Source organism: Erinaceus europaeus, chromosome 1 (assembly GCF_950295315.1).
Source record: "Erinaceus europaeus chromosome 1, mEriEur2.1, whole genome shotgun sequence".
In the NCBI taxonomy this organism is placed as follows: Eukaryota; Metazoa; Chordata; class Mammalia; order Eulipotyphla; family Erinaceidae; genus Erinaceus; species Erinaceus europaeus.
Window position 1 is genome coordinate 183,128,991 of NC_080162.1, and position 60,571 is coordinate 183,189,561.

Here is a 60,571-nt window from a genome sequence, read left to right on the forward strand (position 1 = left end):
TTTTCAGACTCCTCCACCCCAAAAAACTGGAATATACCTTCTTTTCAAATCCACATAACACATACTCAAGGATAGACCACATGTTAGGCCACAAAGACAGCATCAATAAATTCAAGAGCATTGAAATCATCCCAAGTATCTTCTCAGACCACAGTGGAGTAAAACTAACATTTAACAACAAACAGAAAATTATTAAAAGTCACAGAATTTGGAAACTAAACAACATACTCCTTAAGAACCACTGGGTTAGAGACTCACTCAAACAGGAAATTCAAATGTTCCTGGAAACAAATGATAATGAAGACACAACCTATCAAAATATTTGGGACACAGCTAAAGCAGTACTGAGAGGGAAACTTATAGCCATACAATCACATATTAAACACCAAGAAGAAGCTCAAATGAACGACCTTACTGCACACCTCAAGGACTTGGAGGAAGAGGAACAAAGGAACCCTAAAGCATCCAGAAGGACAAAAATCACTAAAGTTAGAGCAGAAATAAACAACATCGAAAATAAAAGAACCATATAAAAGATCAATGAAGCCAAATGTTGGTTCTTTGAAAGATTAAACAAAATTGACAAAGCCCTAGCCAGACTCACCAAACAAAAAAGAGAGAAGACTCAAATTAATAGAATTGTAAACGATGGAGGAGATATCACAACTGACACCACAGAAATCCAGAGAATCCTGCGAAACTTCTATGAAGAACTATACGCCACCAAGCTAGAGAATCTAGAAGAAATGGAACAATTCCTATAAGCATATGCCCTTCCAAAACTGAACCAAGAAGAACTACAAAATCTAAATGCACCAATCACAGACAAAGAAATTGAAACCGTTATTAAGAATCTCCCCAACAAGAAAAGTCCTGGACCAGATGGCTTCACAAACGAATTCTACAAAACTTTCAGGAAACAGTTAGTACCCATACTTCTTAAGCTTTTCCATAAGACTGAAGAAATAGGAATACTCCCTTCCACCTTCTATGAAGCCAACATCACCCTGATACCAAAAGCTGATAGGGACAGAACAAAAAAGGAAAACTACAGACCAATATCTCTGATGAACATAGATGCCAAAATATTAAACAAGATCTTGGCCAACCGGATACAGCAACATATCAAAAAGATTGTTCATCATGACCAAGTGGGATTCATCCCAGGAATGCAAGGCTGGTTCAACATCCATAAGTCAATCAATGTCATTCACCACATCAATAAAAGCAAAGCCAAAAAACACATGATTATCTCAATAGATGCAGAGAAAGCCTTTGACAAAATCCAACACCCATTCATGCTCAAAACTCTACAAAAAATGGGAATAGATGGGAAATTCCTCAAGATAGTGGTGTCCATATATAGCAAACCTACAGGCAACATCATACTCAATGGACAGAAGCTGAAAGCATTCTGCATTCTGTATCTATTGAGATAATCATGCAGTTTTTGGTTTTGCTTTTATTCATGTGGTAAGTGACACTGATTGACTTACATAGGTTGAACCAGTATTTTTAATACATAGGCTGAGTCTTTGATATGTTGACTCTCTTGCCGTGCTAGTGTGAGGATGTTTATTCCTGGGCATATGCTCTCTGGGTTGGAGAGAGTTTGACCGGAGCCAAACTGGGCTGCTGCTTACTCAGCGATGGGGGAGAGAGACCAAGAACTCGTGGTGGGGCGGGAACACAATGTGTCTTTATTGATCAGAGACAATGGTTTTCTATCAGTTTGAACCAGAAGTGGTGAGGCGGAAAAGGAAATGGCTAAAAAAGGGGGTGGAGAAAAGGAAAGAGCGGGAAGGTAGAAAGCTTCCATAGCAACTGTTATGAAGGTTTAACTGGTGAGATTAATTAATACCCTGCAGGCAGGGTGGGTCTCAGGCAAAAATATGATTATGTAAATAGACCATAGTATCAGCAATGGAGGATGGAGCAGAGCAGGGGGTGGGGGGACTGGCTTAAGGCCTGACACTCTCTCAAAAGCCTAGACCAGGGAAAACAAAAGCAACTGTTGGCACAGCTATATACAAATAATGTCAAAGGACATAAATTATGGTGATGTTGTGTATGATACAGCAAATCCTAACAAAGAGATTTTTCAAAGTTAACCCAATTGCCAAGTAATGTGATTATAACAATAACTATCTATTGTCTTCTTAACCCTAAGAAAGCAGGAACCTCCCGCTTCCTCTATAGAGCCTATATTTCCCCCAGACCTAGAACCTCTAGGGTGGGGCTCACTTTCCTGCATGTTTCTCTCAATTCATACCCAATGATATTGCATCTTCTGATTCCAACCTAGTCAACGCAACAAGTACCACCTCAGCATGCTTCACTTCAGACTGTGTCCAGAGACATCAGGCATGGAATGTCAACCCTTCACCCTCAGTACTCGGGTGAGACCTTTCCTTTCATAGGATTCTCTAATTCCATTCCAGGTGGTTCATTTCCTAACAAAGTCCCAAAACCCAGATATAGACCAGGTTCCCTGAGACAGAGTATATGTTCACAAGTACCCATAAATTAGGGCAAAATATATACCTAAAAGCAAAAGTACACAATAGTCTGCAGTGAGTCAGTATAAAGTTCCTAATGAAACAGTATCTAATTAGACTTAGATACCCTCCTCACCTACTTCCTATTACAGTTCTCTCACTCACTCCAAAGCTAACCTTATCAAAGCAAGAACTGCAAAAGCTGAATAAGGGCAAGAGACTGGCATACTTTAACGATGACTCTTTAGTCACTATCAGTCCACCCTATCATGTAGGGCCCTATTCAGGGAGTCCAGAGATTCCCAAACAGACATGATGGGCCTAGTCCTCCAATAAATCCCTCTCTCCATTGTTACCAGTCATTTCTATCAGGAACAACACAATAGACCCCTTTGTGGGCCCCCATAGGACCTTGCCGTCAACTTGGATCAACAATGGTAGAGAATGTTCCATCCTCCAGAGGGAAGATGGACAACATACTCTATGCTACACCTGTGGAAGATGGGTCCTGATATTGGGGCAGCTTGGAATGTTCCTACTGATGATCACAGAATGTGAGCTCAGATCTGCAGGGATGTAGAGATCACATAGGCTACTAAGCTAAATATGGGCCCCAGGCCAAATCAAATTGATGGGGTTACAGTCAACAATATTTATACCCCTTTCCCATATTAGGGAGATACTCTTTCCTGATCCAGCTTTCTGTTCCTTTTCCAGCCATGACATCATCTCCCCAGACAATGACTTGGATCCATCTGCATATCAGATTTCAGGCTCAGTGGAAAAAAAAAAAAACTAATATAGCCACAGGCCCTTTGGAATATAACTAAAATATGCCTACTAGCTATCTATCTACAAAATGGAGGACCCCCAACTCTTCATCTGCACTATTCCAGCCTTTAGGTTCATGATTGTTCAACAATTTGCTTGGCTTTGTATGTTAACTCTCTTTTCAGCCACCAGGCTCCAAATGCAATCATGATGCTGACCAGTCTTCCCTAGACAGACAACCCCACCAATGTGTCCTGGAGCTCTGCTGCCCCAGAGCCCCACCCTACTAGGGAAAGAGAGAGGCAGACCAGGAGTATAGATCGACCTGTCAATGCTCATGTTCAGCAGGGAAGCAATTACAGAAGCCAGACCTTCCACCTTCTGCACCCCATAATGACTCTAGGTCCATACTTCCAGAGGGATAAAGAATATGAAAGCTATCATGGGAGGGGATGGGATATGGATTTCTGGTGGTGGAATTGTGTGGAGTTGTACCTCTCTTATCCTATGGTTTTGTTAATGTCTCCTTTTTTAAATAAATTTTTAAAAAATTTTAAAAGCTTATCAGAAAAAAGAGAATAGGAAAGCTATCAGGGGAGGGGATGGGATACCTCTGTTGGTGGGAATTGTGTGGAGTTGTACCCCTCTTATCCTATGGTTTTGTCAATGTTTCCTTTTTATAAATAAATAAATAAAAACATCATGACATAGAATGTCTCTAATACTTAGAAGAAGGATTAAAACTTTTTAAAAATCTTTAAAGGGAATAGAGGAGTGCCTAAGAGAAGTTAAATGCAAAATCACCACCTAAGCTGACATATACGCCTCATGGTAGAGCTCTGGGCTTGGAACATGATGTTCTCCATACATTGCTCTGGCTTCTCCTTCTTCCTCTCATTCTCTCTCTCTCCCTCTCTTTCTCTCTATTTACCTATCTCACTCACTCTCTGTATCTCTCTCTATCTCTTTTTTTTTCAGGGTTATTACTGGGGCTCAGTGCCTGCACTACAAATCCACTTCTCCTGGAGGCTATTTTTTCCCCTTTGTTGCCCTTATCATATATTATTTATCATTGATGTTGTTATTATTGTTTTGGATAAGACAGAGAGAAACTGAGAGAAGAGGGGAAGGTAGAGGGGGGGAGATAAAGTGAAGCGACCCCGCCCTGCAGGTGGGGTGCTTGAGCTCGAACCAAGATCCTTAGGCTGGTCCTAAGCTTCACACCATGTGCACTTAACCCCCGTTTCACTACCTCCTGGCCCCCATCTCTCTCCATCTCTTATCTTTCATTCTCTCTTTTTCTCTTTCTCCCTCCTACTCCCCTCTCCCCTACCTCTCTTCTTTCTTCTCTGTGTTGTGAAATAAATAAAGTGAATCTTTAAAAAGAATCACCATATAATTACAGCAAAGAGGCCAGATGGTGGCACACCTGGTTGAGCGCGCATATTACAATGCCAAGGACCTCAGTTCAAGGCCCTAGTCCTGCCTACATGGGGAAAGCTTTTCCAGTAGTGAAGCAGTGTTTCAGGTGTCTCTCTGTCTCTTTTCCTCTTTATCTCCCCCTTCCCTCCTGATTTCTACCTCTATCCAATGAATAAAGATAATTTTTTAAATTTTTTAAATAATAAAAAATGCAGAATGTTATTTAACCATCAAAAGAAATTTTAATACAGTCACAATATGAAGTGAAAAAAATTATAAATGAAATAAATGAAAGAACAAATATTGTATGGTTCCACAGTATAAGCTTTCTAGGAGAGTCACGCTTATAAATAACTTAGAATGAAGATAACTACGTCTGGGGAGAGGAAGGAGAAGAAAATTATTATTTAATGGATACAGAGTTTCTGTTTAAGATGATGACAAAGTTATGGAAATGATTACTGGTGATGGCTGCACAGCACAGTGAATGTACTTACTGTCACTGAACTGTATACTTAAAATTGGGTAAAATAGTAAATTCTATGTTATTTAGATAGTAAGAGTTTTAAAAAGGATAACAACAATTCAAATAACGTTTCAGAAAGTTCTTGGAACTCTACAAGGTGAAGCATAAATGCTTATGAATCACTCATCTTACTTAATAAATGCTTGTGAATCACCCATATCTTACTTACTGATGTGAACCTTCAACACAAAGAAGCACTAATCTGTAAGTGAATATAAAGACAAAATAGGTGGAATATTTTAACAAAAATAAAAGACACTTTTCTTATCAGTACCCTTAACATTTTAAAAACTAGTCTGAAAAAAGTCCACATGTTGCTTCTTGCTTATACATAAACTGAGTGAGAAGGAATGAAAATATGTTGTCATAATGGAATTAAAATCCCTACAGAACGATACCTGCTAAAGGTATTAGTTCAGTAACTGAATAGATCGCTCTAGGATATTAAATCATTAGATTCATTTTGTTATAAGTACCTTAAAAAAGTGAATATTAAAATGTAAATTATTTGAAAGAAAACTGCGAGAGATGATGAAGACATGTTATAGTAAGTCCTCCGAAGAGTTAAAAAGGAAAAAAATAAAAGCTGAAGTCTGTGAGCAGTCACCCTCTAGAGCCATATGATCATAAATTTCATTCATTTATAGAGTGTTTTTGATAATAGGCAATTCTCTGTTGAAAGTTAAGTGCTCTTTTATATGAATAAATAAAGAAGGCTTTGGTTTGAACTAATACATTATTTTGACAAATGTTTATTGGAAACCCAATTATGGGTCCTAAGTCAGGGTACCCTTGTTTCCTTTTCTTTTTTTCTCTTTTGTTTTCTTTCTTATCCATCAAGTAAGCTCACCAATGCCACTAGACTTCAAGATATAATTAAAACAACTCCTTGGACTGCTGTCCCTCTCTTACACAAGGATAGTAATCAAAACATAAAAAGAAATTAGCTTATTACCTTTAGTAGTTAAATAGTAACAATATCATTTCCCTTTTGTGGCACCAGGAACTCATACATTGACAAGTCCACTGCTTTAAGGCCAAATTTTTCATTCTTTATTCCAGACAGAAATAAGAAAATATACAGGGGGGAGACAGCACTGCATTGGAGCTGTCTCTGTTACTGTGGTGCCTCCTGTGGTTCCAGGACTTGGAACTGAGACCCAACATGAGACAAAGTGGGCACACTGCTGGACAAGTTATCTCCCAGTCCCTAAGAATAGTTTTCTTAAAGAAACTTTTTAATATATATATATATATATATATATATATATATATATATATATATATATATTAGAGAGAAATTGAGAAGGGAGGGGGACATAGGGAGAGAGACAGAGAGACACCTGCAGCCCTGCTTCACCACTGGTAAAGCTTTCCCTCTGCAGGTGAGGACCAGGTGCTTGAACCTGAGTCCTTGCACACTTTCATGTGAGTGCTTAACCAGGTACATCACTGCCGCCGCCCCCCCCCCCAAATATTTTAACCAGATGCAATGACCATACCTTTACGGGGAAAAAATTGAGTTTGATTTACTGCTGTATTAAAATAAGGTCAAGACTGATGAATGATTTGTTAAGATAATTTTCCAATATTCCTAACAATGAAAGAGGGAAAAACTCATCTACATATATCTCATGACTGAATTATGTCTTTAGAAGAGTTATTCCATCTTTTCTTTTTTCCTTCCTGTCTTCCCATTCTTGCCCTTATAAAATAAAGGTTACTTCCTGAAGAAGAAAGTCCAGTGAATAATACTTAGTTTACTTGGACCAGTACACATTCAGCTGCCTGTTGCAAAGACATGAGTTGTCTGAAAAAGTCCATTAAGTAAAGCTTACATTACTTATTACCAAAAAGAAAACAGCTGGTAAGACAATTCTGGCAAAACAGTAAGTCCACTTTCAATTGAAAACTGGAAGATGTTTTACACTAAAAACTTTGGAAGTCCCTATACAACCCAATCATAAATGTACCAACCATAAAAATGAGATAAATGATATATTAATAAAAGAAAGCATCCATATACTATGGCCAAGGGTGGAAAATGTCCTTGACATTTGATTATATAAGCCAGTGAAAGAGGGGTCAGGTGGTAGCCCACCTGGTTGAGTGCACGTTGTACTGTGCAAACCCAGATTGGAGCCTCTGGCCCCTACCTGCAGGGGGGAATATTTTGTGAATGGTGAAGCAATGTTGTAGGTGTCTCTCTATCTCTCTCCTTCTCTATCACCCCTTTTCCTCTCAATTTCTGGCTGTCTCTATCCCATAAATAAGTAAAGATAATATCCCCCCATAAAAAGTTAAAGAAAAAAATTACAAAAAATAAAAATCAGAAAAAAACAAAAAATCCAAATAACTAAATAATAAATCCAGTGAAAAACCTAGAAAAATCATATCTGAATGATCAGTATGATACATAAAATAAAAACTAAGTGTACCAGGAGGTAGGGCATTGGGTAACACATAGAACTTGCAAGCTTGAAGTCCTGGGGCCACATGTGTCACAGTAATGCTCCGATATCTCTCTCTCTCTCTCTCTCTTTCTCCTCCCCCCCACTCTTTCATCTCTTTTTCTCTCATAAATAAATCTTTAAAAATAAAAACTAAGAATTCTATCACATCACTACTGTCATTATTTTAATAATTATCTTTATTTTGAATATTTCCTTGACATAGCTCCTTGACTAGAGAGGTAGGCAGACAAATATCTGCTGAGAGTGGTAGATTCATCATATAGTCATCATCCCCGAAAGCGAGATGTACTGGTCAGTAGACAGCAAACGTTACCATGTGCGACCAGGGTTCAAGCTCCAGTCCCCACCCGTAGGGGGAACCTTCACAAGTGGGGAGGCAGCGCTTCGCTTGTCTCTCTCTCTAGTTCACCCTTCCCTCAAAATTTCTCTCTGTCTTATCAAAAAGAAAAAAAGGGAGGCAGAAGGGATGGTGACTGGGAGCTGTGAATTTGCCATGCAGGCACCAGGCCTCAATGATATCACTGGTGGCAGTAAAAGAAAAGGAAAAAAAATGGAAAAAATAAATAAATGATAAATAATAATGAGATAACAGATAATTGCTTTAAGTAGGAAATCATGAATAGTTCAACGGACTCACTCCCTACAGAAACCTAGGAATTATTACAAGGCAGGTTACTACATTTTCTGGGAATAATCCTAAATGTAAACAACAAATGAAGAAACATCTATTTAAGAAAACCTAGGAAATTTGCTTATAAGAATATAAAAGTCTGAGGTATCCAAATCAACACCCCTCCTCTATTTCACACCAAGACAAGGCAGCAGATACTGTACTAGGGCTGCTGTAGTCCGGAATATAGGTCTTCCCTTTCCCTCAGACTCCCAGAGGGAGTTAGTCCTCCTGGGAGTTAGCGGAAATCTATTTCTCATCTAGCTCCCAACTACTGTTATAGGAATAAGATTCAGGTCTATACACTCAGGAAGTGGGAGCCCTTCTTCATCCAACTCCCTTTTGTGGGCTTCTTAAAATGGAGATGTCACCCAGAGAAGCTAAGAAATTTTGCCCAGTAGAGAAAAAAAAAATCCATAAAACAGTTCCTGATCTTTCCTCAAGAATCTAATTTCGCACGAAGAGCAAGAACCAGCATAAAGATTCCGGTTCAGCCCCCAGCTCCTCACCTGCAGGGGAGTCGCTTCACAGGCGGTGAAGCAGGTCTGCAGGTGTCTGTCTTTCCCTCCCCCTCTCTGTCTTGCCCTCCTCTCTCTATTCTCTCTGTCCTATCTAAAAACAAACAAACAAAAAGAAAAGAATCTAATTGCATTTGTAACAATATTCAAGGAAGCTTAACCATAGAGCACTCTCAAAAATAGTGGCGATCATCACGAAAGGAAATCGAAAGGAGATTTGTGGCTATAAGGAAGAAAAAGCCTTAACTGTAGTCTAGCTAGATTGTAGGAGACATATGGGAAATAAAATAGTAAGAGGAAACACTCCTGGGGTCAACACTAGTTTCAGAAACTATTCTGTGCAAAGAGTTAAAATGTGATTGAACTCATTAGCAGAAGAATCTATACCCCAGGCCATTTCTTAAACAATAGAGGAACCAGTCTCGATAAGCAAAGTTTTTTAATACACTTTTTTACTTCTTTTTTTAATTTATTTATAAAATAAATAATAGAAAATATCAACAAAATCATAGGATACGAGGGGTAAAATTCCACATATTTCCCACCACCAGAGTTCCATATCCCATTTCCTTCACTGGAAACTTTCCTATTCTTTATCCCTCTGGGAGCATGGACCCAGGATCATTAAGAGGTACAGAAGGTGGAAGGTCCGGCTTCTGTAATTGCTTCTCCACTGAACACGGGCATTGGCAGGTCGATCCATACTCCCAGCCAGTTTCTATCTTGCCCTAATGGGGAAGGGCACCTAAGTGTGATCAAGGAAAAAGTAGAAGAGAGCCTATCTGTTGCTGTCATCTCAAAATAAATGTGTCTATGACAGTGAACATACCTAAAATAGCTGTGCTTCCCTGAGGAGCAATAGGCTTAGTGGGAGAATGGGGGGGGGGGAGAACAGAGGACAGACTATACTAAAGGAATCCAGTGAATCACTAAATAAGCAAATAGGAAAATAAAAATAATAAGCCCCAAAATGGATGAGCCATCACCCAAAGTTGTTGCACAGTGTTATCTAAAATGTCCAATCTCCAACTAAATATTAAAATAGAGTATGCAAAAAAAAACAGGAAAGTGTAACTTTTACTTCAAAGGAAAAAAATTAGTATGGCACATCCTATAAGCGCTGCCAGATATCTGAATTAAGAGAAAAATATTTCAAAGTAGCCAGTACAAACAAGTTCACAAAACTAGAGGAAACTATGTTTAATGAAGTAAAACATATAGTAATGTGCTAAACAGTGAATATCAATACAGAGACTAACAAAGAAAGAACTAGAGGGCCAGGTGGTGCTGTACCAGGCTGAGCACACATGTTACAAATGCACAAGAACCACGGTTCAATCCCCCAGCCCCCACCGCAGAGGAAAGGCTTCACAAGTGGTAAAGCAGGTCTGCAGCTGTCTCTCTGTCTCTCTTCCACTATATTGCCTTCCCTTCCAATTTCTGGCTGTCTCTATCCAGTAAATAAACAAAAATAATAGGAAAAAAATCTTCAAAAAAGAACCAAACTAAATTCTAGAATATCTGAAAGTATAAGAAGTGTAATAAAACACAATTGTCAGAGGGGAGCAACAGTATATTTAAACTAGTAGAAGAATTGGTGAGCCTGAAAAGGATTTGATAGAAATAAACTAAAAAGATGGAAAACACAGAAACATTTATCCAAAAAGATCTCTGTGTGTCTATGTTCAAGACAGTGCTATTTGTCCTAATCTAAATTTGGAAATTTTGCAAGTGTTCAACAACAGATGAGTGGTTAAAGAAGTTGTAGTATTTATACAGAGTACCACACAGCTGCAAGTGTTCAACAACAGATGAGTGGTTAAAGAAGTTGTAGTATTTATATAGAGTACCACACAGCTGCAAGTGTTCAACAACAGATGAGTGGTTAAAGAAGTTGTAGTATTTATACAGAGTACCACACAGCTGCAAGAAACAATAGAAACTTTCTCTTTTGCTACAACACGGATGGAACCAGAGGTAATCATGTTGAGCAAAATAAACTAGAAGGAGAAAGGACAAAAAGACTGAAAATAAAATAAAGGGTTAAGAATGTGTAGAAGGGGGCCAGGTGGTAGCGCAGTGGGTTAAGCACACATGGCGCAAAGTGCAAGGACCGGCCTAAAGGTACCGGTTCGAGCCCCCGGCTCCCCACCTTGCACGGAAGTCGCTTCACAAGCGGTGAAGCAGGTCTGCAGGTGTCTGTCTTTCTCTCTCCTTCTTTGTCTTCCCCTCCTCTCTCGATTTCTCTCTGTACTGTCCAACAATGACAACAACAATAATAGTAACAACAACAGCGATAGACAACAAGGGCAACAAAAAGGGAAAAAAATGGCCTCCAGGAGCAGTGGATTCCTAGTGCAGGCACCGAGCCCAGCAATAAGCCTGGAGGCAAAAAAAAAAAATGTGTAGAGAGTCTGAGATAGTGCAGGTGGTGAGTGCAGGCTGGCCTTCACTGGGTGAGCAAGTGATGACAAGTAGAAAAGATGAAGGTCAGACTGAACTTTGACTGAGAAGGCAGCTTCTGTAACCCTGGCCAGTTTGTGTCCTGGTTACCCCCGAAAAAAAGGTTAACCCCTAAACACACACACAGTGGTGCATCATGCTGAGGCTAAACTTTCCCAGATTACAGTTATGCCGGAAAGATAACAGTAACTAAGGCAACCAAACCCTGAGCAATGGGTCCAAGTCCCATCCCTTAACCTTGCAGTCTCTGCTTCTGTAATGCTTTTTGCTCTCAAGCCTGTACCCCCTTTATAAGCTTGGACCGTCTCACCTGCTGCGATGTTAAAACAAAAAGGGGGAACTGTGGAGAGCCATGTTCCGCGCACCAAGATGGCGCCAGCCTCCTCTACCCTCCAGACCACAGGAAGAAGTAAACAACTCCATAAATGGTCTGAGACTGAGAGCGCGCTTGCTTCCGCGATCGTGTGCCTATGAGCAGCTGCCACGTGTGCCCTTGGGATTGGCTGACCCATGAGTATATAAGTTGGAAGTTAGGTTATAGTGGGGCTTTTTGTGTTCAAGGTTCCCGAATAAACTGCTTGAAGAAGAACTCGGCCTTGCGTGATCCTTGCAGGCAAGGGTGGACGCGACAAATGGGTGCAGTCCCTATTTTTGCTGGTTTATAGTGAGGGTATGGTCCTGGGAGGACTTGTGATGATGTTCCTGATGGAAATGACATCAGTGGTGTGGGACAAGGGATCTAGGCCTATCATATCTATGTAGGAATCCAAGGATTTCATGACTAGGTCCCCAGATGATGGGATAGCCTGGTATTGACCAAAAAGGCCATTATAAAATGACCCAGTCTCTTGACCTTATCCAGTGTTTGTGGCAAACGCTAGAAGAAGAATCCAGTGTTTGTAGTTTATTTATTTATTTATTTATTTACTTATTGTTGCTAGAAGGGTTATTGTTGAGGTTCAGTGCCTGCACCATGAATCCACTGCTCCCAGAGGCCAGTTTTTTCTTTTTTTTTTTTTATGTTTTATTATCTTAATGTATTTATTGGATAGAGACAGCCAGAAATTGAGAGGAGGAGGGAAGCTAGAGAGGGAGAGAAACAGAGAAACACCTGCAGACCACTCGCAAAGCTTTTCCCCTGCAGGTGGGGACTGGGGGCTCGAACCCAGGTCCTTGTGCACTATATAGCATATGTGCTCAACCAGGTGCACCACCACCCGGCCCCTAGTTTTTTCCTTTTCCTTTTTCTTTTTATTATACTTGATAAGACAGAAAGAAATTGAGAGGAGCAGGAAAATAGGGAGAGAGAAACATACACACCTGCAGACCTGTGAAGCTTCCTCCCTGCAGATAGGAAATGGAGACTGTAGCCTGGGTCCTTACTTATAATATGTGAACTTAACCAGGTGTGCTACCACCATCCCTCTTTCTAGTCCTTTCTTTACCTGACAAGTTTAGACTTTCTCCCAGTTGTTAAAGTGTTGAGTGCCATTTATTGTATGTGGATCTCTTCTGATATGTGTTTTTGTTTGCTTTGAGTAAATGCCCAGGAGAGGAATTGCTGAGTCATAGTGTAGGTCTATTTCTAGTGTTCTAAGACAACTCCAGACTTTTTCACAAGGGTTGGGGTTACTCTAAATGTGTCAGATCTCACCTGATCTTGGAAGTTATACTGACTCTGAATCCCTGGGGTAAATGTCACTTGAGTCACCTTTCTCTTCTTTTGGTACTATCTTACAGTTGTTTTGTTAAGGAACTCTATTAATAATGAAGATGACTGAAGCTGAGGTGGGTGGAGGAAGAAAGGAGCCTTTTATTTACACGTGGGCCAGGAGCTCAGATCATCCTGAGAACTCTGGCACTGAACGTATCGGCATCGGCCTTGGAAACACGGACAGGTATCCCCAGCGAGGCTCTGTCATCACCGGCATCACCACCGCAGTCATCAGGAGCATCTGGTGTATTCTTTGGTGGTGGGGCATCTTGGACCTTTCTCACCAGTCGTTCGGGTACCCACACCGGGTCCGGTTTGTCCTGTGGAAAAACACAAACAGAGCCTCGTGCCCATGTCAGCACGGGATCAGGCCCATGCCATGTGCCTGTTAATATGTCCTTCCATTTTACCATGCCTCTCTGTGGGCCATGGGGCATATGATGTCTTTCCGCCGCAGAGTGGCCATTAATATCCAAATTTAAAAAATTAAGTGTAAATAAGGCTAGGGATAGTCTTTCCTTAGGGGTGCAGCCGTGGCCTATTCCCCCTTTTTGTTTTAACAGACATTCCTTGAGGGTGCGATGAGCACATTCCACAATGCCTTGACCCTGAGGATTATAGGGCAGGCCATGGGTTAAGCGGACTCCCACTTGCTGGCAGGAGACAAAAGACCGAGCAGTGTAGGCAGGGCCATTGTCTGTTTTCAAAATTTGAGGCATACCCCATGCAGCCCATGCCTCTAGGCAATGGGTGATCACATTGCGAGCCTTTTTGCCACTCAATGGGGTGGCCATGATAACACCAGAGCAGGTGTCTACAGAGACATGTAGATACTTAAGCGTGCCAAATTCAGAAAAGTGCGTGACATCCATTTGCCATAGGACACCAGGGCGCAAGCCCCAAGGGTTAATTCCAACGCTTGGTGGATGCTGGAAAGGCACACACTGAGGGCAACCCAGAACCACCTGATGAGCATCCACACAGGGCAAATTAAATTTTTTCTGTAGGGTTTTAGCATTTACATGAAAAAGTTCATGAAAACGTCTGGCCCGTTCCATTGCTGGAGCCATCAAGAGGACATCCTGTCTTGCCAATTTATCTACAATGTTATTACCCTCGCTCAGGGGGCCAGGTAATCCAGTGTGTGCTCGAATGTGTTGAATATAAAAGCGCTGTGTGCGGTGCCAAATCAGATCTTGTAGTTCTTTTAACAGCGCACACACCGTGCTGGATCTTTTTATAGGTCCAGCGGCCTCTAGAACCTTGACTGCATTAACCACATAAGCAGAGTCAGATATCAAATTAAAGGGAAAATGGCATCTCTTAAAAACTTCAATCACAATTTGCAACTCCACTATTTGAGGAGAGCCTGGTTGGAAATGACACCTAACTGGTTCTTGGTGTTCTATCATATAAGCTCCACATCCCGTTTTAGAACCGTCTGTGAAAATGTTAGGCGCCAAGACAGAGGCCTCACTGCAGTAATCTTAGGGAAAATCATGGGGTGCTCCTTAAAGAAGCTCACGAGAGGATGTTTGGGATAGTGATTATCAATTTCTCCGGGATAGCCACATCTCAAGATGGCCCACTCATCCAAAGCTCCACACAGGGTCTGTACCTGGTAGCTAGAATAAGGGACCACTAATGTGGTTGGTAAGATGCCAAAAAACTGTATACATTGCTGAATCCCAGTCAGGGCCAGATCTGCTACTGCTGAAGGATAATATTGTATGGATTTAGCAGGAGAAATTCTTGAATGAATCCAAAGCAATGGACCCTCTTGCCACAGCAGCCCTGTGAGCTGTGACAAGGTAGCTAAAATGCATAAGGTCAGGGGCTTGTTGGCATCCCAACGTTTCAAGAAGGCTCCCTGAAGGGATCTTTCTACCTTCTTTAGGACCAGCCTAGCCTCTGGCATCAATACTCTTGGGGAGTTCAGGGCGGAATCCCCTATCAAGACATCATACAGGGGTTTCAGCTCATGATTTGGAAGCTTCAAGTAACTCCTTACCCAATTAATATTCCCTAACAATTTTTGAAAGTCATTCAGAGTACGTAAGCCATCCTTCCTCAATTCCAGCTTCTGGGGCACTACCTCCATAGGTTTAATGCATGCTCCTAAGTAGTTTACCACCTCACCTCTCTGCACCTTTTCAGGGGCAATATACAGCCCTTTTCCTCAAAATCTGAACTAATTCCTCATACGTTTGATCAAGTAAGGTTTCAGTTTTTTTCAGCAAGTAGAATATCATCCATATAATGAATACATTTTAAGGTAGGATATTTCTTCCTGAGGGGAGCAATTGTCTCACTAACAAACAACTGACACATGGTTGGACTATTCGCCATACCCTGGGGCAGCACAACCCATTCGAATCTCTGGTCGGGTTCTTCATGATTGCAGGATGGTACACAGTAAAGGCGAATCTTTCCGTGTCCCTCTCACTTAATGGGATAGAGAAAAAACAATCCTTGATATCTATGACTATTATGGGCCATCTCTCAGGCAGGGCCGTTAGCAATGGAAGCCCCCGCTGTACTGGCCCCATGATCTGCATTTGGCGGTTGATTGCCCGCAGATCATGTAACAGTCTCCATTTTCCTGACCTTTTCTTAATCACAAATATAGGAGTATTCCAGGGGGACACAGAAGGTTTGATATGTTTCAAGGCAAGTTGCTCCGCAACCAGCTCTCTGGTCGCGGCTAATTTTTCAGAGGAAAGAGGCCACTGAGGAACCCACACTGGATCCTCTGTTTTCCAAGAGATGAGAATACCTGTGTCCGCAGTGGCCCCTAGGAAAAACCCAGACCTGATCTTCCTGAGTGCGGTCGAGCCGCAACAGGGGACTTGCGTCCCTGTAGGTGCTTCCCCAGGCCAAAGCCAGGGACACAACCCATTCTTTTCATCTGAGTTTGAGCTGCCATGGAGTATTCATTACTTAATTTAAAATCCATCTCTTTAAGCAAGTCCCTCCCCCATAACGAGATGGGTAGCTCCAAAACATACGGCTGCATCAAGCCACAATGGCCTTCCTTATCTTTCCATTTTAGCTGTCTAGCACTCATGTCTGGAGTCCTTGCATAACCCAGGCCTTGCAGGGTTTGAGAGGAAGTTTGCACAGGCCATCCTGTTGGCCAGTCTTTGGTGGCCACAATACTTCTGTCAGCCCCAGTATCAAGAATCCCCTGAATGTTTTTTCCTTCAACTTCTAATACCATCAGTGGTCTTTGTTCTAAATCCAGAGATAGGAATGTCAAGTCTGTGCTGGAGGAGCCAAAACCTCAACCCCCCTGTTCAACTGTCTTAGCCGCGAAGCGATCATGTAGGCTGGGTAAGATAAGCAATTGGGCGATCTTGTCTCCCGGGGAAATGGCTACAATTCCCCGGGGGGAGGACACCATAATCTTAACAACTCCGGTGAAGTCGGAGTCTATAACCCCAGGGTGAATAAGAAGTCCTCGCAATGCTGAAGAGGATCTGCCCAAAAGTAAGCCTACTGTGTCTGGCTCGAGGGGTCCTGTAAAGTCGGTTGTTACAAGCTGGACCCCCATCTGAGGAGTTAAGACGAGTCGGGAGGTGGAACAGAGGTCCAATCCTGCTGAGCCCATAGTGGCTCTCCATGGTTCCCTGGAGGGTGAAAGCTGGGCCACCTTTCCTGACTGATCTCCCTGTCCCGACTCTCTACTGCCCCATATATTTGTGGGCCCTCGGGACGGGGGCCCCTCTGGCCGTTTTTTGGACAGGCTTCTCCATATCCCTGACTCAGGGGTTGTCCGTTAATGTCCTTAACGGAACGACATTCTTTAGCCCAATGGTTCCCCTTTTTACATCTAGAGCAGAGGCCGGGCTGTCTCATTCTAGCACTTCCTCCTGTTCTGCCTTTCTCAGGGCACTGTTTCTTAATATGTCCCATCTTGCCACATTTGAAACAAGCCCCAGTGTTACTGCTTTTCCTTCCTGCAAGTTGGACAACCGCAGCGGCAAGTCCCGCATTAGTCAAAGGGCCTCCAATCTCTCTGCAAACTTTCAACCACCACTCAATTCCTTTGCCCTTATGTGGTGTGATAGCCGCTCTGCATTCTTTGGTACATTGCTCATATACCAGCTGTTTAATAAGAGGCATAGCTGTGTCTGGGTCCCCAAAGATTCTGCCCGCTGCCTCAACTATGTGGGCCACAAAATCTGAAAAAGGCTCCATGGGTCCCTGCAGAATTTTTGTTAAGTTGCCGCTAACTTGTCCCCTATTTGGAAGGGCCTTCCATGCTCTTATGGCGCAGAGATTCACCTGCTCATATACTTGTGGAGGGTACCCAGTCTGCTGGCCTACAAACCTGCCTAGTCCTAGGAGCATGTCTCGGTCCCAGGCAGGTTGACCTGCGCGTGCATTAACCGCCGCTTGCTCGGTTGCAAAATCAATCCAGAATGCTCTCCAATCTAGATATTGTCCTGGGCTGAGACAAGCACGAACTAAGCCTTGCCAATCAGCCAGTGTCATGCAAAGCCTATTGAGAGATTCCACTTGAGCAAGAGTGAAGGATGCACTAACCCCATAAGCCTTCACAGATTCTGCCAGGGACTTAACTACTTTGAAATCCAAGGGCTCCTCATACCGGTTCCCTTGGAGATCTTGAAACACCGGATAGACAAGTTGCATCTCCGTCCTAACCCGGGCCCATAGCCCCGGGCAAAAGGAACGGCTTGGCCCTCCAGTCCCCAAGGGTTGGACGGTTGTCACGCCCTCCGGATAAGGGGGCGGAGCCGAGGGCAAGGCTGAGGCATAGCCCCCTCCCAGTTCTCCGTCCTCCAGTTTTTTTGGTGCCTTATCCCTCTCTTTCCTTTTCCTTCTTTCTCTTAAAGTAGCCTCTTCCAGTCTCTCCACTAAGGCCTGCACGTCCTCCCCCTCCTCCTCCTCTGATTCCGAGGAGGAGGGGAGTGTTTCCAGCTCCTCTAGATCAGGGTATAAAGATTTCCCTTTCTCTCCTCCTTTCTTACTTTCCGCTTTCTCAGAGCGTTCCTCCTGTAGCATTTCCAAGGCGTTCTGCCCCTTTTCAATGGCCTCGCAGCACTTCTGATCCTCAAGGCAACTGCGCACTAATTTCCATACGGGCGTTACTCCTGCTTTCAGGTCATCCTGCTCCCAAGCAAAGTCTAGGTCCTTTCCTAACTTCTCCCAGCAAGAGACAGTCAAGCTCCCTGAGGCTGCGAACCAGGGGGCGACTATGTCACACTCACTCAAGAATCTTTCAAGTGTGGACTTCTTGATTTTTAATTTCTTGGATAGAAGTAGCTCCTGCAGAGCCAAAAAAATTGGATGGGACTGGGAAGTCCCCATGATAACTTCCTCCCAAAAATTATGTGGCTGCTAGCCCACTTTGTACTCCCCGTCCGCTACCCGGGGGGACTTTTACTTTCCGTTCGCTAAACCCACGAACGTTCTCCCGCTCGTCCTTTATCTACAGAGACGAACCCTGCTAGCCGCCTCACCGCGGGCCTCATTGTCCCACTTTACCCTCGGAACTTACCAGTGCACTGCCCTGACTGCCGAAGTTCTGAACCCCGTTTCGGATGATGTCCCCGTACGGGCCACCACTTGTCGCGTCCACCCTTGCCTGCAAGGATCACGCAAAGCCGAGTTCTTCTTCAAGCAGTTTATTCGGGAACCTTGAACAGCAAAAAGCCCCGCTATAACCTAACCTCCAACTTATATACTCATGGGTCAGCCAATCCCAAGGGCACACGTGGCAGCTGCTCATAGGCACATGATTGCGGAAGCAAGCGTGCTCTCAGTCTCATACCATTTATGGAGTTGTTTACTTCTCCCTGTGGTCTGGAGGGTAGAGGAGGCTGGCGCCATCTTGGGGCGCGGCACATGGCTCTCCACACCCATTCTCTGAAGGGATGCCGGATTATCCTACCCTGCCACCTGAGGAAGACTGATCCGGAAATGAGTAGCCTAGAATCTCCAACTATGACTATGAATTGTGAGCTCAGAATGGCATGGATTCAGAGGTTACACAAGCTACAGTGCTAAATGTGAATATATACGGGCCCTGGGTGGGATCAATGGGGTAAACAGTAAATTTTACTCATAGATTTTCTTCAAGTTTGGAAACTACTCTCTGCCCTAATCCAACCATTTGTTGAAGAAAGCATCTTTACCCCACTGAATAGTTTTGTCCACCACCACCCCCCCCATCATATATTAGGTAACTGTCTATGTGTAGACTCATTGCTGGGATTTCAGTTCTGCCTCATTGATCCAAGTGTCCATTTTTACTCTAGTACCACACTGTTTTTATTACTATTGCTTTCTAGCATAAACTGAAGTTGAGTGTGATACCTTTTTTTTTTTTCTCAGAAGTGCTCTGGCAAGTCGTAACTTTTTGTGGTTTCACACAACTTTTTGGACAAGTTGCTTGAAATAGACCATTTAATAATGTTGATTCTTCAGATCAAGGAACAAAAAATGTCTGATTCTAGATATGCATTCATCTCTTCTAGGTTTCCCAGTTTATTTGCATAGAGCTTTTCATAATATTCACATATTATTCTTTGATTTTTTAAAATTTCTTTATTGGGGGATTAATGTTTTACATTCGACAGTAAATACAATAGTTTGTACATGCATAACTTTTCTCAGTTTTCCACATAAAAGTACAACCCCCCCACTAGGTCCTCTGTCATCCTTTTTGAACCTATGCTCTTGATTCTTTGATTTTTTAATTTTTTTATTTTTAATTTTTATTAATTATTGGATAGAAACAGAGAGAAATTGAGAGGGGAAGGGGAGGTAGAGAGGGAATGAGACAGAGACACCTGCAGCCCTACTTCACTTCTGAAGTTTCCCCTTGCAGGTGGAGACCAGGAGCTTGAACCTGGGTCCTTGCGCGCTGTAATCTGTGAGTTTAACCAGGTGCACCACCACCTGGCCCCCACATGTGATTCTTTGTATCTATCTTCAGCTGTAACTTGATTTCTCTCATTCCTAACTTGATCATAGTTTCCTCTCTTTTTCTTTTTGTGAGTCTAGCTAGTGGTTATTTTATTTATCCTTGTGAACAATCAGCTTTTGGCTTCATTAATCTTCTGGGTCATATTTCTGATTTCTAGTTCATTAAGTTCTGCTGATTTTGACTATTTCCTTCCTCCTGCTGATTGTTCAGTGTCTTCATTGCTCCTTTTCTAGTTGGTCAGTTGTGATGTTAGGTAGCTTACTTGAGATCTTCAGTTTGATAATAAGGGCCTTTATTACAATAAACTTCCCTACTCATAGGGCAGCTTTTGCTGCATTCCACAGGGTCTAGTAGTTGGTTTCTTCACTTTCATTGTTTTCCAAGTAATTTTTAAGTTCTCTTTTGATTTCTTCAGTGACCCAATTGTTATTCAGAAGTGTACTGTTTAGCCTCCATAGTTTGAGTGTATTTTTGTTGTTATTGTTGTTGCTGACCTGTGACCTCACCACCTCATGCTGACCATGACAGGGCCAAATGGCTTTGATCTACCTGGCCTAAGGTTGTAGGTAACTTAAGTATTATATATATTTATAGCTGCTTAAACAATTTAAGCCTAGTGTCATAATTTGATCTTCTCACAAATCCGAAACATTACTTGGCCTAAAGAAAATATGTATAAGGGCTGGGCATTTGGCAGACCAGATTAAGTGCACATAGCATGCAGCATAAGGTCCCACACAAATCCCCAGATCCCTACCTGCAGTGGAGTTGCTTCACAAGTGGTGAAGTAGATCTGCAGATGTCTATCTTTCTCTCTCTTTCTCTAACTACCCTCCCCTCTAAATTTCTCTCTGTATACTCAGAGCTATGATCTAGGCAGATAGATAACTTGAAGTATAGAAACTATTTTCCCCTTGAAATATTGAATTAATAGTGATTTATAAGGTTAGAAGTTCATAGGAGTATAATTTCACACTGTACCTCCCACCGAAGGTCTATGTCCACCCCCACAACCTCCCTAGATAACCACTGTAGTTTTCCCTCAGTCTTGGATATGGGTTTTTTAATTATTATTTCTTTATTGGGGAATTAATGGTTTACAGTCAACAGTAAAATAAAATATAATAGTTTATACATGTGTAACATTTCTCAGTTTTCCATATAACAGTTCAAACCCCACTAGGTCCTCTGTTTTCCAGGGCCTGAACCCTCCCCCACAATACCAGCGTCTCTTACTTTGGTGCGATACACCAAGGTTGACATTTTTGTTTTCATTTTCTTTTCATGTGTTCAATTCTTTATATTCCACATATGAGTGAAACCATTCTGGAGCTGTCCTTTACCTCCTTTCTTACTTCATCAAGCATAATCTTTTCCAATTCCATCTATTTTATCCCAAAGGACACAATATCATCTTTTTTATTGCCGAGTAGTACTCTATTAAGTGTATGTCCCATAACTTTTTTATTCATTCATCTGTTGAAGAGCATTTTGGTGACTTCCATATTTTGGCTACTGTGAATAATACAGCTGTGAACATGAGGATGCATGTACCCCTTTAAATTAGTGTTATTATTCATAGTGTTGGATAAATACCTAGGAGTGAAATTGCTGGATCATAAATGAATGTGTTTAGGAGTGTTCCCACCTATTTTCTGGAAGAGTTTGAGGATAATTGGCGTTATTTCTTCTTTGAGTGCTTTAGAATTCATGAATATAGCCATCTGTACCTGGGCTTTTGTTTTAGGGGATGCTTTTGATTACCATTTAAGTTTCTTGTTATCTACTTCTTGTGTCAAGGTTGGCAGCTGATATGACTAAGAATTTGTCCATCTCTTCTAAGTTGTTGAATTTATATAGTGTCAATAATAGTTTTGCATGATACTTGGTATCTCTGCCTCATCTGTTGTAATGTCTCCTAGCTTGCTTCTGAGTGATTTTACCATAGCTTTGTCTTTTTCTCTTAGTGAGTGTAGTTAGTAGTTTATCCATTTATTTATTCTTTCTAAGAACCAGCTCTTGGTTTCATTAATATTCCTGATGGCCTTTTAATTTTTTTTATCTCTGATTTTAACTATTTCCTGTCTCCTGCTGTTGGATCTCTTTGTTACTCAGATTGTTTGATAGCTTACTAGTGATTTTTCCTGTTTATGTCAACCTGTATTGCTATGAATTTTCCTCTCAGGACTGGTTTTGCTGCATTTCCATAAGGTCTAATAGCTGGTTTCTTCATTTTTATTGATATTTAGGTAATTCTTTTTTTTTTTTAAACCAAAGCACTGTTCTGCTCTGATTTATGATCATATTGGGGATTGAACCTGAAACCTCAGGTGCCTACACCTGCATGAAGGTCTTTTTGCATAACAATTATGCTATCTCCCTTAATCCTTCGAGGTAATTCTTTTTCTTTTTTTATGTTTATTTTCTCATTTTATTTTTTATTTGATGGAACAGTGATAAACTGAGAGGGAGAGATAAGATAAAGAGGGAAGACAGAGAAGCAGAGTGAGAGGGAGGAAGACAGGGAGAGAGAACTGCAGCATTGCTTCACCGCTCATGAAGCTTCCCCCTACAGGTGGGGGCTGGAGCTTGAACTCAAGTCCTTGTGTATGGTGACATGTTCACTCTATAAGATGTGCCACTGCCCAGCCCCACTTCAAAGTAATTCTTACTTTCTTTTTTGATTTCTTCAATGACCCATGTGTTATTCAGAAGCTGTTTAGTCTCCAGACTTTGATGGAGTTTCTTTTCTTTTTGTAGTTGATTTATAGCTTCATACCATCATGGTCTGAGATATGTTTTATTTTAATATTCACATATTTGTTTAGGCTGTCTTTCTGACCCATCATATGGTCAATCCTTGTGAATGTTCAATGTATACTTGTGAAGAATGTGTGTTCATTTCTCTTGGGATGGAAAATTAGTTGGTTCCCCTCTCACAGCCAGTATTGCACAGAGGAAAAATGGCACAACCTATGCTGCAGCTCTTGTGTGTGTTGGGTTTCAGTCCTAGAGCCCTTCTCTCCCCAACCTCAAGCATGAGCACTGACCTGAGACTGCAATGTTTCTGCATATGTCTCAGCTGTATTTGGTGAGGTTATTGTTCTTTAGCCCAGTCTCCCCCTGGAATAATGTGCTGAAGCTGCTCCCTTGCCATGCCCTTGGGAGTTGGTTGCGATTTATTTTCCTTGCTGACCAAAGGGTTTAATTTAAGCCCAAAGTTTTTGCTTAAACACAGTGAGTCCTTGTGCACAGTTCAATATTCTGTTGCCTCTGAGTTCACATGTTAAGTACCCAGACCCACTTTCCTGCCACTGACAGAGTGTTCTACAGAGGAACTCCCAATCTGGTACCAGCTTTCACTAAGTACAGTTTCTTGAGTCCTAAGAATCTTTCCGTCACCCCTTTTCTGTCTACTGAACACACATTTCTACACTCATCTGTGGCTTCATGAGTGTCTGAAGAGATTTTGGTTGCAATTTGTTTCCAGTTGATTTTTTGTTGCTTTTTCTAGTTTATCGGAGTGATATGAAGCAGCTCTTAATCCATAGCCACTACTCCAGAAGTCCTCTTCTTGAATTATGTCCTTTCTGTTGGCAAGTGCAGGAAGTTTTCTGCTATTATCTAATGCTTCCTTCCCTCCCACTCTTTGCCTGGCACACCAATAATGCACACATTACCTTTTTTGAGATCATCCAACATGTCTCAGTAACTGTTTTCTGTGTCTCCATCTGGTGTTTAGTTCTTTTACTTCTTAGTTTTCTCTAATTCATCCTTGACCTTGCTATTTTCTGTCTTGGTAGTTCTGCTCTCACTTCACTCCATTTCTTAGTTCACCTATTACCATGTTCAGTTATATTTTTAGACTGTTGAGCTATTTTGGGTCTTAACTAAGCTATTTCATCTTTTAGCTCTCTAATTACTTGAAATAGTTCCTGTTTTCTTTCACAGTATCAACTGATACACTCACCAAAGAGATCTGTGTATAGCTATGCTCACAGCAGGACAATTTGTCATAACCAAAACTTGAAAGTAACCTCAATATCCAACAATAGATAAGTGGCTAAGTTGAAAGTGTGAGATATAGATATATATCGACTATGAAGAATGATTAATTCATCTTATTCACCTTAACTTGGATGAACTTGAAAGAATTATGTTAAATTAGATATGCCAGAGGGCAAACGCTAGAAGAAGAAGAAGATATGCCAGAAAGAAAAGGATGAATATGGGATGAGCTCACTCCTAAACAGAAGTTGAGAAATAATAACAGAAAGTGGAAACAAAATAGTATAACTTTGGCTGGGTTTGGTGTATTGCACCAAAGTCAAAGAATTCTGGGGAAGAAGGGGGAACACAGGGTTTTCAGGTTCTACTGCATGATGGTGGAGGAGGACCTAGGCTGCGGGTGAGAGTGTTTTGCAGAAAATTTAAAAATTTTACACATGTATCAACAACTGTATTTACTGTATATCATAAATCTATTCACCAAAAAATATTTTAACAATAAAATTTTTAAAGTATTTGACTTAAATGGCATACAACTTAAGGAAATACAACACAGATGTGAAATTACCTCTTTAACAAAGTAAACATATTACCAAAATTAAGTATCCTTGGAAAGCTACAAGTGACTCATATCAACCTCAAAGACTACCAGGTATAACACAAATGCCCACCTGAAAAGTCCACCTTTTAATTTATTTTGATCACAAAATAGCTATTGGCCAAAGCTAGTGTAGTATTAGCATCTCTAACAAGCTTTATTCAGAGTACAATTGGGAATGAGCCCCATGTTACTGTGCAGGAAGTTAATATTTAGCTCTGATATTCTCCTGGCCTGTAACAATACTGAGTTACTAGCATAAAGTGAGCACAGAACACCCAATTTGTCTGTGATTCCACTGCCCTCTAGTGGATATTTTGAAACTATACGCTAATAGTACTAGCCTTTAGGTATCAGCCTAGTTTTCAAAACAGGTAAATAAGATCAGCTACATCTAGAACTTCCTAGATATATTAATCTCAACTCCCAGAAATATTTGCTTAAAATGAACCACAAATGGTACCAAGAACTCTATTCCAATGTACCCTTTAGGTGATTCTGAAGTACACTAACACTTGAGAACTACTAGTTTGAGAAGCATTCTAATTGTATTTGAAAAAAATGTGAAAGTGTATAGATGCATATGATGGTTGGTTAACTGATATCCCAACCTAAATGTATAACTATATAGATGATTAAAAAAATCACTCTTAGTGTGTCTGTGAAACTTTGGGGGGGCAGCATTTGACTCCTCACCTACGTCCTATTATACTTCCCTCACTCACTCCAAAGCTAATCTTATAAAACTAAGTACTACAAAGAAAAAGTACACAATAGTCTGCAGTAAGTCAGTATAAATTTCATTATGAAATAGTGTCTACTTAGACTTAAATACCCTCCTCACCTACTTCCTATTACACTTCCCTCACTCACTTATCAAAGGAAGGAGTGAAAAAGCTGAATAAGGGCAAGAGACTGGCATACTTTAACGACTCTTTATTCACTGTCAGGCCACCCCATTAGCTAGGGCCCTGTTCGAGGAGTCCTGAGATTCCCAAACAGAAATGATGGGCCTAGACCTCCAATAAATCCCTCTTTCCATTGTTACTGGTCATCTCTATCAGGAACAACACAATAGGACATAAGTCATCTCTATCAGGAACAACACATAGGACCTTTCCCTCAATGTGGATCAACAATGGTAGAGAATATTCCACCCTCTGAAGGAAGGGTGGACAACATACTCTATGCTACACCTGAGGAAGATAGGTCCTGATATTGGGGAAGCTTGGAATGTTCCTACTTATGACCACAGATCTACAGGGATTCAGATCTACAGGGATTCAGAGGTCACAAAGGCTGCTAAGCTGAATATGGGCCCCAGATCACATCAAATCAATGGGGTTTACAGTCAACAATATTTATACACCTTTCCTATATTTGGGAACTACTCTCTTCCCTGATCCAGCTTTCTGTTCCTTTTCCAGCCATGACATCATCTCCCCAGATAATAACTCGGATCCACCTGCATATCAGATTTAAGGCTCAGGGGAAAGAAAAAAAAACTAGTATAGTCACAGGCCCTTTGGAATATAACTAAAATAGGCTTACTAGCTATCTACAAAACGGAGACTCCCCCAACTCTTCATCTGCACTATTCGAGCCTTTAAGTTCACAATTAGGTTCAACAACTTGTTTGGCTTTATATGTTAACTCTCTTTTCAGCCACCAAGATGCCAACCAGACTTCCCTGGACAGACAACCCCACCAATGTGTCCTGGAGCTCCACTTCCCCAGAGCCCCACCCTACTAGGGAAAGAGAGAGACAGGCTGGGAATATGGATCCACCTTCAATGCCCATGTTCAGTGAGAAAGCAATTACAGAAGCCAGACCTTCTACCTTCTGTACCCCACAATGACCTTGGGTCCATACTCCCAGAGGGTTAAAGAATAGGAAAGCTATCAAGGGAGGGGATGAGATACTGAATTCTGGTGGTGGGAATTGTGTGGAGTTGTACCCCTCTTTATCCTATGGTTTTGTCAGTGTTTCCTTTTTATAAATAAAAAACAAATTAATTAAAAAGTTCTAGGGAGGTACAAGGTGAAAAGTTATTATTACTGAACTATAAGCTTAAAATAGTTAAAATGCCAAATTTTAGACTTTGTCTTCTTCTTTACCACCTTTCCCATTTCCTTTACTTAGTCTGTTCCCATCTCAAAATATATGTACTGAATCAAGAAAATAGAGGGAAGAAAAACAACTTCTTTTTCTCTTCTCTTTTTATTTTGTTCACAACAGGGACATCAGTTTTAGTTTATGAACAATAAAGATAAAGTGGGGCCACAAGGTGATGCGCATACATTATAGTGTGCAAGGGCCCAAGTTCGAGCCCCCAGTCCCCACCTGCAGGGGGAAAGCTCTGCTAGTGGTGAAGCAGGACTGCAGGTGTCTGTCTTTCTCTCTATATATATAGCCCCCTTCCCTCTTGGTTTCTACTTTTCTCTATCCAACAAATAAAGATAATAAAAATTTTAAAAAATAAAAAAAAATTTAAAAGATAAAGTTGAAGGAAGCTCAAGTCCAGCTTTCTAATTATGGAAACCAGACCAATTATGCTTGTACTGGTATAAGATGGCAAGTCTACAAGACAACTGATAAATACACCTGAGTGCTCAATATGAAATTAACTTAAATAATAAAAATATTGCCAGGTGATGCCAAATTCACAATTAATGTGCTCAAACGGATCTCAAATTAAAGAAAGCAAAGTAAGAAACAACACACATGCATATACACAGTGCCTTTACTAACCAATGAAACAATAAAATAATAAATGAATAACTTATTCCATTAGGAAAAACTTCACTCTACAGTCTCTTTGAACTGGTTTTCCATCAAGTTCATCAGATCTTGCTTCTTCTCTTTTATTTGGGTGCAAAGCCCCATAGTAAACAATAAGAAAAATAATTCCTAGGAAAAAAGTAAGAACTATAATAATAGTGATAAGTATAAAATAGTCTGAATTAAAAATAGAGAGTGGGTAAAACCAGAATACAGTCAATATCCCCAATATGATCAGTGCCCTTACAGCATAATAACAAGACATTGGATATTTGGTATTCTCGCCCTTAATATTAAAAAATGTAAAGATGAGAATAAATCCGACAACAATCCGGTATAGATATTCCATGCTTATGGAAGTACAAAACTGAGTTTGCATTACAAATGCCCACACAATACCTGAAAACCATATTAATGACAATAGCATTAAAGCAATATTAACATTTAAGAAAAAAAGAAGTACAATACTCAGCATCCAAGATGATAATGTAAACCACTTGTAAGAGAGATATATGGATCTGGGACACCATCCCTTAAGAAGGTTTTTATCTGGCAAAGATTTTCTTAAAGCTATTTGATAATCGACAGTTGACAAAGAAATAGCACTGCAAGAGACTGCGATGGCTACACCTACAAGACAAAAAAAAAAAAAAAAATGTCATAATAATGATATTGTATGCTATACAAGCTTAATTGTATACATACACAAAGTCACACATCAGGAACCTTATATACACCATGAATCCTTTGAAATAGATATGAATATCCCCCTATTGAGGAAACTGATGATTCCCCTTCCTTCCTTCAAGTCCTTTGTTTTGATCCAATACACCATGCTCAGTCCATGTTTCATTTTGCGTCCTCACTGAGTGCTGCTTATAAGTGAGATAATTCGGTATTTGTCCTTCTCTTTCTGGCTTATCTCACTTAACATGATGTCTTCTAGTTCCATCTAAGATTACAAAATCATCATCAATCATATATATCCAATAAATCATGAATTTTAGTCACTCATTTATCATTGGACATTTGTTTTGCTTGCTTCCAGGTTTTGACTTATTACAAGTTGTGCCTCTATGAACATAGGCATACATAGATCTCTTCTGACAGATGCTTTTGTTTCCTTTGGGTAAATCCCCAAGACAGAAATTGCTGAGTCATAGGGTAGGTCTATTTCTAATCTTCTGAGAAATCGCCAGATTATTTTCTACAAGGGTTGTACACTCCCACCACCAGTGCAGAAGAGTCCCTTTTTCCCACATCTTCTTCAACATTTGTTGTTGTCCTTTCTAATAAATGACATTGTTCTAATGAATAATAATGACATTGTTAAATGTAAAATGGTAACTCTCTCTTGTCTTTATTTGCATTTCTCTGATTATCAATGACTTTTTCATGTGTTTGTTGGTCCTCACCATCTCTTCTTAGGTGAAGTTTATGTTCATATCCTCACCTCATTTTCTTTATTTTATTTTATTTATTTATTCCCTTTTTGTTGCCCTTTTTTATTGTTGTAGTTATTATTGTTGTTATTGATAAACATCAGTAACAATGTGTGTTGTATAAAGACCCTGTACAGTGTCTTTCTGTTAGGGTACTGGTATCCTTTGCTTTAGCTTGATGCAGTTCCATTGATTTTAGTTTTTGTTTCCTTTGCTGTTGGGTTTGAGCTTTTTATATTTTTTTATTTCTTTATTTTTTTTGCCTCCAGGGTTATTGCTGAGGCTTGGTGTCTGCACTACAAGTCTACTGCTCCTGGAGGCCACTTTTCCCATTTTTTGTTGCCCTTGTTGTTGTTGTTGTTACTGTTGCCACTGATGTTGTTGTTGGATAGAACAGAGAGAAATTGAGGGAAGAGGGAAGACAGAGAAGGGGGAGAGATAGACACCTGCAGACCTGCTACAACATTTGTGAAGTGATGCCCCTGCAGGTGGGGAGCCGGGGGCTCAAACCGGGATCCTAAGCCAGTCCTTGTGCTTCGCCTGATGTGCACTTAACCCACTGGGCTATCGCTCGACCACTAGGTTTGAGCTTTTGAAGATGTGTTTAAAGTACAGATAGTGAAGTGATCTGCCAATGTTTTCTTCTATGTACTTGATAGTTTCTGATCTAATGTCCATGTCCTTGATCCATTTGAAATGGATTTTTGTACACGGCAATATGTGGTGGTCTAATTTCATTTGTTTGCAAGTTTCAATCCAATTTTCCAAACATCACTTGAAGAGACTCTCCTCCCTCTATTTAATGGCTTGACAAAAATTAGTTGTCCAATGATGTGGGAGCTTATTTCTGGGATTTCAGTTCTATTCCACAATTTCTATTCTATTTGTCTATTTTGGTTCCAGTACCAGGCAGTTTTGATTTTAGTGGCCTGGTAATATAGTTTGAGGTCAGGAAGTGTAATGACTCCAGTCTTGTTCTTTTTTCTGAAGACTACTTTAGTAATCCTAGGGACTTTTTGCTCTATATAAGTTTTCTAACTTTTGTTCTATTCCTTTTTTTAATTTATTTTTTATTTAAGAAAGGATAAATTAACAAAACCATAGGGTAGAAGGCATACAACTCCACACAATTCCCACCACCCAATCTCCATATCCCACCCCCTCCCTTGATAGCTTTCCCATTCTCTATCCCTCTGGGAGCATGGACCCAGAGTCGTGGGTTGCAGAAGGTGGAAGGTCTGGCACATTAACTATCCATTGTCTTTTTGAACCCTAAGACAGCAGGAACCTCACATCTCCACTATAAAGCCTATATTTCTCCCAGTTCTGGAACCTTAGGATAGGACCCACTTTCCTGCATGCCTCTCCCAATCAATATCAAATAATATTGCATCAGCCGATCGCAACCTAATCAACGCAACGATTGCCACCTCAACATGCCTCAGCTCAGACTGTGTCCAGAGACTTCACGTGTGGAATGACAACCCTTCAGCTTCATTACTCGGGTGAGACCTTTCCTTTCATAGCATTCTCTAATTCCATCCCAGGTGGTTCACTTTCTAACAAAGTCCCAAAACCTAGATATACACCAGTTTCTGTGAGAGAGAGCATTTGTTCTATTCCTTTAAAGAAAATTGGTGGTACCTTGATGGAAATGCCATTAATACAGTATATGACTCTAGGTGTGACAGGGTGTGGTCCTAAAAAGAAGTTTCCTGGGAGCTGGGCGGTAGCACAGTGGGTTAAGCACACATGGTGCGAAGCACAAGGACCAGCATAAGGATCCCAGTTCGAGCCCCTGGCTCCTCACCTGTCACCTGCGGAGTGGGGGGGAGGTGTCACTTCACAAGTGGTGAAGTAAATATGCAGGTGTCTGTCTTTCTCTCCCCCATCTTCCCTTCCTTTCTTGATATTTCTCTGTCCTATGCAATAACAATAATGGCAACAAAAGGGGGGAAATGGCCTCCAGGAGCAGTGGATTCAAAGTGCAGGCACTGAGATAACCCTGGAGGCAAAAAAGCAACAACAACTTCCTGATGTCTCAAAAAAACCCACCCAAGTACAGAATCACCCTATCCCAGAAACAGAGTCACAAAAGTTCCTATCACTCCACCCAACTAATCAGTCTGCCTGCTCAACTGCTGACAAAGTGCCTGGTGGTTCCCCAAAGAGGGCTCCAATAATAACTGCCTATATTAGCTCCTGTAATCAGCTGGCTTGCTGCAGTTGCAGTTTTTGCCTTTAAAAACTGGCTGTGTGAGACTAGCCTACACTGCTCTCTGAACAGCACCTGAAAGACTAATTTTGGACCTTGGTCTCGAGTGATCTTCCCTGCCTTTACCCCAAAACATAGGCAGACTAGTCATTTTGACAATGTGAATTCTCCCTATCCAAGTGCGTGGGATATCCTCCCATCTCTTGGTGTCTTTTTCTATTTCATTGAAGAGTGAGTGACACATAGTTTTCAGCGTACAAGTCTTTCACTTCCTTTGTGAGCTTTAGTTCTAGCTTGTTGTTTTTTTTTTTTCTGCTATAGTAAAAGGATTGATTTCTGGATGTCTTATTCTTCTAGTTTGGTGTTTGCATAACTGAGTGCTACTAATTTTTGTATGTTGATTTTGTAGCCTGTCTTTTTTACAATATTGATCAATACTCTCAATGCTTTCCAGAAGTTTTCTACTGGATTCTTTGATATTTTATATATATATATATATATATATATATATATATATATATAATCATATCATCTGTAAATAGTGACAGTTTAACTTCTTCCTTTCCTATTTGAATCCCTTTAATTGTTTTCTCTTGCCTAATGACTATGGCTAAGACTTCCAGTACTATGTTGAAGAGTAATGGAGATAGTGGGCAGGCTGCCTAATATCTACCTGACTAGAGAAGGAAAGCTTTTAGATTCTCACAATTGTTGGCTATAGATCTCCTGTTTGTAGAATCTACTAATTTGAGGAATTTCCCATCTATCCCCATTCTTTTTTAGTGTCTTGATCATGAAAGGGTGCTTTCTCTGTGTCTATTGAGATAATCATGTGGTTTTTGGTTTGCCATTTGTTGATGTGATGAATAAAATTTACTGATTTATGTATACTGAGTCAGCCTTGCATCCCTGGGACAAAGCCTACTTGGTCATGAACAATCTTCTTTTTTATTAGTAATTTAATATTGATTTACAAAATTACAAGATAAGAGGTACAGCTCCATACCATTCCCACCACCAGAGTTCTGAATCCCCAATGCCTCCATTGTAAGCTACTGAAGTTCTCCTAAGATTGCAGATATGGATTAACTATTATTTCTACAATTATCTGTCTATATTTTTATTTTCCCATTTTTAAGGTCCCATCTTCTCTTCTAAGTCACACATACACCTATTACTACATCCAAATGTCCCTCCCTTTTTCCTCTTCTCTCTCCAGGTACTGATGAAGTTGGGGTTCATAGCCCTCTGGTCAACTTCCCCCTATCTTTTATCCCCCACTAAGAGTATAGATCAAAATTATTTTGGGGGTACAGAAGGTAGGGATTCTAGCTTCTGTAATTGCTTCTCCACTGGACGTGGGCATTGGCAGGTCAATCCATACCTCCAGCCTATTTCTATCTTTCCCTAGTAAGGTAGAGCTCTGAGGAGGTGAAGTTCCAAGACACACTGGTGAGGTCAGTGGGCAATCTTCTTAATGTACTGTTGTATCCAGTTGGCTAGGACTTTGTTGAATATCTCGGCATCTATGTTAATCAGAGAGATTGATCTGTAGGTTTCTTTTTTAGTTGCATCTCAGTCTGCTTTTAGTTACCAGGATGATATCAACTTCATAGAAGCTAGGGAGTATTCCCAAATCTTCAATATTCTGGCAGAATTTGAGGAGTTGGACAATAGTTCCTCTTTCAATGTTTTGTAAAATTCAATTGTGAAATTGTCTAGGCCTGGGATTTTGTTGCTAGGGAGGTTTTTTTTTTTATATAACTGCTTCAATATCTTTAGCTGTAATTGGTCTATTTGTATGTTACAGATCCTCCTGATTCAGGCTGGGAAGCATGTGCTTCTAAGAATGTGTCCATTTCCTCTAGGTTCTCCAGTTTGGTGACATGTAGTTGTATTACATGCCACCAAACTGGTATTACCAAACTGGTACAGAAGCTTCAAGTAATACTTTAGATTTCTGTAGTGTCTGCTGTGATCTCTCTCCTTTCATTTACAATACGGTTTAATTGGGTCCTCTCCCTTTTCTTTTAATGAGTCTAGCCAAGGGCCTGTGGATTTTGTTTACTCTTTCAAAGAACCAGCTCCTAGCTTCATTGACCTTTTCTATGGTTTTCTAGTTTTCAATGTTTATTTTCCTCTGATTTTTATTATTTTGTTCCTTCTGTTTACTTTAGGTTTTCTTTGTTCTTGTTTTTCTAGATCCTTTAGTTAAGAAGTCAGGCTATTCATTTGACCTTTTGCTTATTTCATAATGTGTGCCTGTATGGCCATAAATTTTCCTCTTAGTACTTACTGCTTTACCTGTATCCCAAATATCCTGGTAGTTTATGTCTTCATTTTCACTGTTTCCAGGAAGTTTTTAATTTCCTATTTTACCCAATGGTAGTGCACCGTTGAGTTTCCATATGTTGGTGTTTTCTCTAATGTCCTGTTTTCTGCAGAGTATTAATTTAATTCCACTGTGGTATGAGAACATATCTGGGATGATTTTAATTTTCTTGAATTTATTGATGCTGTTTTTGTGACCTAACATATAATCTATCCATGGGATGTCCCATGCAGATTTAGAAGAATGTATATTCCAATATTTTCAGCTGAAGAGCTCTGGAGATATCTAGTAAGTCTAACCTCTCCAATGCTTCATTTAATCATTTCCTTATTTATTTAATGCCTGGTAGATCTACTTGAAAGAGTGGGAAGTGAAAGTCTCCTACTATTAATGTGTAGCTATTGATGTACTTTCTCAGGTTTCTTAGTATCTGCTTTACATATTTTGCTGCCCTCTCATTGGAGGCATAAATTTTGGTTATTGTAACTTCTCCTTGGCTGGCTGATTACCTGAGCATTATTTAGTGACAATTTTTGTCTTTTACTACATTAATTATTTTGAAGTCCAATCTTATGAATATGACTGCTCCTGGGTTTTTGTTTTTGTTTTTGTCTATTGGCTTGTATGATGGATTTCCATCCTTTCTTTCTGAGCCTGTTCTTGTCCTATTAATATGTCCCCTGTAGACAGCATATGGATGGGTCATATTTCTTTATCCACATTCCTAGTCTGTGCCTTCTGATAGGTGAGTTCAGACCATTAACATTTAATGAGCCTACAAAATTGAGATGTTTCAGTGCCATTACTTTATATACTTTTTATTGTTCTTTGTGTGTGTGTGTGTGTGTGTGTGTGCGCGCGCGCGCGCGCACTTGCTTTTCTATGAGTCCCTTTAGAACTTCCTGTAGTGCTGGTCTGGCTGTAATTGAATGTTTCAGCTATTTCTTTTCGGAGAATGTCCTTATTTCTCCTTCCAATTTGAATGAAAGTCTACCAGGGTAGAGAACTCTTGTTTTAAAGAAAGCCTTTCTCATTTAGCACTCTGTAGATGTTTTGCCATTCCCTTCATGCTTTCAGGGTTTCTGTTGAGAAATCTGCTGATAGCTTTATGGTTTTCCCTCTGTATGTTACTCTGTTTTTCCCTTACTGCCTTCTGTTGTGATGCAGTATACCCGCTAACCACAGGAAGTTGGACATAGCCCATGGTTGACATCAGCCTGGCGACAATGATAAAGGACCCTCCATGAGGCAGAATGTGGGCTGGATGGGGCCCAGTACGGTCTTCCAGGACTAGCAGAGCTGGGGGGGGGGGGAGAGGATACAATATGAGGTCCTAAGCAGAAGTCACAGCACTGGCTGGCTCAAAAGTTTAGCTGATATAGCTTTTCAGGGTTCTGTCCTATAACCTTGCTGCAAGGGCACTGCGCCCAGTGAGGGAAAGGTCATACTTTCAGATTTACTTCTTCACTCCTGTGTTCTATGAATTTCTTTTCTTCTGCTTTTGAGTGTTCTGTGTTTTGAGGAATTCTTTCAATAATTGTGGGTTCATGTAGGTCCTGAAATTTCTGTTATCATTGTCTCTGTTTCCCAGAGGCTTATCCCTAAGCTATTAGATGGACACAATCTTGAATCCCTCTTTGACTTCATCATTCTTGACAGCTGTACAGTATTTCATAGTGTATATGTATCACAATTTCCTTAGCCATTCATTTGTCATTGGGCAAGTGGGTTGCTTCCAAGTTTGGGCTGTTACAAACTGTGCTACTACGAACACTCGTATGCACAGGTCTTTTGGATAGGTGTTTTGTTTTTCCTTGGTAAATCCCTAGGAGAGGAATTGCTAGGCCATATGGTAGGACCACTTCTAGAGTCATGGTGAATCTCCAAACCGTTTTCTTTCTTCCTTTCTTTTTTTCTTTCTTTCTTCCTTTCTTACTTTATTTTATTTATTTATTTATTGCTTCCAGGGTTATCACTGGGGCTCAGTGCAGCATTATAAATCCACTGCTCCTGGCATTGCACTTTTATTGGATAGGACAGAGGGAAATTGAGAGGCAGGGGAAGCTAGAAAGCAGAGAAAGATAAATACCTGCAGACGTGCTTCATCGCTTGTGAAGCAACCCTTTGGCAGGTGAGGAACCCAGGGCTCAAACCAGGATCCTTGCCTGGGTCCCTGCACTTGGTATTTTGTGTGCTTAACCCAGTGCACCACCACCCAGAACCCCTCAAACTGTTTTCCACAGGGGTTCAGAGTGGGAGAAAATCTTTATGTGTAATATATCAGTCAGAGGACTGACAACAAAATTTATAATGAATTTACTAAACTCAACAATAGAAAAAACAAAACACTGAAAAACGGGGGTAAGATATGGGTAGAATCTTGTTCAAAAAAGAGATCCAAAGGGGCAATAGACATATGAGAAAATGCTCAAGGTCACTGATAATCAGGAAAATGCAAATAAAAACAATGATATTCCACTTTATATTCTCACATTTATATAAAAGTGAGAATGTCACACATTAGAAAAGACAAAAACAACAACTGTTGAAGAAGCTCTGTGTGGAAAGGATTCCTCCTGCTTGAGGGTGGGAATGCAGTGGGTTAAGTACAAAGTGCAAAGACCGGCATAAGGATTTCTCCTATTTTGCTGGTGGGAATGTAAGTCTTATTTTGTCTTTATTTTGTTGGTTTTGGCTTTGTTTGTTGTTGTTTTTTTAACACAGGAACCTCCTGAACTAAGGTGGCTATTCTCAAGGATTATTTCTTATCTTCCTAGTAGCCCTCTTCACCTGATTTCCTGCTTGCTAGTCTCTTTTTTTTTCCTTGCCTCAATCTCTTTCTTTGATCAAATATTCTCCAGATATTGCTGAGAAAAGTTACACCTAAATTAAATATACTGTCTTGAAATGTCTTAATTCTGCTCTCCACTTGTAAGGGGGCTTCATAAGCACTGAAGGAGATCTGCAGATCTCTCTCTCACAATTTCTCTTGTCTTATCCAATAAAATAGAGAAGACACATTTAAAAAAAAGGAACAAATGGCCACCAAGACTTGCAGATTCATGGTGCAGGAACCAAGCCCCAGCAATAACCCTAGTGGCAATAAAATAATAATAATAAGTAAAGTAAATAAATACAACTTAGTTCTATCTTCCTATTCAATATGAAAGTCTGCTTAGACTACAATTCAAATTTTAAAATTGTCTTCCCAGAGCATCAAGAGCTGGTTCTGGGCTAGAGTGCACGCCTTACCATGCAAAAGGCTTGATTCCCCACACCGTGTTAGATCACCAAGGTCAGCTCCCAGGCAACTCCATGAAAAAAGGTGGATCAGTATTCACTCTCTTTCTTTCTCCCCAAAAATAAAGAACAAAAATTAAGCCAGAGAAACATCTTAGTAGATGGCCTAGGCTCATTCACAATTACTGTATGAAAAAATGTTTACTCCACACTTTCAGTGGTGAATATAATGTTCTATTTAGAGTTGACAGGTGAAATCTTTAACAAATCAGTATCAGTTTAATAAAAAAATATTTTTATTGTTCTCTAGAGATACTTTTAAGCTACTGACCCACTGTGTTCTAATTTCAAATGTTATAGTTAAGAATTTCAATCCCATTATTCTGCTGGTAAGCGATCTTACTTCTTTCAAGTCTTTGGACCCTTATTTTTGTTTTTCTGAAATATTATAGTGATGGACTTAATATGGGTCATTTCTATTCACCCCTTCAATAAACCAACACAAGCCCTTCAGCAGTATGCTATTTCTATACTTTGATATTAAAAATATACCTATCAAGCACCTCAAAATTTAAAGTAAATCAAAATTATCTCAGAGAAGGAGGTAATGCAGTGGATAAAGCATTGGACTCTCAAGCATGAGGTTTTGAGTTCAATCCCTGGCAGCACATATAACAGAGTGATGACTGGTTCTTTCTCTCTCTTATCTTTCTCACTAAGAACTAATTTTTTAAAAATAAATTTTAAAAGGAGGGAGAATAATTTATGATAAAGGTAGTGAAGTTTAAATTTTAGGACTGACACTTGCCCAGGTTCCAAGTCTGGTAGAATCCTAAAAGTTATATAGCCTTGTTATATAGCCTTGTTATATATTTCTGTATATTTTAGTAAAATAAGGCTTGCACAATTTCACCACACCAGGCTGACTTTTTCAGACAGAGACCGACAGAGGAAGAGACACCACAGTATCAAAGCTTCCCTCCTGACCCCCGTTGTATCATAATATTCTCATGTAGTGTTCCAGTGTTTCAAGTCTGGGTCAGGCACATGGCAAGGCAGATGTCCTAAGAGGTAAGTTTACTCTCAAACTTTTTAAAATAAGACATTTTAATTGCAGTTGATAGAATTCCTATCTCCTCCTAGCTACCCTCTCTACATTTTCCCTTGATTTATTAAAGCAACTATGATCTTTGGCAATCTGACTACATGGGAATTGACTTCAGAACATACTAAGTTTGTATTGAAGGATATATTTACAAGACTTGCTTAATTAAAATTAGTCAGTGGCAAAGTTAAGATTCTCAAGCAGTTTGCTGATCTTGATACTTCACTGTATTGCCATCAACCAGACAGCTAGCTCCCTTTACCTAACATTAAGTCCGATGGTCTATCACCATTTACTATTAGTTCTATACTATTTCCCACTTCTCACTTATCTATCTGCATATTTTTTCAGATCATTTTTCTAAGCTGTACTGTACATTATACTCTTTCCAAACTGAATTGCTTGTCTTTTGCAGTGAACCACATCTTGATGGACACATTTCTTTTAGTCTGAAATGACCCTGCCCTATCAGATCTACACAGATACTTAACCTATTTCTTTCTGATTAGATATCACTGACACCAACAAAAAAGAACATAAGACCCCCAATATCCACTAGATGAGACAGTGACTATAAACCATGTTTAAAATCAATTATATATATAAGAAAAGTGTTTGAACATTCTCATCTTTCAGGATAAAATTCAAGCTGGTAATATTTATCCCCAATCCAAAAAGACATGTTATTAACAATAATTTGTAAAGTTGAAAGAAACTTCTTTGAACTAACATTTTTTCAGCAATAAGTTGAAAGGAATATTTCTGAACTAGAAATAATAAAAATAATAAACAAATTTCAATGAACTATGGTAGAAAAAAAGATTCTAAAAAAAGCTCAGTTTTTAAAATCACTATTAAATCAAAAGCTAGTCACAGAGCATGCAATTTTAAAAACATTGGAATAGTTTCAAAATAATAAAAGTAAATTACTTTTCTTCTCTTTGTGAAATTTGTGGTGTTTATCACTCCTTTTTTATTTTTAAGACATTTTATTTTATGATAGAGATAGAAAAATCTAGAGGGAAGGGGGAGATAAGAGAGGGAAAGAGAAAGAAAAACAACCTCAGCATTATTTCATCACCTGTGAATATTTCCCCCTTGCAGGTACACACACAGACAGGAGGCTTGAACTAAGTTCTGTGCACATTGTAACACGTACACTCAGCCAGGTGTACTACTGCCCAGTCACTTGCCAGTTTTCTTATACCTGTAAACTTTTTTTTTCCTCTTGTGATGTTTCTGGTATTTGTTATTCTTCTTATGTTTTTATTCTAAATAATGTTTGATTTTTGCATTTGTTAAGATAGAAACAGGAAGAAAGTGTGAAAGAAAACGTAACACCAAAGCCTCTTTTAACGCTGTGGGGACTGGGCTCAAATCTGGGTCAAATCTATAGGAAAGCAGCACACTTAGTATCCACGTACGCTATTTCGCTGCATCACTTCCACACTTTTTATAGGCAGAATTGCGTGCCTCCAAAATTCATATGTTATATATTCAGTGTGAATATATTTGGAGCTAGGGTCTTCAAGGAGGTTAATTAAAATTTAAATGAGGTCATAAGTGTGAGGCACAAATTGGACTGGACTGGTGTTCTTCCTTATAAGGAAAAAAAGAAAATTTCTCCCACAAACAGAAAAGATCATGTGAGGACACAGCAAGAAGATGACTGCCTTCAGCTCAGGGAAAGATCTCACCAGAAACCAACACTACTGGTACCTTGACCTTATACTTGCAGTCTTCAAAACTATATGATAATTTCTGTTGGTCAAGCTGCCTGGTCTATGGGATTCTGTTATGACAACCGAAGCAGACTACATCTATCAGGAGTTTCGTTTTAATAAAGTCATATTCTTTTGTCCTAAGTGGTGTCTCTCAGGCCAGGTGTTGGTGCATCTGCTTGAGCACGCATCTGACTAAGCACAAGATCGCAGGTTCAAGCCCTCGTCCCTCACAAGCAGTGTGGCAGCGTTGCAGGTGCTTCTTTCTCTCCCCCCTTTCCTCTCAATTTCTGTTCTATTAAATCAAATAAATCTTTTTTTAAAAGTAGTTTCTCGCTGTTTTAATTTTATACCTAAAAAAAAACCCTAAATTCACCTGTTATATTCTTCTCCTCGACTCTACAAGAATTCAAAACATTTTAACTCCCATTTATTCTCCACCTGACTTACATGTCTTTCCTGTTGCCCTGCACTTTATCTTTTTCTTAGCCTAAAGATTTATTTCTAATGTATACAATATATTTTCACTTAGATTTGCTCACTATAGTTCATGTTCTTGACTCTCTGCATCACAGGACACTTCTGAAGCGCATTCTTTAGCATGCCCTCTAGTAGTGGCATGCTGTGGTGCGAATTTCTTTCTACTTCTTAGCTTGTGAAATGGACTTCCCTGGGTGGGTAACAACCATCACCTGGTTCTAATATTTTTTCTTCAGCAACTAATTATTCATATAATTCCTCCACTCCATTCTTTCTCTCCTTTGCTTTGTGTACTCTGATCATTCCATCTCCTCTTTCATCTTCCACCCTTTTGTTTTCTCTGATATTTCCATCTCTGTCTCAATAAAGTATATGAATAATTTCTGATCTAACATGAACTATATAGTTGCATATATACATATATATAATATGCTCAGATTATTTCAATCAAATTTTTCATTCTTCTAATTCAATTTTTTAATATACAGCTCATTTTTTAGTTTCCTCTGCCATATTTTCTTTTTTTTCTCCCAAATCATTTTACTGGGGGAAATGAGTTGCAAGACAGTTACTGATTCATAGGTATAATTTCTCATAACCCCACTCCTGCCACCAACTTAAGTCCTTCTTCACCATGATGCACTGGATCCTCAATGTTGTCTCTGCTCAATCTCACCACCCTGCCCTACAGTCTTGTGCTTTGCTGCGATATACCACACCTGATTCAAGTCTCACCCTGTTTTCCATTTCTCTCCTTTTTAAGTTCTGCCCATAAGCAAAGTCATCCAGTATTCCCTCTTCTCCTTCTGTATTTCCTCTCTTAACATGATTCCTTCAAGTTCCATCCAAAATGAGACAAAGGAGAGAGTCTCATCAATTTTTATGTCTGAGTAGTAATCTAGTGTGTGTGTGTGTCTGTATCACAACGTGTGTGTGTGTGTGTGTGTGTGTGTGTGTGTGTGTGTGTGTGTGTGTATGACAACTTCCATGGCTACTGATGTATTATGAAGCATCTACTTGCATTGCTTCCAATTTGGTGGCATTACACATTGTGCTATGAACATATGTGTACACAGATCTCTCTAGATAAATATTTGTGTTCTTTGGGATAGGTCTATAGCAGAGAAAGTGCTGGATCATACGGTAGGTCCATTTCTAGTGTTCTGAGAAATCCCCAGACCGTTTTTCACAGGATGGGGCCAATTTACATTCCCACCAGCAGTGCACAAGGGTTCCTTTGCTTCTGCATGCTGCCCTCGGCTTCTTTTTCAAGCTCTTCACTTACTTCCTTTAGCATAACGGAATGTTTTTCTCTATTTCATTTTTTTAAAGATTTATGTAATTTATGGACCAGACCTGCTTAGTTTTGGTATATTCAGTATCAGGAAAAGCCCAGAGCTTCAGTCATACAAATCTAAAGTTTTCCCACTGAGCTATCTCTTGGCTGAGAATTCAAAGTTTTATACCTTTGCATCTGGTAGTTTCCAATCTCTAAGAATCTTGTATAAACTTATTAAAGTATTTCTCCAAGAGTTTTAGGTATTTTTTAGAGAAAGTGTTGACTCAAATCATTTAGCTTTTTGGTGGTAGAGTTGATTTGAATAACCTGTCCCGCGCTGTTTTCTCTCTTCTTTATGTATGTATTGATATTTCTAATCTGCTATTAGATCTTGTATTTGTCCTTTTGATTTATTGTTTTTACTCCCTTACTGTAGTAATTAAAATTACATCTCAAAACTTTACTCTCTTTTTTTTAGTGTGGTTTCAGGATGGGACAAAGCATTACATTCAGTCTTCTGGAGTAATTCTAACATATAAAATATTTTTTTAACTTTTTGAGTTATTCTTGATTGCTAAAACTGTAAAGTTACCACAGAAAATTTGGAAATTTAGAAAAGTATAAAGAAAATAATATATAAAAACAAGACCTGCTGGAGGCACTCAGTATTCCTAAAAGGAGCCTGACCCCATATTGGATCAAGCTGGAGGGAAACAACATAGGCAGGGGCCGGGTAGTGGTGTACCTGGCTGAGAGTACATGTTACAGTGTGCAAGGACCCAGGTTCAAGCCCCCACCTGCAAGAGGAAAGCTTCACAGTGGTGAAGCAGGGTTGCAGGTGTCTCTCTGTCTCATTCCTTTTCTGTCTCTATCTTCCTCTCAATTTCTGGCTGTCTCTATCCAATAAATAAATAAAAATAATAATTCTTTTAAAAAGTAGGCACATTTAAAAAAAAAAGAAAAATAAATAATATATAATCCCACTACCCAGAAGCAGCCATTGTAGCACCAGGTGGTGGCACACCTGGTTGAGCGCATATATTACAGTACGTAAGGACCCAGATTCGAGCCCCTAGTCCCCACTTATGGGGGAAAGCTTTGTGAGTGGTAAAGCAGGGCTGCAGGTATCTCTCTCCCCCTCTATCACCCCCATCCCTCTTAATTTCTGGCTGTCTCTATCCAATAAATAAAGATAATAAAAAAATTTTAAGCAGCCATTGTTATTTTTATATGCTTTCTTTCAAATATCTCCCTTTATAATTTCTTTGTATCACTAACAGTATGCTGACAGAAAATTTTACATGCTACTTTGTATCAAAATTTTATCTTATAATTCTACTTTGTATCATTAAAATTTGTCTGTAAATATAGGTTCTAATGGTTACATGAAACAGCCTCTAATAACTTATTTACCACTCCTTCCTCTGTTATACAATTGGATTCTTTCATTTTGTTTCTGGGGTTTTTTTTTTTTTGGCTATTTTTTTAAAGATTTTTTTTTTTTAGTATTATTTATTTATTCCCTTTTGTTGCCCTTGTTGTTTCATTGTTGTAGTTATTATTGTTTTTATTGATGTTGTTGTTGTTGGATAAGACAGAGAGAAATGGAGAGAGGAGGGGAAGACAGAGAGGGGGAGAGAAAGACACCTGCAGACCTGTTTGACCGCCTGTGAAGTGACTCCCCTACAGTGGGGAGCCGGGGGCTCAAACCCGGATCCTTACACAGGTCCTTGTGCTTTGTGCAACTTGCACTTAACCTGCTGAGCTACCAACCCTTTTTTTTTTTTTTTTTTTTTTTTGCTATTTAACTAATACCTCAACTTACAATCATAATAAAAGATACTTGTCAATGAATCACAGTCCGAGCCCGGATGCTACGACTATTTGGAATCATCAGCAGATATGCCACAATAAAGGTTTTAAGTCTTAATATGTTGGACTTCTAGCTTCAGAAACTATATGATGCAGAACTCTACAGAATTTCAATCCATAAGTTGTTTGTCTCCCAAGAGAAAAGTGGTTCTATACACAGCATGTACATTTCAGTGTCTATACATAACAGTGTAGAGAGTTATGGAAAACTAAGAACATTTTAGAAGAATGAGCTAATTCCACAGGTAAGTCTAGCACAGAGGGAACTGCAGGAAAGGGGACTATCTGCTTTTCTGAACTATGAACGTCTACATAAAACCCAGTCACTAAAGAAAACGGAGACAGTTATTTAATAAATAGTTTTAACATTTTTAATTGGTCCCTATTAAGATATTTTTAATGTAAATACCAAACCACACTTATAAAACAGCTATTTACCTTAGTATAAGCATCTGCTATAAATGAATAAACATATACTACCTTGTAAAGCTTTCCATTGGTTTGTTTTTTAATATTCTTTTTTTTAAGATTTTTTTATATTTATTTCCTTTTTGTTGCCCCTGTTGTTTTCATTATTGTTGTAGTTATTATTGTTGTTGTTATTGATGTCATCATTGTTGGATAGGACAGAGAGAAATGGAAACAGGAGGGGAAGACAGAGAAAGGGGGAAAGAAAGAGAGACACCTGCAGACCTACTTCACAGCCTGCGAAGCGACTCCCCCTGCAGGTGGGGAGCCGGGGGCTCGAACTGGGATCCTTATGCAGGTCCTTGAGCTTTGCGCCACGTGTGCTTAACCCACTGAACTACTGCCCAACTCCCTCCACTGGTTTTGTGGCACTTACACTTTTACCAAATTATTCCAATTCTAAGAATTTACTCTTTACATATGTAAAACAAGGGTTGCTAAATATTGTTCATTAATCATGGTAAATACAATAGTAATATATTCAAAAGGCCTACACTAGCATAAACAAGGGACTCATTAGGTCATGGTACATCCGTGATTTATAGCACTACACAAATAGTAAAAATGAAAGAGAAGCTCTTTCCATACTGAAAGGGTAGAGATCCAAAACAGTGTTAAATGCAAAAAGCAAAGATAGATTCTTCTTGTGCATTTTCTACGAAATAATATAAAAGTATAATATAATTTCTACAGGAAAATAAGATGGGGTTTCTGATAGATTATCTGATAGAATCATCACCAACTAACAATAACAGTTTGCTTTAGAGGAATGAATAAGGGAGAGACAGACAATATATCTGCATGTACTGTTTGATATTTGAACCAAATATCAAACAGCACTTCTTTCCAAAATAATAAATAGTTCTAAAAATAAAAAATCATTAGACACAACATTCTAAAACTCTCATAAAGAGCTATGTCACTGACATACTTAATATGGGGGATTTGTGAAAGACTTACACTGAGTGATATTGACTTGGCCATATTCCAGAAGGATGTAGAGCTGAAGAAGGAGCTGTGGGCAGCCCTCTAGGTAAGTCTCTAATAGCCTGAGCATGCTCAGATCAGTCACTTGCTGTATAACTTCTCTATGCTGGTCAATTTGTTCTCCCGTGAAGTTATCAGGTGTGTTGCTACGTCTGAAAGCCACATGATAACCCTTTTTTAAGGCAAACCAATACCTGTAAAATAAACATGAAGTGTTTGTCTTAACTAATGTATTTTTAACATTAGTATATATTAATATTGATAATTTTGAGACATATGCTTAGATAACAGGATTTTTCCACAAACTTTCTCTACTACAAATTACTCTCAGCTATATGAATCTCATGGTACCTTTACTGAGACTCACACTCCAAAAACTTTTTTTTAAATATTTATTTATGTATTCCCTTTTGTTACCCTTGTTTTTTTTGTTGTTGTTGTAGTTATTATTGTTGTTACGGTATTGTCATTGTTAGATAGGACACAGTGAAGTTGAGAGAGGAGGATAAGACAGAGAGGGAGAGAGAAAGATAGACACCTGCAGACCTGCTTTACCGCCTGTGAAGCGACTCCCCTGCAAGTGAGGAGCCGGGGACTTGAACTGGGATCTTTATGCTGGTCCTTGTGCTTTGCGCCACCTGCGCTTAACCCGCTGCGCTGCCACTCAACTCCCTCCAAAAACATTTACTGCCTATCTGATAGGCTAAGTGTATGGCACCACTGCTGTGTATATACATAATCTCGTTTCTTTTTCACAATAATTAAGTGAGATGAGTACATTTCAGGGCCTTACTAACGAAGGTAGGATATAAAGGGTCACAATATAGAGTATTATGGGAAACAAAGCAAATTTTAGAGGAATTGTTATTAAAGCAAAATTCCTTTTTCACAAATGGTAAATTAAAGCTGCTAACAGTAGAGTGATTTGCTGAAACCAACGAAGAATGCAGTCTAGGACGTGGCACGGTGGACAAAGTGCTGGGCTCTCAAGTACAAATTCCTTAGTTAAGAGTCTCAGGACTGCGTGTGTCAGAGTGATGTACTGGTTTTCTCTTGTCCCCCTCTCAAATAAATAAGTAAATAAATCTCTAAAAGAATAAATGAAAGAGAGAAACACAGAGAGGAGTAAGGGGCAAACCTGGAGTTCAAACCTAAAGCAAGTGATTCCTATTATTTGTCACTACATTCTGAAAAACAAACTGCAATGTCCAACTTGTGTAATTTATCTTAACTACAAGACAGGAACATGTCTTTATGATGAAGTCTAGGTTTAAATGAATTTGAGTCTTATTTCAAGCAGCAATTACTCAGTATATAATAGTATACTAATCAGTATATATTAAGATGTTTGACTTAGTATCTATTAAGATGTTTGCTCTTCATGGGGCTCGAGCGCTTCCACACTACAATCATCCTCTCTGGCATTATGCTATTCCACTGCAGAATACTGTGCCCCAGGATGGTTCCGTAGCCCCCATGTCCACTTGGTCAATTCCAAATTATATTCCTCCATGAGGATAATTTCTGGAACCATCCGTTCCACCCCGGTCCCATGGCTGCCAGTTCTTAGCAACATCGCCCCGCCAGATATTCGTCGGGATGTGGCATCATCTAAGTTCATTTCCCACGTCTACGCTCGACCGGACCTGCCAATATACGCGGATATCTTCGCCCACCCTGTCCAACGCTTGACGTCTCGTCACCCAATCTGGTCCCCTACGCCTACACTGAACTTCTCTGTTCCAGACTCTTGGAAACAGAGTTGGCAGTCAGCTGAGGTAAAGAACAAACACCTCATCACAGACCCCTGCGAGCGTCAACCCGGCTTTGACCTAGCACGTTATGATTGGGCCCTCCTCAATCGCTATCGAACAGGTCATGGCCGGTGTGCCGCTATGTTCCATCACTGGGGGGCCAGAGACGACCCGAACTGCCCCTGCGGCTACAGACAGACTATGACCCACATAGTCAACGACTGCCACCTCTCCAGATTCAAAGGAGGTCTCGAAACTTTACATCAGGCTCAACCTGACGCTGTTGACTGGATACGGAAGAATGGCAAACACTAGAAGATGTTTGACTCTTTAACTATGACAACCTAGAAAATATATAAAATCTCAATGACTCTGAAAGCATTCAGGCTGTTTTTCTTTTCTTTCTTCCTTTCTTCCTCCCTCCCCCCCCCCCCCCCCGCCTCCAGGGTTATTGATGGACTCGTGCCGGCACTATGACTCCACTGCTCCTATGGCCGTTTTGGCATTTGGGGCAGGACAGAGACAACTTGAGAGGGAAGGGGAAGCTAGAGAGGGAGAAAGACAGACACCTGCAGACCTGCTTCACCACTTCTGGGTCGTTCCCCCCACCTCTGCAGGTGGGGAGTCGGGAGCTCGAACCAGGATCCTTGCCCCGTCCTTGAGCTTCATACTATGTGCACGTAACCCGGTGCACCACTGCCCTACCCCCCAAGCTCGGGTTATTCTTTTGAAAGGACTTTAAAATGCTCACGAGCTGTCATCATACAAGCAAAGTTAATAACAAAGAAAATGAGCCATTTATTTAGAAGAAATCTAAGACTAACAATAAGTCTAGGAGTCCAGCCAAAGAAAACAAGTCATGAGAGAATGAACAAGACCAGAAAGAGAGAGAGAGGGAGAGAGAGAATATTCAATCCTTAAAAGAAAGGACTTATACTTAATGTAATACACACTAGTCTGACTTTTCCTCTGCATATACCCCACAGTTCAAAAGGCACAAAACAAAGCACCATTCAAGCTGAAAGTCATAATGCTGCTGATCAAAGAATCAAAAGTTTGAGTCTGACAAATGGCTAAAAATTAAAGGGGAAAGAGCAAGTGGTGGTGCACTTGGCTGAGCACACACATGATAGTTTGCAAAGACCTGAGTTCAAGCCCCTGGTCCCCAACTGCAGGAGGGAAGCTTCATGAGTGGTAAAGCAGTGTTTATAGCTCACTCTTTCTTTCTCTTTCTCTCTCTCTCCCCATTCCATTTAAATTTCTATCTGAAATAAATTAATTAATCAAATATTTTCTAAAAATTAAAGGGGGAACCCCCATGGAGGAAAGGAATCACAAAGAACGTAAAAACTATTTATATACTCAAGTCCTTGGCTGATATGTGACAAGCATATGTGGAGGAATACTCTAAGGAACTGAAGGAAATGGTTCACAGGAACCTGGACAAAAGCTTCAGCAGCAGCTATGTACTACAGGAAAAAGTTTAACATTTGAGTTCCACCAAATGAGAGGAGCTTTGTAACTATCTCAGGCATTCTACTGTATCTCCAAAAACGTCGTTGTTAATATGGCCATATTTCAGGTCTACAACATTCTCCTAAAGACTAAAGAAAACAGTAAAATTGGGCCTAAAACCAGTCTCTGTAATATATTTCCCAGTGATTACACTATCTGCTTCCATTTCAGTGGGAGACAACACAAAGCAGAGTGTCTAAAAAGTATGAATAAAGGTGGGACCCAGGGGTGGAGCACCTGGCTAAGGGCACATGTTACCACATAGAAGGATCTGGGTTTGAGACCTGGGTTTCCTCCCCACCTGAAGTGGGGGAAGCTTCATGATCAAGTACTGCAGGTGTCTCTCTGTCTCTCTATCTTCTTGCCCCCTCTCAGGTTCTCTCTTTGTCCTGTGAAATCAAGAAAAATGGGGGGGAAGTGACTACCTGGAGCGGTGGATTCATTATATAGGCAGCAAGCCCCAGTGACAGCTCTGGTGGCAGTAAATAAATAAATAAATAAATAAATATTTTTAAAGTACAATCACAATGTCCACTGTACAATAAAACTTGGTACTTGGTGGCCAAGGAGGTTTGTACAACTTAATTCTCAAGATTGTACTCCGTTCTGTATATGTTTCTGTACCTGTGCAATCAAACGACTACTGCATTAACTCAGTAACAATTTTCATTTAGTGAATCAGGGATATAAGCAAGTTAAAAAAATTATTCCATCACAATTGCAAATGACTGGCAATATTTCAAGAATCAGGCTTGGAATATAAAATAGAAGACAAAAGATTCATAAGATCTAAAGACTTTCTGCTTCCCATTAAAAAGAGAGTACACATGAAAAAAAAAAGTGACCTAATTAAGTTAAAGCATTCTGTTAACAAAGCAGGAAAATTCTGACGTTATACAATGATTCATCTAAGTGCTGATAGTGAAGAGTAAGTCACCTTTGTGCTACATGCAAATTGTGAACCTTGGAAATTTTGCTCCTAGGGTTACAGAAACTTTCTGTTTACAAAGTGTGTATTCTCACCTTGTGAAAACTCCCCCTTGCAAGCAATGAAGTAGAAGACAGTAATGATGATTTTCTTGGCTTGTTTTCTCTAGATCGGCCTTGAACCAAGAATAACTAAAACACTGAACAACAAATGTTCCAAAAAGCATAAAGCTTACTGTTAAAATTCCAAAAACAAATTGTTCTTCATGGAAAAACTTGATAGATATCAGAATGTCTGCAGTAAAGTCAATTATATAGATCAAAATGCCAAGAACTGACATCAGAAAATGCTTTAGAGTAAACTTCATCATGAAGCACTTCAGCTGCTGGTTTTTTCATACAGACTGAAAGTTCAAATACAAGAATAAATATTCCTTGGTACAGCACTGCAAGTTAATTTCTACTCCCTAAATTTATTTAAAAGAGTAAATATTATGAAACTGGAACACTAAAAGCAAAGTAATTAATTTTAACTTTCTTTTCTAAATCTCTAATCAAGGATCAGAGCTACAAGGCCTTATTCAGTCTTCTGCTTCACAATGATCTTCATTATATATGACGAGACCTACAATCAAACATATGTAAATATGTATAAGACCATAAAAATCTTGAATATAACACTAAAAAACATTGATCATGATTTTCTGAAAGCTCTAAAAAATATTATTATTATTATTATTAATTACCAAACATTAGAGTAACTTTGGGAAACTAAAGTCTCAGAAACACACTAAATGACAATTTAAAAAAAATTCATAAATATATTTAGCACAGGACCACTGATGATGATAAAAACTTAGAAATTATATCAAAGAATTAACATATACAATTTCACCCTGAAGTCTCACCTCTCAGAGGCCTACCCCACTAGGGAAAGACTGAAATAGACTTGGGGGATGAACTGACCTGTCAATGTCCACGTCCAGCAGAGAAGAAATTGCAGAAGCCACACCTCCTACCTTCTGCATCCCATAAAGAATTTTGGTCCATACTCCCAGAGAGAGCTAAAGAACAGGGAAGCTTCCAGTGGAGGGGATGGGGCACAGAAATCTGGTGGTGGGAACTATATGGAATTATACCCCTATTATTTTATAATATGTTAATCATTATTAAATCAGTAATAAGAAATTGAAAAAACTGGTAAATGATGGAATTTTGCAAAGTTACTAAAAGATTTTTAACAAAGTTACAATCGCTGTGAGAATTTGTGAAATGCTTTTGATGCAGCAATTGTATCTAAAAGTCAAAACAAGGGAAATACTCAAAGTGTGCAGAAAGATGTCTGTTCTTTGCAGGGTCATTGTTTATTAACAACAACAAAAAAATTAAAAACTACCAGGGAGTCGGGCTGTAGCGCAGCAGGTTAAGCGCAGGTGGCGCAAAGCACAAGGACCGGCATAAGGATCCCGGTTCGAACCCCGGCTCCCCACCTGCAGGGGAGTCGCTTCACAGGCGGTGAAGCAGGTCTGCAGGTATCTTTCTCTCCTCCTCTCTGTCTTCCTCTCGTCTCTCCATTTCTCTCTGTCCTATCCAACAACGACAACAACAATAATAACTACAACAATAGAAAAACAACAAGGGCAACAAAAGGGAATAAATAAATAAATAAAATTAAAAAAATAAAAAAATAAAAAGAAATTAAAAAAAAAAAACTACCTAAACGATAATTGAGATGCCTATGGCAATAACTTATGGCACATCCTTATGAAATAATATAACAACTGGGAGTCAGGTGGTAGCGCAGCGGGTTAAGCACACGTGGTGCAAGGCGCAAGGGCCCCCGGTTTGAGCCCCGGGCTCCCCACCTGCAGGGGAGTCGCTTCACAGGTGGTGAAGCAAGTCTGCAGGTGTCTGTCTTTCTCTCCTCCTCTTTGCCTTCCCCTCCCTCTCTCCATTTCTCTCTGTCCTGTCCAACAACAATGACATCAATAATAACTACAACAGTAAAACAACAAAGACAACAAAAGGGAATAAATCAATAAATATAAAAATTTTAAAAAAGAAATAATATAACAACTTATAGCACATCTGTATGAAATAATATAGCATGTAACCTTTAAAAGAACTCAAGTAGCTTCGTATATACAAATTTTGATAGGGCTCCAAGATGCAGTGAATGAGAAAAGGAAGTGTCAAGTGACAGCATCAGCATCTTTTAAGGAGCGGGGCGGGGGAAGAAGACAGGAGTGGCAAACAAATGTAATTCTAACCCTTCAATTAATCACTTACTCTTCGAAACTACTCTCTGAGGTTTTACACGTTTGTGCTCACATATTATATCATTCTTAAATAAAAGAATAAAATAAATAAAAACAATACATGATTTTTTTCTTGCCTCCAGGGTTATTGCTAGGGCTCGGTGCCTGCACCACGAGTCCACTGCTCCTGGAGGCCATTTTTGCCCTTTTTGTTGTTGTTGTTATGGTATTGTTGTTATTGATGTCATTGTTGTTGGATAGGACAGAGAGAAATGGGGGGTGGGGAAGACAGAGAGGGGGAGAGAAAGATAGACACCTGCAGACCTGCTTCACCGCCTGTGAAGCGACTCCCCTGCAGGTGGGGAGCCGGGGGCTCGAACCAGGATCCTTATTCTGGTCTTCGCGCTTCGCCCCATGTGCACTTAACCCGCTGCACTACCACCTGACCTGCAGTAAAAGATATTTTCAAAGAATTTTTATGACTAGAGAAAATGCTTATGCTACTAATGATAGCTGACATTTACTTAGGTCTATGGGCCAGACACTGAAGTAAAATTCCCCCATTTAATTCTTACATCACACTCAAGTAGATATTATGATTTTGATCTCTATTTTATAAACGTGGTGAATGCAATCTACAGACAAAATTTGTCTGACTCAACCAATGTTCTTATTTTTCAGACTGCTGACACTGAGGTGTATATATATATATATATATATATATATATATATAATATTTTTCACTGATATAAAAAAAAAAAAAACAGAAACATCTGCTAGACCAGATTACCGTCATTCTTAGGCAGGGTACCCCAGCTACCCTTCAAGTGTATATGATAGCAGGTCACCTTGCTTCAGTTATTTCAGCATTTGCTCTCAATACGAATGTAACTACTCACCATATATCTTTAAGCATGTTTTTTTTTTTAACTTCTGTACACCTTATTTTCTTCATCTGACATACAGATACAATAGTGGCATATAACACACAGGGCTTGGCACAGCAGGTCAAGCGTAGGTGGCGCAAAACGCAAGGACCTGTGTAAGGATCCATGTTGGGGCCCGACTCCCCACCTGCAGGGGCGTCATTTCACAAGCAGTGAAAGAGGTCTGCAGGTGTCTCTCATTCTCTCCTCCTCTCTGTTTCCCCTCCTGTCTCCATGTCTCTCTGTCCTATCCAACAACGATGATGACATCAATAACAACAGTAATAATAGCTACAACAATAAAACAAGGGCAACAAAAGGAAATAAATATTAAAATAAAACACACAGGGCTAAACGTTAAGAAATACAATACATATTAGAACATTAGAAAAGTATTTGAAATACAGGGCTGAACAGCTGATATAATTACCCTGCCTGCCTGTCTGATCCCTATAAGCATTTGAGTTTGCAAACTTTAATCATCTCACTCTAAGTAATGCTAACAGAAAAGGTTAAAAGAGGTTATAACAGTGAGACCCTACTAATAACTGTCCTTACCAGAATGGTCTCCCTATGAGTAAAAACACCAGAGGCCTTTGTCTCCTGCCACACATAAAGAGAAACGCCCATGGAAGGAAGGATACTCCTAGAATAAAGTCATCTCCAACAAAAGGAGAGGAATCTTACCAGAAACCAACCCTGCTGGCACTTCAATGATAAGCAACGAGTCTCTAGAACTCTAAGAAATACCCAATCTGTAGTACTGTGTTATAGCAACTTGAGGTTAGTGCCCTTGATATTCTCTAAAGAAGATGTCTTACTCTAAAAACCTAGAGGAAGGAGTGTTATAAATACACACAAAATTATACTGACAGTGTTTTATCATTTAAAAACATGTTGTCTTCAGGTATTCAGAGATACCAGAAGTCAGCCCACCTAGGGTTCAAACCCCATCATGACATGGGATGACCACAGTAGCTGAGCAAACTCCAGTGGTCTGTTGTCTCTGGCTCTCTCTCAAGAAAAAAAGAATGAAAAAAAAAGGACCTGGGTTTGAGGCCCCCACCCCCCACCCAAACTGCAGAGGGAAAACTTTATGAGTGGGGAAGCGGGGCTGCAGGAGTCTCCCTGTCTCTCTCCCTTTCCATCACTCCCTTCCCTCTCAATTTCTGACTACCTCTATCCAATAAATAAGTATGATTTAAATATATATATAGTGACAAGGGAGACAGGTACTCCTGCCTTCTGGAACTTATATTTTCTCTCTCTCTCTCTCTCTCTCTCTCATATTCAATTATATCCAGTTAACAATACATTCAATTAACAGTAAAAATAGTAAATTAAATTCTACACCAAGGGGCCAGCCAATGACACACCTGCTTGAGAGCACAAATTACAGTGCACAAGGACCCAGGTTCAAGGCCCTGGTCCCCACCTGCAGGGGGAAAGCGTCACAAGTGGTGAAGTAGGGCTGCAGATGTCACACTGTCTGTCTCTGTCCATGCACCCTCCCCTCTCAATTTCTCTCTGCTTCTATCCAATAATAAATAAATCAAACATATTTTTAGGGAGTCGGGTAGTAGCACAGTGGGTTAAGCACACGTGGCGCGAAGCACAAGATCCCAGTTCGAGCCTCCCGCTTCCCACCTGTAGGGGCGTCACTTCATAAGTGGTAAAGCAGGTCTGCAGGTGTCTGTCTTTCTATTCCCCTTCTGTCTTCCCCTCCTCTCTCCATTTCTCTCTGTCCTATCTAACAATAACAACATCAATAACAACTACAACAACAATGAAAAACAAGGGAAACAAAATGGAAAGTAAATTAAATATATGTTTTTTAAATACTCCATCAAAATGTGATAAGTGATGTGGAAAAAAACAAAGCATATTAAGGGAGACCAAGAGCTTCAGCAGAGGCAAATAATTTCAATTAGAATTTCAGTGACAATTTCAATTAGAATGATCAGGACAAACTCATCTGAGTTTAAAATAAGCCAAGCAGAAGGAGCAGAGAGCTCAAAAGTCTAGTATGCTAGATTTGAAACATCTGATATAACAGTTCCACAAAGTACTACACAGGTTCATTGGAATGGTTATATTGGCTGTGTTTAATGTGCATCTAAGCCTTAGTCTAACAGCACTCTTAAAAAATATATAATTTCATAAGCTTTACTATTTAAAAATGCATATACATTGGAAATAAAACTAGCTGCCATTCTGAGTGTTTACTCATTTCATTTAATCTTTATAAGTCCCTGTAAGAAGAGTACTCGTGGTTCCACTTTATAGATACGGAAACTGAGGCTTATGGATCTTGACTTTCTAGATGAATTTTCTATAACAAGCAAACTGCTTTTTAATGTAGATAACTTCCTTAAGATTATAGACTATACTACCCAAATAGTATAGTCTATAATTTTCAACACTCTATCCACAAAGACAGCTTCCTTTATCTGGCATAAATAAATTAAAAAAAAAAAGATATTAGCCATCTAGAAGTCAAGTTTTACAATGTGAAAAAAAAAAATTCTGGGCTGGGGAAATAGCATAGTGGTTATACAAGACTCTCATGCCTGAGGCTCTGGGGTCCCAGGTTCAATCTCCAGTACCATCATAAGCCAGAGCTGAGTAGTACTCTTGTCTCTCTCTCTCTGTTTCTTACCCTCTATGTATCTCTTTCTCATTAAAATAAACTAAAATATTATTTAAAAGATAAGATTTCGAAGAGACTCAGAAATGGCACTGGTGGCAGAACATCAGACCCAACAGGCCAGCCTGATATGACAACTTCTATGCTATAATTCAGTCAGAGAGAACACAGTGCTGACTGGGGACAAAAACAGAAAAACACATAACAACTTATTAAGTGATAGCAGTTCTCAGAGAAAACCCCTTGCTCTCTCAACAGCCATACAATTGTATAATATTTATGAAGAGTAGTTCATCTATATGCCTAGTCAATGTTCCAATGCTACCACAGAAGAAGTAATATCACCTACAAAACTTGAGTTAAAGGGGGGAACTTGTGACATTTCTAACCTATCAGAACAGTTCTAAAATTCATTTAAAGGTCAACCCAGCACCATGGCTGCCAGCCAAAACATACAACCTTTGCCCACAGTATATGATCTCTTCATAATAAAGCAGATCGCTGAAGTGAAAAAATAAAATAAAATAGACCAAGTTTCACCTGCCAACCAAACTAAATATGTAAAATACAGACTTACTTGTCAAATATAAAATGTCTTCCTGAACTCAAAGTCCATTCTGGAATATCTTCATCTTGGTAACCTTTTATTCCTTCATCACCAAAAACAAGTCTAATTAAAGGGCATGTAAACTTTTACGATCAAATGCTAAAATGAAACTGAAATCACCTGTTAGTCATAAAAGTCTGTATTGTATCATTGTGACTACAATGATACACCCCTTTATAACTCTCATTGGGCAAAGGAATAATATGGCTCCATTAATAGGCTGACTAGGTTTGCACACCGTCAATTATTTAACAGCTAGGTTTTAGGAAGATAAATGCTGTCACACAGCATATCCAGCAGACTACAAATCATGTTTGAGGAGGGCCGGGCAGTAGCACAGCAGGTTAAGCGCACATGACACAAAGCACAAGGACCGGGGTAAAGATTCTGGTTCAAGCCCAGCTCCCCACCTGCAGGGGGTTCACTTCACAGGCAATAAAGCAGGTCTACAGATATCTATCTTTCTCTCCCTATCTCTGTCTTCCCCTCCTCTCTCGATTTCTCTGTCTGTCCTAACAACCACAGCAATAACAATAATAATAACAGTAACAACAACGATAAACAAGGGCAACAACGGGGGTGGGGGGGAAGAGTCTCCAAGGAGCAGTGGATTTATAGTGCTGGCACCAAGCCACAGCAATAACCCTAGAGGCAAAAAAAAAAAAAAATCAGGTCTGAAAGGGAGAGGTAGATTCTTAAACTTTAACTACTCTTGGGTGGGAGGGATAGCATAATGGTTATGCAAAAAAGACTTTCATGTGTGAGGATCCGAAGTCCCAGGTTCAGTCCCTCATACTATCATATGCCAGAGCTGAGCAGTGCTCTGGTGTCTGTCTGTATCTGTCTGTCTGTCTGTCTCTCTCTCTCTCTCTGTCTTTCCCTCTGTCTCTCTCTTTCATCAAAATAGAACAAATAAAATGTATTTAAAAAAATAAAATACTCTGATAAGGAATTTACAAAATATAACTTAGACCTGTCTATGTTTTCTTTATTATTAATGTCAATTGATTTATTGATTTGGATAGAGACAGTGAGAAATAGACAAAAAAAAAGAGCAAGAAAGAGAGACACCCACAGCACTGCTCCAATACTCATGAAGCTTTCCCCCTGCAGGTGGGAGGCCAGGGGCTTGAACCTGGATCTTTATGCATGATAACATGTGCACTCAACCAAACGTGTCATATGTGGCCCCATATAACTATGTTTCTAACCATGTGCATTCTCAAGCTCCAAGAACATGATTATTGGTCTCTACTCCCAAAATAGGAACTACATTTCTTTATTTTAAAATCTTTGCTCAAAGTTATTTACTCTCTAGTATACCCTTCCACCTACCTGATGAAATTCTATCAATCCTTTAAGAATCAGTGCACAAAAAAAAAAAAAAAAAAAAAACACCTGACATAGTCCCTTTGGAAGGCTGTATGGAGAGCCCTTAAATTAAAAAAAAAAAAAAAAAGTGGAATTAACTTATGATCCAGCATTTATCCAATGGACACTCAAACACTAATTCAAAAAGGCATATGCACCCCTATGTTCATAGCTGCATTATTCACAATAGATACAAACAACAAGTGTTAGAATGGGTGTGGAAAAAAAGGAGAATTTATACACTGTAGGAACATAAACAGGTCTAGCCCCTACACACAACAGTATGATGATTTCTATTTTTTTTAATACTGTGATTTCCATTTTTTATCTTTATTTATTGGATAGAGACAGCCAAAAATCGAGAGACTAGAGGGAAATAGAGAGGAAGAGAGACAGAGAGACGACACCTGCAGCACAGCTTCACCACTTACAGAGCTTTCCCCCTGCAGGTGGAGACCAGGGACTCGAACCTGGATCCTTGTGCATTTTAACATGTGTGCACAACCAGGTGTGCCACCACCCGGCCCCTAATGACTTCTCAAAATATCAAAAATAAACCTATGATATGACCCAGTGATGTTTCTCCTAGTATCTATTTAAAGAACAGAATATTTTAATCTAAAAAGATAGAAGTGGGGGAGTCGGACTGTAGCACAGCGGCTTAAGCGCAGGTGGTGCAAAGCACAAGGACCGGCATAAGGATCCCGGTTCAAACCCCGGCTCCCCACCTGCAGGGGAGTCGCTTCACAGGCGGTGAAGCAGGTCTGCAGGCGTCTATCTTTCTCTCCTCCTCTCTGTCTTCCCCTCCTCTCTCCATTTCTCTCTGTCCTATCCAACAATGACAACAACAATAATAACTACAACAATAAAACAACAAGGGCAACAAAAGGGAATAAATAAATAAAATAAAATAATTTTTTAAAAATTTAAAAAAAAAAGATAGAAGTGGGCCTCTGGTTCATCACAGTGCTATTTACAGTATCCAAAACTTAGAAACAACTCAAGTGACAAAAGTAGATAAAAAGTCCTATCTGTGTGTATGTGTATGCCATATATATATATATATATATATATATATATATATATATATATATGTATATATGTATATATATATATTCCCCCTCTACTACATACACACACACACACACACACACACACACACACACACACACGTGCCTATGCTGGAAAACATTCACCTACAAGAATAATCTTTTGTTATAACATGGATGGAACTGGAAGGGGCAGTGCTAAGCAAAATAAGCCAAAAGAAGAAAGACATACTGGATGATTTGACACTCACATGTAAGATAGAAAAGAAACAGCATGAGGTTAAACATAAAATTAAATCTAAGCAGGTGAAATGTGGTAGGGTTGAAAAGAGGAGATGGCCAAAAAATGATCTGTGATAAAGGGATTGGTACTTTGGTGATGGACCAGATATGTTAATATATATTTTGTGGAGATGTGAAATTGTACCAAACTGAAATATAAAGTCTTACAAACCAATATTACCTCAGTTTTTAAAGAAAGGGGAAGAGATTGGTGGATAGACCAAGCAGCATATTAACAAGCATACTGAAAAAAAATAAATATATAAAATAAAGGGCATATTGTTTGCTGTCCCACTGCAAAGGGAATAACTTACATTACTATTTCGGAGAAGGCTTTTGAAATACTATTACCAGTAAAAGCACATCTTCGAGGCACCAGGCAAAGAAATTTGTCACACACAATACAGACCAAGAAATCTGAACTATTAAGCTGCCAATTTGTAAGATATTTAAGAACTAATAGTAACATTCCCTTCAGAAGCATACATGAGAGTAAAAGTATGTTTAGGGGCCGGGTGGTGGCGCAACTGGTTGAGCAAACATGTTACAATGTGCAAGGACCCAGGTTCGATTCCCCAGTCCCAACCTGCAGGGGGAAAGCTTCATGAGTGGTGAAGCAGTGCTGCAGGTGTCTCTGTCTCTCTATCCTCCCTTCCCTCTTGATTTCTGGCTGTCTCTATGCAGTAAATAAAAAAAAGATAATTTAAAAAAAAATTTACTGTCTCTCTCTCTGCATCTCTCTCAAAAATAAAATATTTTTTTAAAAAGGGCAGGGGTAGATAGCATAATGGTTATGCAAAGAGACTCTCATGCCTGAGGCTCCAAAGTCCCAGGTTCAATCCTCCACACCACCATAAGCCAGAGCTGAGGAGTGCTCTGATGTTTCTCTGTCTCTCTCTCTGCATCTCTCTCAAAAAAAAAAATTAAGTGAATAAATCTTTTTTAAAATGTGTATTATTTAAAAAGCACGTTTAAAATGTTTGGTCTAACATGTTTCACTTTTTGTGTAGTTAATGAAGGATTTCATCTCCATGGGGTGCTTTGAATAACTCTGATAGCATTTTCTAGTTCTCTTACAGCCCAAAGTAACCTATTCAAAGTGGGGAGAGGGGCCAGTGCCCATGAAGTGCAGGGAGATAACACTGGATACGGGCCAGCCGTGCTAACACATGCATTGGAGAAATCTGAAATTGAACCCTTACAACTATAATCTTATAAAACATTTCATTAAAATAGCATAAAATCATTTTTTCAAAAAGAAATGTTTGCGTATCCTAATTTTAGAACTTTATATCTACTATGTCAAAAGCTTTATCAGTTGTTTCACAAACGGGTAGGTGGGGGTGTTGAATACATTCTAGATAGCTCCTGAGATAATCACTACATGCGATCATCATTAGCTAGATGTGGTAATAGGACCTGTGCATTTTCTTTCTTTCTTTTTTTATCAGTTCTTTTGACCAGAGCACTGCTTAGCTGTGGCATATGTTTGGGTGGTGCCAGGAACTGAATCAAGATACCTGAGCCTCAGGCATGAGAACGCTGCTGTAAACTTTCTGCTATCTCCTGAGATCCCTATGCATTTTCTTTACAGTAAACTAGAATTCTGAGATTACGGGAGTCGGGCTGTAGCGCAGCGGGTTAAGCGCAGGTGGCAAAGCACAAGGACCGGCATAAGGATCCTGGTTCGAACCCCGGCTCCCCACCTGCAGGGGAGTCGCTTCACAGGCAGTGAAGCAGGTCTGCAGGTGTCTTTCTCTCCTCCTCTCTGTCTTCCCCTCCCTCTCTCCATTTCTCTCTGTCCTATCCAACAACAACAACAATAATATCTACAACAATAAAACAACAAGGGCAACAAAAGGGAATAAATACATAAAATAAATATTAAAAAAAAAAGAATTCTGAGATTACTGCATTTTTAGTAGGATACACTGGTCAGTACATATACTGGGGTTGTTAATGCCTAGCAGATTAGAAAAAGACTCCCTATAGATATAAGAAATAAAATGAATCCCTTATATTTCATCTTCAAAGTCAACGCAGTTCTCTGCAAAGACCAGTAAGGAAAGTGGAGGGAGGAAGAGGCAAGCTTTTTTGAGTCTGTCCCAAAGAGAGTAAATGTTGGTGACAGGCAGCTAGAAAAAAAGGTGGAGGTAGATAGCATAGTGGTTATGCCAAGATACTCTCATGCCTGAGGTTCCAAAGTCCCAGGTTCAATCCCCTACACCACCATAAACCAGAGCTGTTTGGTTAAAAGAAAAAAATGTTTAGTGTATAGAACTGAACTCCAATACTCCAATTTTCATTTGTTGTTTTTCATTGCTGGGGCTCGTGTCTGTACAATACATCTACGACTCCTGGATCCTGCTTGCTTTCTTTCTCTCCTTCCTTCTTTCTTTCTATTTAATAGGACAGAAAAATAGCAGCGCTGCTTCAGTTCTTGTGAAGCTCCTCACCCCCTGCAGGTGGGGGCCAAAGGTTCGACCTGGGTCCACGTGTGTGGTGATGTGTGGGCTCAACCTGGCGCAACCCAGTCCCAGTCCCTCCAGTTTTCATTTGTAAAACAGATGTAGACATGGGGGTTTTCTCTTCATGTTTTGAGAATGAAATGCGATAGTGTTTGTAAAAAGCACTTAGCACAAGTAAATTTTCATTACCGCAAACAAAAAACAGGTTCACACCTCTCTCTCTCTCC

At 39.7% G+C, this 60,571-nt stretch overlaps 1 protein-coding gene across 2 annotated transcripts; it reads right to left on the bottom strand.

Moving 5' to 3' along the window:
* Nucleotides 1-26,740: 26,740 nt before the first annotated feature.
* XKR9 (XK related 9) lies at nucleotides 26,741-55,294 on the bottom strand. Of its 2 annotated transcripts, XM_007527207.3 has the most exons (4): nucleotides 55,145-55,294; nucleotides 48,833-49,361; nucleotides 44,514-44,734; nucleotides 26,745-28,029 (listed from the first exon to the last, which is right to left on the bottom strand). In XM_007527207.3, exons 2-4 carry the CDS (start codon nucleotides 49,105-49,107, stop codon nucleotides 27,401-27,403), a joined length of 1,125 nt encoding a protein of 374 aa, XP_007527269.2. In that variant the 5' UTR covers nucleotides 49,108-49,361; nucleotides 55,145-55,294; the 3' UTR covers nucleotides 26,745-27,400. The 2 variants fall into 2 exon arrangements, with proteins under 2 accessions (XP_060056382.1, XP_007527269.2); XM_060200399.1 differs by lacking the exon at nucleotides 48,833-49,361 and having other exon boundaries at nucleotides 26,741-28,029.
* Nucleotides 55,295-60,571: the final 5,277 nt, after the last annotated feature.

Coding starts and splice junctions, on each gene's coding strand:
- XKR9 (XM_007527207.3), bottom strand. CDS start 49,107: ATGATGAAGTTTACTCTAAAGCATTTTCTGATGTCAGTTCTTGGCATT. Junction 44,735..48,832: donor CAAGGGGGAGTTTTCACAAG/GTGAGAATACAC, acceptor TTTATTTTACAG/GTATTGGTTTGCCTTAAAAA. Junction 28,030..44,513: donor CCAAGTCAATATCACTCAGT/GTAAGTCTTTCA, acceptor TTTGTCTTGTAG/GTGTAGCCATCGCAGTCTCT.